Here is a 72,089-nt window from a genome sequence, read left to right as displayed (position 1 = left end):
TACCTTCAACTCACTGTTTTAGTGAAATTTGATACATTCTGAGAACAGCAAAAATAAACCATTTAACATGTATATTTAATTCTGTTCTGTTTGCATTTATGATGTACATGTAGAACTGTGTAGGAGGCATGGAGAAGGTGAGGCTTCTGTAAGTGTCAAAGTTGTTGCATACAGTGCTCATATTCTACGTAGTCTTTTATATTTCATTACTTTCACTGTTTCTGACTGATCTAAAATTTTTTTTTTAAAAAGAACAGTAAGTATAAGGGAAGGAAACAGACAGTTATGTTAAAAGAAAGACAGCTATAGGGAGTAAACTAGGGATACTGTTACCCGCAATCCTCTGCTGATGATGTCACTGACCATGTCATGAATGATGTAATATGTGACATCATCAGCAGTGGATTACGGGTAATAGTATCTCTAGTTTACTGCCCTATAGCTGTCTTTCTTTTAACATAACTGTCTGTTTCCTTCCCTTATACTTACTGTTCTTTTTAAAAAAAAAAATGTTTTGGTTCGCTCCCGGTTCGCGTACCGGCGAGCAAACTGGGAAGCGAACTAAGAGAAATAGAGGTTGGCACAGTTCCAAATATTGTACCAATTTTTTAATAACGGGGAGGTAGCTCTGAAAAGAACTTTTTTTTTATTGTTTTTGTTGTTTTATATTTTTTTATTATTTTTCTGAACATTTTTTTACTTTTTTTGAATTTTTCTGAACGGTTTTATATTTTTTGGGGTTTTTTTTCGGGGGGGAACGAAAACGATTCATTGTAAAGGGCTCAACAGGAGCAACAAAAAAAAAAGAATTTATTATTTGGGGCGTTTCGTACAAACTTGCATATGATTGTCAATAGCTCTGTTGATCAGAGTGATGCTACTTTCTCTGTAGCAAATGAATCCACTGCAATGTACGCAGACTTGTTTTACTTCACCAAATCTCATTTGTATATTTGGCACCATCTCCCTGCCCTCTGGTCCCGTTACTTCCGGTACAACAGATCTTCTGGCCATAATAGGGAGATTATCTAGGTCGTTACGAAACTGTGCAGCACTGTAGTTGTTAGGATGCCACCTAGTCATATGGCGATGCATTGTGTAGTTTCCGTAACTGTATTTTTTCTCGGTCCCTCTGGACAGTCTATCTTGACATATAAGGCAAGTTACGTATCTTGCATTTACTTTTTTCTGACCTTTGGGAAATTTAAAAAATTGCCAAATGAAGTTTTCTTTCCGGTGAGACGTCCTGGGCTCCTCAGGCAAAAACTGCCTCTCTTCTTGCTCTTCTTCCTCTTCCCCTCTTCCTCTTCTTGCTGAATTATAACTTCAGCAGGTGGTCCTCTCTTCCTTGGATGTGGTGGAGGTGGTGGGGAAGCACCAGCTGAAGCTACTAAAGAAGCCATTGCTCACTGGTAACAAAGGGTCTTTCTCTCACAAAGATGAAAGTCAGAGTGAGGAAAGAAGGAGGGATTTTCATCATTTGGGAAAAACAATAGTTCTCAACCAATGAAAAGTGTTCATTTTAGATTATATGACCTAGTCTTACATCATTAGGAAACCAAAAGTGAAATGAACCAATGAAAAGTGTTATTACCAAGTCACATGACCTGCTGTGTTTACGTTACGCGCTTTGCGCCGCCTCCCGGTTTGCTTCCAGGATCCTGCGCTTTGCGCCTCGGTTCGCGTACCAGTTCGCTAACGTAGCACGTCATATGACGTATCACGCGACAACGCGAAACGTCATGCGGACGGGAGGCGTCACGATGTTGTTTTCTAATGTGGCAGTTGCGGTAAAGGAACGTTTACCGGCTCGCGGTCTATTTCGCGGCATCAAGGTCAGCTAACGGGAAGCTTCCCGATTCGCGAAGCGGGAACGAAGAAAAAAAAATATTAAAAACATTTTTTATTAATAAACATATAAAATATATTTTTGGATTTAAAGAAGAATACATTTTACAGCTACAGATATTAGCTGTTAAAAAACCAATGAAATTCACTGAAAAAACCATAGGTTATAGACCATATATAGTTAGGAATTAGCATTTACAAAACCTTGAAAATTCACTGAAAAAACCATAGGTTATAGACCATATATAGTTAGGAATTAGCATTTAGAAAACCTTATTTTACTCACACAAAACCATTGAAATTCCATATATAGTTAGTTGCACTAACTATATATCGCGCACCCGCAATCCACTGCTGATGATGTCACATATTACATCATTCATGACATGGTCATTGACATCACTGATGACATCACTGATGACATCTCAAATGACATCACTGATGACATCACTGATGACATCTCAAATGACATCACTGATGACATCATGACACACCAATACCAGTTACTACATACGCACTCACTGATTCCTACGTCTACACACACATTCACTCATTCACCCATACAATCACTCATACATACAGTCACTCATTATTACAACACTATCATATGCACTCATACACCTATGCAGACACTCACACACTGCCACTCATCCATGGAGTTACTCACACACCAAGTCAGTCCTGTAAAGAATCAATCACACTTCCATTTCCTTATCTATACAGTTAAACACAGAACACCATACTTCAGTGACATCACTGATGACATCACTGATGACATCTCAAATGACATCACTGATGACATCTCAAATGACATCACTGATGACATCATGACACACCAATACCAGTTACTACATACGCACTCACTGATTCCTACGTCTACACACACATTCACTCATTCACCCATACAATCACTCATACATACAGTCACTCATTATTACAACACTATCATATGCACTCATACACCTAGTCAGTCCTGTGAAGAATCAATCACACTTCGATTTCCTCATCTATAGTTAAACACAGAACACCATACTTTTCACACATATACTAACACATACTTACTCTCTTATACAATCAGTGATACAAGTACACATTGATATGCACAGAGTCACACACCTCCCAGCCAGCCACACACACACTCAGTCTTCCATACATCCACTCATTCTTCAATATGTAAAACGTATTTAAACTTTACAAAAACACACAGACACTAGATGATGTCATCAGTGATGTCATTTGAGATGTCATCAGTGATGTCATCAGTGATGTCACTGACCATGTCATGAATGATGTAATATGTGACATCATCAGCAGTGGATTGCGGGTGCGCGATATATAGTTAGTGCAACTAACTATATATGGAATTTCAATGGTTTTGTGTGAGTAAAATAAGGTTTTCTAAATGCTAATTCCTAACTATATATGGTCTATAACCTATGGTTTTTTCAGTGAATATATATATATATATATATATATATATATATATATATATATATATATATATATATATATATATATATATATATATATATATATATATATATATATATATATATATATATATATATATATATATATATATATTTTTTTTTTTTTTTCACCATACCAAACTTTCCATCAAAAGAAGGCGCTGACTCCGTGTATCAAAATTCAAGCGTTTTATTCTCAGTTACAGCTTCTGCTCAGACGCGTTTCGGCGGCTCACTCCCGCCTTGCTCACTAACATCTGACCATCTCACTGTGCACTTATATATACATACAGCGTTTGGAGCACAGACGTCACACACATAATTAGCATTGCTTGTTGCTAAGGTGATTCAATTACATCCTGGCTAGTGACGTCACAGTTATCTACAATAGGCACATTAACTGCATGGCCGTAGTGTATTCATACAATTTAACCACTTGTGCGATATTTAAACATTACGTCATGTCTAAAATAATATCACATCTTACATTGTCAGTTTTGCCCTTGGACGAGTGAAAATACTGATCGTACACTGAGGCTATTTCTACAGGTTCATGTAAACAATTCTCCGTCCTAATTGTGTCATCCACATTACGCCCTCCCATGTCCGCCCTCGTTAAACTTTAATGGATTCTGATACGTCGGCTTCAGTAAACTGGGAGACGTGTGGGTCCCTGATTGGCTAAGGGCTATTGTTGTGCGTATAACCTTAGCAACCATGCCGACAACTCTGGTTTGATTCCTAATGCGCGGAGACAGTATGCTCGAGAGTTGTGTCGGTCTAAGGCGCAGTTTATAATTGCGGCATAATGCCGGTGGGAAACTACGGTTACGGGTCTGTACCTACCCTGATGGTTTAGCTCAGGTAAGCGCGGGATGAGAGAGTGTGCCTCGGAGATTCGTTATTGCGATTGTATGCCTCAGTGCTCATGATATGTGTTTACTTGTGCTCGACCGCAGTCTAGTGAGTGTAGTGAAGTTGAACGATGGTGAAACGTACTTCACGGGTACTGGGGGAAGAAAAGGAGGCTACTAAATATGGACAGTAAGGGCTTCATCAGCATTCAGCCCTGACGGGATCTTGGAATTCAAGAGGATTATATATCTTGATTCCAATCGGCGTAAGGCCAATTTGCGGTTCCCGCCTCTCACATTTTTGGGAATGTTGTCAATAACAAAGTATGTTAGACCAGACGAATCTCCACCATGTGCTTCATGGATATGGCGCGCTACTGGGTAGGTTTGGTCTTTGTTATTTATAGCACGCAAGTGCTGTAGTATCCTGACGTGTGCTTGATGGATGGTGGATCCTACATACCGTTTCCCACATTCGCATGTAAGAACATACACTGCGAATTCGGTTTTGCAGGAAAACTGATCTCTAATAGTAAGTGGGTTTTTTCTGAAAGGTGTCACCACACTGGTTGTGTTTACACCGTGCGTGCATGCCTTGCATTTACTGCATTTTTTGAAACCGGTTTGTGATTGCAGCCAGTTTTTCTTCTTTTTAACTGCCGGGGCATTGCATACTAGTTCTGCCCGCATGGATTTAGCCTTCCTAAATGACACCAATGGGTGATTGCCCATTAGATTACCTATGGTGGTGTCATTACTTATTAAGGGCCAGTGCCTTCTCAAGATTTTGCGAAGGTTCGCATGATGTCGATTATACCCTGTGATTAATCTTGGAGGTTGTCTTTGTTGTGCGGGTGTTTCCGATGTCTGGGGAAACAGTAGATCATGTCTGTTTTTAGTGCTACACTTGGTTTCAGCTTTGTTGCATGTTGTTTCAGAGTAACCCCTTCGTTTGAGTCTTGTGAAGAGATTACGTTTGGCATCAGTAAGTCCATCAGCGGTGCTACAGTTTCGTGTCATCCTAAGGCATTCAGCGTAGGGGATCGACTGCTTAAGTGGTGTCGGGTGGAAGCTGTTGGCATGGAGGATGGAGTTACCAGCAGTTGGTTTGCGGTATGTGCGTGATTGGATTTTATCATTCTGGATGAAGAGTTCTACATCTAGGAATTGGATGTTTTCCCTGCTAGTGTTGCAAGTAAACTTCAAATTTAAAGCGTTTTCATTTAGTTTTTGAGTAAACAAAACAGCACTTTCCACACTGCCCTCCCACAAAATGAATATGTCATCTATAAAACGTTTATAGATAATAACATTTTTCGACATAGTTTCTTGATGCCCTTTCATGAGTACTTGCTCCTCCCACCAGCCCATGTGGAGGTTCGCATAGCTGGGAGAGAAGCAAGTACCCATGGCTGATCCTTGGACTTGTTGGTAGAACAGTCTATCGAAGATGAACGTGTTATTGGTCAAGCACCATTCCGTCATCTCCAGAAGCATTTTGGTGTGTTCAAATAGTGTTATTGGTCTTTTCCCCAAAAAATGTTTCATGGCATTGAGTCCATCTTTGTGTCTGATGCTCGTGTACAACGATTGGACATCCAGGGTTAGAAATAGATAATCTTCTTTCCATTTGACATCATACACTTTGGTTAAAAAATCTCCCGTGTCTTTAATGTACGCTGGTAGCTTGCGGACTTCAGGTTGCAGAAAGTGATCAATGTAAATGCTAGTGTTTTCAAATAAACTCCCCATTGCCGATATGATCGGCCTTCCTGGTGGTTTTTTGTCGTCTTTGTGAATTTTGGGGATAAAGTACATTTGAGCAGTCACAGGATAGTCGTTCTTCAGGAACTCAAACTCCTTTTTGTTTAGCAATCCTTTCCCTTTCCATTTGTATAGTTCCACGTGGTATTTCTCTTGGATTCCGATTAAGTGAGTTGGGCTGATTCTCGAATAACATTCTCTGTCTTTAAGTTGGCTGAGAGCCTCATTGTTGTACATTTCCAAGGGCCAAAGGACAATGTTTCCCCCTTTGTCCGACCACCTTACCACTAAGGTCGCCAGTAGGTATATATAGTTAGGATTTTTTCTCTATGGGATTTTTGAAAATTCTATGTCTAATAACTTTGGCGTTTGTGGACGGAATTGGCTGAAATTTTCAGGAAAATGGAACATTTTGTTTCTGAGCAGCCCCTGAAAATTTGGGGGGGGTTCGTCAAGGGGGGGCCGAGAAAAAAGGGGGGTCCCAAAACGTGTTTTTAACATTGAGTTTCCCATAGGGCGGTTGGCCTCACTTTTAGCTCGAACGGCTGAATGGATTTGCACGAAACTTGGCAAAATTGTAGGGACTGGTAGCCCGATGTGCCTTTTGTAGGTCTCAATATATGTGCTTCAGTGGATTTTGAGAAATTAACGTTCAAAAAAAGATATATATCTGTAACAGCGGACCGGGCAGCGCTCCGCTACGCGTACTTTTCGCGCAACGGAGCTTTGTGAAGCGAAGCTGATTGGTTCTCCGGAGTCTGTCAACATTCCAAACAGTCCGTAGCGGCCGCCATCTTGTCTCTCGGTAGGATCGAGAGACAAGAGGAGGCCAAAGCGAAGGGGCAAATGACCATAAGGGGGCATAGTAGATCCTCGCTGACCCTCTAGGTTTGATGTGGAGGTTTTAAAAGGGTCCCACGGGGCAAAAAAAAATAATAATAATAATAATCGAACGGCTGAATGGATTTTCACGAAACTTGGCAAAATTGTAGGGACTGGTAGCCCGATGTGCCTTTTGTAGGTCTCAATATATGTGCTTCAGTGGATTTTGAGAAATTAACGTTCAAAAAAAGATATATATCTGTAACAGCGGACCGGGCAGCGCTCCGCTACGCGTACTTTTCGCGCAACGGAGCTTTGTGAAGCGAAGCTGATTGGTTCTCCGGAGTCTGTCAACATTCCAAACAGTCCGTAGCGGCCGCCATCTTGTCTCTCGGTAGGATCGAGAGACAAGAGGAGGCCAAAGCGAAGGGGCAAATGACCATAAGGGGGCATAGTAGATCCTCCTTGACCTCTTAGGTTTGATGTGGAGGTTTTAAAAGGGCCCCGCGGGGCAAAAAAATAATAATAATAATAATCGAACGGCTGAATGGATTTGCACGAAACTTGGCAAAATTGTAGGGACTGGTAGCTCGATGTGCCTTTGCTAGGTCTCAATATATGTGCTTCAGTGGATTTTGAGAAATTAACGTTCAAAAACAAGATATATATCTGTAACAGCGCTCCGCTTCGCGGAGATAAAATTATATCTGTATTACCTAGCTGTTGCTAACACCAGTTAGCGACGGCTAGTAGGAGATAGCGACCATCTTGGGCCCCACTCTGCATGTGAGTGATATTTATCACTAATGACATGCAAAGTGGGCGTGCCAAGATGTTAGCGACTGGAAACAGTCGCTAACATCGCTATCTCCTATTATCAACTTTTGGAAATATTCGAGATAAGCGCGAATATCTCCAAAAAGTAGCACCTGCCCTGAGCAGTTCTTAGCCATGTTATCCAATGGGAGGTGGATAACATGGCTAAGAGCATTAGCTCGGTAATGCATGAATATCGCTGAGTTTTCAGCGATATTAATGCATTGCGGTCGTTTATTATCGTATTTGCGATAAACCTTGATAATAGCAAGGTTTATCTGCGATAATTTCTGACGATGCTTAGCGGTAAAAAAATCGTTGCTAAGCATCGTTAGGGATAAATATCGCTTAACTTTGGTAATATGCCCCAACGTCTGTTAACGTTCGATTCGAAGGAAATCAGGAAGTGTTGAAAAACATTGTCTGCGCCATCTTTTCTTTTTTCAAATGCCACACTTTTGTCGTGCATGGCAGCCATTTTAGATGCCTTGACCAGACCCACTCTCTGCACGCTGTCGATCCTTAGCATGGCTCCCCACCCTCGCAAGCATCTCCCCCAGGCAGTGGTCACCCCCGCTTTCTGTCTTATGCATGGGTAATAAACCTCCCCCCATCTGCGCTGCTCTTCCCTGAGAATCACACCCTGTGCCCGCCCGACACCTCCCTTTCGCCCTATTCACTACCGCACCCTCTGACACTCCTCTTCCTCTGTGTCCGATTGTCCAGGCCGGTCCTAGGCTATCAGCTAGCCCTGCAGATGTAGTTTATGGCCCCAGCTGTAAAGAATCACCCCTCTTCAAAGGAGTTATAGTAGATCAAGGCCCACACTCGATGAGATTCGTCACAGCAGAAGCGTTCCTATTATCTGAAAACCATCCTGTATTGTGATTGGGGAGGGGACCGAGCCTGAAGCGGAAGATTCCAGGGATGACTCTTTGTACATCAAAGTTTTTACAATTATGTGTCACATTAAAAATATATAGCACTCCGACAAAGTAGTAAGATTATAAAACTTTAATAATTTATAAATATATACAAGAAAACTAAAATAGTAATAACATATAAACATTTTTAGGGAAAAACAACGAAGTAGCGGTCGGCTGTGCGAATAGTTCCAACGCAGCACAACGTCCAGATTTCCGGCGTGGGGCGTCGCGGGGGGTGGGTCATCAGTAGCAAACTGTTGTGCGAATAGTTCCAAGGCAGCAGAACGCGCTGAAATCTAGATGACACGAAAGTGATGTCTAGTAAGTTGCCACCCAGCAAATAACGGCGTGGGGCGTCTCGGGGGGTGGGTCATCAGTAGCAAACTGTTGTGCGAATAGTTCCAAGGCAGCAGAACGATGGCACCAAGGTGATGTCCAGTAAGTTGCCGCACTGGATTTGGTATCCTACAATGCTGCTCCGAATAACGGCGTGGGGCGCCCCGGGGGAGGCGGCGTGAACGGGCTTCTCCAGGTGGAGTGTCATCTGTTGTAGTGGGGCGCCCCTTTACCGTTTCAGTTGCCATTCCGTCCGTTTTTGGTCCACTGTGTCAAAAGCCGCAATTCAGCTGAGTTGCGCCCACTCTTGCGGTGCAGCGATAGGCGGCTGTCACAGGACTCTCAAAATGGCGGCAGGCTCTTTCCTTTTTGGGCCTGGTCCACTGAAATGGCCCTGGGACACCTTGGAAATCGGACGCTTGTCTGCTAGGTCTTGGACCCCATTCTCGAAAGCGTCCCCTCCGCCTTGAGGATTTATCAAAAGTTTTGGGGGCCCCCGACTCCTGTAGGCTTCTGGTGGGGAGCGGTTGCCATGATTGCTCGCGGAATGACCACGACGGAGCTACGAGATGGTGGTGCTCTCATGCTGACGCCAGCTTCAGTCTGAAACATCCAGAAACTAGGTGGGGCTTTCATCGTTTGGGAAAAAAAAAAAGTTTTCATCCAATGAAAAGTGTTGTTTTTAGGTCATATGATCAAGCCTTCCATCATTAGGAAACCAAAGTAAAATGAACCAATGAAAAGTTTTATAAACAAGTCACATGACCTGTTATGCGGCATAGGGTATAAAATGCGGAGAAAATACGTTGGCACGTGAGGCGGCGTCAGTAGCGGACCGATGTGCGAATAGGCCGAAGGCAACACAACGCGCCAAGATCCGGATGGCACCGAGGTGGTGTCCAGCAAGTTGCAGCACTGGTGTGGCCATCCTATAATGCTGAAAGTCGGCGTGGGGCGCCCCGTTGGCCTGTGAGTTTGCGTCAGTAGCGGACCGATGTGCGAATAGGCTGAAGGCAGCACAACGCGCCAAGATCCGGATGGCACCGAGGTGGTGTCTAGTAAGTTGCCGCACTGGTGTGGCCATCCTACAATGTTGAAAGTCGGCGTGGGGCGCCCCGTTGGCCTGTGAGATGGCGGCAGTAGCGGACCGATGTGCGAATGGGGCCAAAGGCAGCGCAACAATATTTTCGGAATAGAAGACACCACAAGGCGCTGAGATGCCAAGATCCGGATGGCACCGAGGTGGTGTCTAGCAAGTTGTGGCACTGGTGTGGCCATCCTACAATGGTAAAAGTCGGCGTGGGGCGCCCTGTTGGCCTGTGAGATGGTGTCAGTAGCGGACTGATGTGCGAATGGGGCCAAAGGCAGCGCAACAATATTTTCTGAAGAGAATACACCACAAGGCGCTGAGATGCCAAGATCCGGATGGCACCGAGGTGATGTCTAAGTTGCGGACCGATGTGCGAATGGGGTCAAAGGCAGCGCAACAATATTTTCTGTATGGAAGATACCACTAGGCGTTGAGATGCCAAGATCCGGATGGTACCGAGGTGATGTCTAGCAAGTTGCTGTACGGGTGTGCTCATCCTACAATGCTGAATCTCGGCGTGGGGTGCCCTATTAGCCTGTGAGATGGCGTCAGTAGCGGACCGATGTGTGAATGGGGCAAAGGTAGCGCAAGAATATTTTCTGAATAGAAGACACCACAAGGCGCTGAGATGCCAAGATCCGGATGGCACCGAGGTGGTGTCTAGTAAGGTGCACTGGTGTGGTCATCCTACAATGCTGAAACTCGGCGTGGGGCGCCCGATTAGTCTGTGAGATGGCGTCAGTAGCGGACCGATGTGCGAATAGGCCGAAGGCAGCACAACGCGCCAAGATCCGGATGTCACCGTGGTGGTTTCATAGTTGAGAGGCACTTCATCTGCAGTGGGGCGCCGAGATCCGGATGGCACCGAGGTGATGTCTAGCAAGTTGCTGTACTGGTGTGGCCATCCTACAATGCTGATAGTCGGCGTGGGGCGCCCCGTTGGCCTGTGAGATGGCGTCAGTAGCGGACCGATGTGCGAATAGGCCGAAGGCAGCACAACGCGCCAAGATCCGGATTGCACCGAGGTGGTGTCTAGTAAGTTGCCGCACTGGTGTGGCCATCGTACAATGTTGAAAGTCGGCGTGGGGCGCCCCGTTGGCCTGTGAGATGGCGTCAGTAGCGGACCGATGTGCGAATGGGGCCAAAGGCAGCGCAACAATATTTTCTGAATAGAAGACACCACAAGGCGCTGAGATGCCAAGATTCGGATGGCACCGAGGTGGTGTCTAGCAAGTTGTGGTACTGGTGTGGCCATCCTACAATGGTAAAAGTCAGCGTGGGGCGCCCTGTTGGCCTGTGAGATGGTGTCAGTAGTGGACCGATGTGCGAATGGGGACAAAGGCAGCGCAACAATATTTTCTGACTGACACCACAAGGCGCTGAGATGCCAAGATCCGGATGGCACCGAGGTGATGTCTAGCAAGTTGCTGTACTGGTGTGGCCATCCTACAATGGTAAAAGTCGGCGTGGGGCGCCCTGTTGGCCTGTGAGATGGTGTCAGTTGCAGACCGATGTGCGAATGGGGCCAAAGGCAGCGCAACAATATTTTCTACAATATTTTCGGAATAGAAGACACCACAAGGCGCTGAGATGCCAAGATCCGGATGGCACCGAGGTGGTGTCTAGCAAGTTGCCGCACTGGTGTGGCCATCCTACAATGCTGAAAGTCGGCGTGAGGCGCCCTGTTGGCCTGTGAGATGGTGTCAGTTGCGGACCGATGTGCGAATGGGGCCAAAGGCAGCGCAACAATATTTTCTGTATGGAAGATACCACTAGGCGTTGAGATGCCAAGATCCGGATGGCACCGAGGTGATGTCTAGCAAGTTGCTGTACTGGTGTGGTCATCCTACAATGCTGAAACTCGGCGTGGGGCGCCCCATTAGCCTGTGAGATGGCGTCAGTAGCGGACCGATGTGTGAATGGGGCAAAGGTAGCGCAAGAATATTTTCTGAAGAGGAGACACTACAAGGGGCTGAGATTCGGTTACCACCGAGGTGATGTCTAGCAAGTTGCCGCACTGGTGTGGCCATCCTACAATACTGCTCCGAATAACGGCGTGGGGTGCCCGAAGGGGGGGGGGGGAGGCGGCGTGAACGGGCCTTCCCAGGTGGAGGCTCGTCTGCTGTAGTGGGGCGCCCCTTTACCGTTTCAGTTGCCATTCAGCTGAGTTTCGGCTGCTCTTGATGCTACAGCGACAGGCGGCTGCAACAGGACTCTCAAAATGGCGGCCTGTTCTTTGGATTTGGGCCTGGTCCACTAAAATGGCCCTGGGACACCTTAGAACTCGGACGCTCGATTTTTTTTTCCTTTCCTGTACATGCAAAAAAAGGTAAATGTCCGGTACGTTACACGCTTCATCTGCCACGATGAACTCTCCAGAGGAACCGAAAAAAAATATAGTTATGGTAACTATACCATGCATCGTCATATGGAGAGGTGGCACCAATTAATTATAGTGCTGCATAAAAGAGAGATTTGGAGGAGAACCCCTGAACTGCTAGTACATTCATCAAAGAAGTGGCACTGACAGCATCAGAGGCAAGGGAAACGGTCCCAAATATTTAGAAGAACTTTGGAAAGATTAAAATGACATGTTTAGATTGTGGCAAATTAATTTCATGTGGACAGATGAGTGTTACTCTAATAAATACAGCATATGAACATCATCATAGTCGAGGGTTGGTAGAGACATTTTGACTATATCCTGGACCTGCCCGTCCTCGCCCAAAATGGCGCCGGAATAAATGGGACTCGTAACTCCTTGTTGTGTACTGGTTGCAGAACCTTGAAATCACGAGATACGTATGCAGTTTTGAAGCACATGGCGGGCGGGGACGAGAATTGATTGAATATTTCGACATCCCTATTGATATTAAGTTCTGATGTGTTATTGATTACTGTACTATTGAAAGTTCGAATTAACGTCACCCATGGTACTTGCCCGCAAATGTATATGTAGATAATTTTATTGTAACTGGCCCTGTCGTATTTTAATTATAAAATGTACGTCCACCGATTCCGTAACTGTTAGACACCTTAGTTCTTGCAACCTAATGGCCCGCCCGTTACGTTCCTCTACAGTGTAAATGTCTACTCATCATATACGATTACAGTTTGCTCCGTGGCCGGCCCACGTGGTTATAGGCTCGTATTTGTATAATGAAATTTTCACAATAAAGGTTTTTAAAAGAAAACATGGTAGTAGTATATACATTGGTAAAGTTTTTAATAATAGTCACTGTTTTAGAATCATTAAAAGGCAAGTGAAATAAAGCAGACCAATTACATGAAGGGTAAAAGGTATAATACGAAGGAACGCAGTAAAGATAAATGGTCAAGGGCTGTTGTGTTTTCTACTCCTGCAACATAAAGTGATCGATAAGAATCTCATATTCAGGCGTATCGGCGACTAAGACAGCAGGTCGACCCTCTTTTGCTCAACGGCTCCGTCATGGGACGAAGAAACGCTCTTTTTCTCGAAAAAAGAATATATTTTACTTGCAGGACAGTTGTAAATTTTCCGGGAAAGTACATTAGCCTGGAACATTATAACATATATTTAAGAAAAAATAATGTTCGGAAGTAATAAAAAGCGTAATTTTTAGGTCATATGACCAAGCCTTTCATCATTAGAATAAGAAAAGTAAAATGAACCAATGAAAAGTTTTATTAACAAGTCACATGACTTGTTATGCTTACGTTACGCGCTGCGTGCCCCGGATGACTTCCGGATGCGTTAACGCGGTGCGTCATATGACGCATTACGCGACAACGCAGGTCCAGAATATAGTCAAAATGTCTCCACCAACCAGCGGTCGGAACACAACCCCTTTCAGCAGGCTAAATAGTTCTGTTAAATGACAACAGAAGGGACAGGCAACAAGAACCATCAGTCAAAGAGGGGAGGGCTAGTTCTTCTCTACCGGGTTACATTGGGGCGCTACCGGAACTGATCGAATTGGTAGTCTACAGTGTTTCTGGATGTTTCAGACTGAAGCTGGGGTTAGCATGAGAGCAGCACCATTTCGTAGCTCCGTCGTGGCCATTCCGCAACCAATCATGGCAGCCGCTCTTTATCGTTATTTTGGGCGGGGTGGGTGGCGGAGCCGAGCTGTTTTGCAGCCATCATTGTGTGGAGTTCAGTTCATCTCACTAGTTTTGTATTTGTCATGAGGGGTTGTTCCTAATGTTTCTATTTTAGCGAGGTCAAAAAGAGATCCCATTAGTGGCCTACTGATTTTGCTCGATTCCTTTTCTTTTTTTTTTTTTACACGATTTTTCGTTATCTGCAAAGACTAAACAGAGTATTGCGACTGTGTTTGTTTGTAAATAGAGAATGAACCAAAGAGAACCAATTCTAAAACAGTAAATACTTGGATAACAATCAATCAAATGGAGAGAGAAGCAGGCACGACGTATTACAACGGGGGCAAAGGCCTGCGTTAACTACTCTTCACTATGTGCAAAGAGAGAGTACTCCTAATAGAAATGAGGGGGGGGGGGGCACCATTCAAAGCAGATCAGTGTGCATAAACACGAAAATGTTTTCACTTACCACGTACTTGACATTCGACAGCTTATGATATTTGCTATTAAAAAACCATTGAAAATCACTGAAAAAACCATAGGTTATAGACCATATATAGTTAGGAATTAGCATTTACAAAACCTTGAAAATTCACTGAAAAAACCAAAGGTTATAGACCATATATAGTTAGGAATTAGCATTTAAAAAACCTTATTTTACTCACACAAAACCATTGAAATTCCATATATAGTTAGTTGCACTAACTATATATCGCGCACCCGCAATCCACTGCTGATCATGTCACATATTACATCATTCATGACATGGTCAGTGACATCACTGATGACATCACTGATGAAATCTCAAATGACATCACTGATGACATCACTGATGACATCTCAAATGACATCACTGATGACATCACTGATGACATCTCAAATGACATCACTGATGACATCACTGATGACATCTCAAATGACATCACTGATGACATCACTGATGACATCTCATTTGACATTACTGATCACATCACTGATGACATCATTCATGTGATAATACGATGAACCTCTTCAGACTCTAATATAACCTTAGATACACTCAGTGTAAACAGACACTCATTGACTGTCACTCATCCATGGAGTTACTCAGACACTTAGTCAGTCATGCAAATAATCAATCACACCTCCATTTCCTCAACTATACAGTTATACACACCTTACTTATTCAAACATATACTAAAACATATTTACTCACTTATACAATCCTGGATACAAGTTCACAATGATCCATACAGCCACTCACACATTCACTGGCTCTTATGCACAGTTATTTATATATGTCAACTCTCACATGTACTGTGTTTTACATATGTACTTACTTTGACATGTAGCACTGAGATATCCATTCACTCACCAATACACTCATGCACACAGTCAACCGCCCATACAGCTGTTTCCACATGCACTTTTGAACCCATACATCTAGTCAATCAACTGCTCACACATCTATGCAGAGAGTCATACACCTCCCAGCCACCCACACACACACTCAGTCTCCCATACAAATGCTTGGGCAACCAATCAATAACCCATACAGTTAATCATATAGCTAATGATCAACACATGCAGCAGTTTACAGAACAACAGACATAATGATGCACAAATTAAGACAGTTTAGTCACTAACCCATGCACTCAGTGAGACACATTTAATCAGTCACTCATACAGTCAGCCATGCCCCTACTAAATCCTTCATCAAGACACTTATACATCCACTCATTCTTCAATATGTAAGACATATTTTAACTTTACAGAATTATACAGTCACTGGATGTAGTCATCAGTGATGTCATTTGAGATGTCATCAGTGATGTCATCAGTGATGTCATTTGAGATGTCATCAGTGATGTCATCAGTGATGTCACTGACCATGTCATGAATGATGTAATATGTGACATGATCAGCAGTGGATTGCGGGTGCGCGATATATAGTTAGTGCAACTAACTATATATGGAATTTCAATGGTTTTGTGTGAGTAAAATAAGGTTTTTTAAATGCTAATTCCTAACTATATATGGTCTATAACCTATGGTTTTTTCAGTGAATTTTCAAGGTTTTGTAAATGCTAATTCCTAACTATATATGGTCTATAACCTATGGTTTTTTCAGTGAATATATATATATAAATAAAAAAACGAAGGTGCTCCTTCTAGAGACCCCTCGCCAACTTCGGAGTGGCTCGCTGCCGGCGGAGCTGCCGGCAATGAATATGTCCAAAGAACGGGGTTCCGATGAACGCTCAGGTCACAAAACACACAGAGGGTCCAGAGTCTTACGCCAAAGTATCGAGGTTTATTACATCCATAAACCCTGTCGTGACGCGTTTCGCGCTCCACAGAGCGCTTGTTCACTCAACAAACAACATGAAAACTCCATGTTCAAAACACATTGAGGCGGTGAGTGCATTGTCATAGAAAGCGGACTCAGTTAATGGTGCCATCTTGGAGTAGTACAACATGAATACTGCATGGTTCACAATCAACGTGATTAGATCATATTATTCGCAAGTTCATACATTTCATTTCATATACATGTATAATGATGTTCTTCATTTGTGCATAATTAAAAACATGGTTAAACCACTGCAACTCCTAAGTAAAATTGCGCCCACTGCCCATGTTCCGGCATAGTGCATTCTGGGAATACGAGTCTCATAGTTTACTCATGAGTTGATTAAAGTATGTTAGGGCATATGCATTGTACATTAAACTTGTCCTGTCCATACCAGAAGGAATGTATGTCTCTGTGTCAGCAGCCGGAGGGCTATCGAATGTAGATACCAGGGTATGTAATTACTCGAAACGCTCTAAAGCATGAGTAGCTTTAACATGGCAGTGACATAAAATGCTCAATTGGACTGGGAAGATGTGTCCCATGTGTTTTCTCTGCGATACTGGCTGGTTAGTGCCCATCTGCAATCGTTGATATGTGTCCTACCTCAATATGTGTCGGAGATACAGGGGAAAGATCTAGATACGCTTTTCTGGTATATGGCTGCTGAGTGTCTCAACTAGAAGTGGTATTAAGGCTGGTTAGTGCCTGTATCTGATTCGACCCATGAACAAGTTATGTGGTATAGGACTATCTTGCAACTTCGCAAAAATATCTCACCTCTTACGTCTTGAAACATGAACATACATAATCAATAAAAATGAAAGTGTGACCTCATGTAACGTAACTGGAAAATATGTAAAGCGCTCTGATACCTGATTCGGTTCGGGTCTAGTTCGCGCTATATAAAACTCTGCAAAAAAAGTAAAAAAAAAAAATATATATATATAAGTGATAAAGTGTAAAGCAACCTCATACATTATAGAATATCAATAAGTGAATAAAAACAAGTTATACTTGATTACACGGATACCCCATCCTCAAGGGAAAATAGAAGATGAATCACGGAGAAAGGTTTAGGGTGTGGGTGCCACAAATGCAGCAACGTCCCTCCCTTCCTTCCTGTGAAAAAGAGAGAAAAGAAGAAATATTAGATATTTGAAAGAAGAATAATGTACATTCTAAACTTCTTCCAGTTTTGTTATAAATAACTAACAATTCATGTAGATACATCAGCAAACACATAAGTTTATTTATTGTGTAAGTGTATGGCCATTTCCTCATCCATGTTATGCCCCCTTGGGTAACGGGTGCACATACTAATGATGTACCTGGATTCTTTCTGCCTAAGTGTCAAAGTGCGGTTACCTCCTCTTTGGCCAAGATTAACTTGTTCTACAACGAAAAAGGATAGTTTCGTTGGACCAGAGTAATGAAATGCTTCAAAGTGCCGTGCAATTGGGTACTGTCTGTCATTTTTGCTTATGGCTCTGGTATGTTCCAGGATTCTTTTTTTTGCCATCCACCCGCATATTTCAAGTTGCACGGGCATACCAAAACATAGATTGCAAAGTTGCTCGTGCTTGTTAAAAATGGTTTGATTTTAGTCATACTCTTAGTACTAGGATTCCAGTATTCCTTTACATGCAGCTATTGTTGCAGGCTTTGCAGTGCCCGCACAGGTAAAACCCAAAGGGATCAATACCTCTATTAAGATTAGTGCTACTCAAGTTGTACTAAGATGTCTCTTAGATTACGACCTCTTCGGTATGTGATACTGGGTCTATTGGGCAGTGTATCTCCAATTATTGGATCACTTTTGAGAACATTCCAATTCCTGTTAATGTATTTACGTATTTGGAGTTACCATTGTAATTCATTATGATACGTGTTTGCGAGGTCTCAATATTTTCACTTAAGGTGGGTGTAATCGTGTTGAGAAGAGTCTCACGTTTAACTATTTTGACTTTCTCACTTGCCCGTTTCAAAACCCACTTAGGATATCCTCTTTCCAGGAATCTTTGTATCATAGTAGATTCCTCTTTGCTGTAATCTGACTCAGTGCTGCAGTTTCTTTTAGCTCTGAGTAGCTCACCATATGGAATGCTCCATTTAAGATTTTCCGGGTGGCTACTCAGACCATGTAAAAGAGTGTTACCTGCTGTGCTTTTCCGGAACGAGACTGTTTGTAAGGAGTTCTCCCTCACTAACACCTTCGTGTCAAGGTATTCAACTTCTTTCTCATTGATATTACATGTTAGTGTAATATTCATTTGATTCTGAATAAGTCTTGAAATAAAGTCTAAAGCTTGTGTTTTGGTCCCTTTCCAGACAACAAAAATGTTGTCTATGTAACGGTGCCAGACGCACACCTTATCAAAATCATTCTCAAAGTTACTGCATGCCATTTTGTCATTCTCCCATGCCCCCATAAAGAGATTCGCAAAACTTGGGGCAAAACATGTACCCATTGCTGTCCCATGTGTTTGCACAAAAATGTCTTCATTGAAAAAGAAGAAATTATTCTCCAGACAATAGCTAATCATGACTAGGATCATCGTTGTATGTTCTAGGTAACAAAGTTTTCTTCCTTTTAGAAAGCGTGCCCAAGCCTCTATACCTTGTTTATGTTCGATTATAGTGTAGAGGGAGTTGACATCCATGGTAATGAGAAGCGAACCTCTCTCCCACACTAGATGGTCAATTTGTTCTAGAAAATCTTTTGTATCTCTTACATGTGACTTTAACGCAGTAACGTAGTCTCTCAAAAAATGATCTACATAACAAGACACATTTTCCAAAACACTCCCTTTTGACGAGATTATTGGTCTCCCAGGTGGATCTAATCTGCATTTATGTATTTTTGGCAATAGATAGAGTATTGGCAGAACAGAATGATCTTTTTTCAAAAAACAAAATTCCTCCCACTCAATGAGTCCTCTATCTTTCCATTCTGTGAGTTTCTCCCAAATCCCTTTGATACTCAGGTTGTATTCTGTACGGTTAGATTTTCTATATGTTCTTTTATCACTTAATTGACGTTCTGCTTCCCTGATGTACAGTTCTCTGGGCAAAATGACAATGTTACCCCCTTTATCCGCGGGTTTTATAAGAATGCTGGTGTCTGCGGCTAGTTCCCACATCGCTTTTTTCTGTGAGAAAGTAAGATTGTGTTTGAGTTTCTTCATTTGTTTAGGCCAGTTCATGCTCCATAAATCTAACAATTCTTTTCCTACTATGTCTTGGAAGGTATCGATATTATCGTTGTTCATTTTGGGAAGAAAGGGCGATTTAGGCCTGAAATAAGGGACCGATTATGATCGCGGACGGACTTGAGTCCGTCCGCGACCCCTGAGCCGGAGGGAACGTCCGCAAGGGCTGCGACGTTCCCTCCAAGCAGATTAGGATGTGACCGCCAGGGTGGCGGTCACATCCTCTATCTTTAACATTGCGGTGGGTGCAGCTTCAAGCTGCACCCGCCGCAAGGTTAAAAATGCATGCATCGTATTTGCATGCACAAAGCGGCAGGCACCACGCAGTGCCTGCTGCTTTGTGCACGCAAATGCAGGGGGGTACCACAGGTACCCCCCATGTGCAGCCCCCACCCCACCTTCACCCAGGGGGCCCGCAACAGGCCCCCGAAGTGAAAGTCCGTATGCTTTTCCACGGCAGAAAAGCCACCGCGGAAAAGCATGCCTTTCACACCATCCTAATATGGCTGGCGGTGTCTGATAGACACCGCCAGCCATGTTAAAGCTTTTCCGCCGCGGTCGGAAGGCGACCGCGGCAGAAAAGCTGCGGAGGGAATGCCAGACCCACCAGCCATCCTAATATGGCGGTGGGTCTTTCGAGGCTCCGCAGCTGTTTTCCCGCATCCTCCGGGCAGGCGGTGGCTTCCGCCGGCCCGGAGGATGCGGGAAAACCGCAATCATAATAGGCCCCTTAGTGTGGGCTGCTTGATCATGTCTGATCTCCATGGCATCTAGCATGCGTAGTGCATCTGAACTGAGATCATGACCATCTTCTTCATTGCCCAGTTCATCAAATACCATCATAGTGTCAATGTCACCTATAATCAGTTCTTCATCAGGTGCACCTCTTTCACTCGATTGGCTTGCTCTATTCCTAGTTGGTTTCAAAGTATGCCATTTCTTTAATTTTAATTTTCTACAGAATTTAAATACATCAATTCTGTCATCCACATAGTTCATAGGTGTAGTTGGGCAGAAGGACAGGCCTAGGCAAAGGGTTCTTTTGTCTTTAAGGCTAATTTTTTTGGGTGATAGGTTTACTATAGTTTGGTTTACCTGCTCATCATCCATAATTACTTCTTTTTGTATACAGCCTTTTTGTTTCCCACGTGCTCCTGTTTTTTGTTGTCTCCGCCTCTGTTTGCAAATATTCCTCCTCTTGTGTATAAGTGGCTACATGGGTTACTGAGTAGCTACATGACTGTCGATATGGGCATTAGCTGTTTCTTTTAGTATCAGAATAAGTGTCTGTATGGTTTGATGGGGTATTACTTAGCGCATAAATGCATGAATGAGTGACTCACTGTTTGCATGTGTTTTGAAGACAGCATGTGTGCAGGACTGTATGGGTGGATGAGTGTGTGTATGGGCGTGTTAGTGAGTGAATGACTGCCACAATAGTGTCTTTATGAGTAAGTACATATGTTCTAAAATAGCATATGTGAGTATTGATGTATATAAGTAAGGATATATGACAGTGACAGATTGAAAGAGTTCCTGTATAAATAAGTATGTGTTTCTATAAGTAATTGTTTTAGAGAGTAAGGGGCCCATTAGGATGTCGGGCGGAGAAAATCCGCCCGACAACCTCACTAGTTCCCCCCCGCCATATTAGTATGGCGGGGTGAACCTCGGCGGACGGAAAGACCGTCCACCGCTTTTCCGCCCCGGTCTCCTTGCGGCCAGGGTGGAAAAGGAATATTATGGTGGCGGTGTCTATCAGACACTGCCAGCCATATTAACATGGGCATTTTACAATGCCGCCACGGAAAGGCATGCGGTATTCACTCTGGGGGCCCCCTGCGGGCCCCCAGAGTGAAGGAGGGGTGGGGGCTGCACACGGGGGGATACCTCTGGTACCCCCCCACATTTGCATAAACAAAGCGGGAGGCACCGCGCGGTGCCTGCCGCTTTGTTTATGCAAATGCTGCAATGCATTTTTAGCATTGTGGCGGGCGGTGCAGAGAGCACCGCCTGCCACAATGCTAAAAATACAGGATGTGCCCATCACTGTGGTGGGCACTTCCTAATACCCCCCACAGGACCCCCACCCTTATGGCGGGTGGTCCCTATTACCACGAGGATGGCGGGCGGGCAAAGTCCGCCCACCATCCTAATGACCCCCTAAGTATGAGTACGTTTCTGTAGAAATAAGTGTAGTGGTGTGTGTTGAGCTGTATATGCAAGTAAATGGATGTTTGATAGTTTATTTCCATGTGTGAGTATATGTGTGAATAACTCTATGTATAAGTGTAGGTGTGTAATAGGATGTATAGGTGTATGAGTACATATGATGAGTGAATACATGTATGAGTGACTATATAGAACTATTTGTGAATGAGTGGATGTGGATGTAGATTTTGGAATTTTTGAATAGGTTGTTCTAACTGGTATTGGTATCTCCATTTTTTTGAAAATGTTAGGTTCTATTTTTGAATGTGTGCATCAAAGGTTATATTAGGGTGAGAGGAGGTCTGCCACTCTTTCACAAGGATGATATCATGAGTCATGTCACTGACCATGTCATGAGTGATATAATATGTGACGTCATCAGCAGTGCATTGCAGGCGCGCGAGTTATAGTTAGCTGAATTAACTATAACGGGGGAATTTCAATGGTTTTGTATGAGTGAAATGTCCAGCTAACTATAACATGTGTAAAAGCTATGTTTTTTTCAGTGAATTTCAAAGGTTTTTTTAATGCTAATTTTTAACTATAACGTGCCTAAAACCCATGGTTTTTTCAGTGAATTTCAAAGGTTTTTTTAAATGCTAATTTTTATCTATAAAATGTGGCTGAAACTTATGGTTTTTTCAGTAAATTTCAAAGTTTTGTAAATGATAATTTTTAAATGTATTAATTGTTATATTTTTTTATACTGATTTACTACATTATTTTAAATTATTTATTTTTAGATATTTTATGTTTTAAATTACATTACATATTTTTTATATAAATTGAAAAATAAATGTTTGAAAAAAAATTGAAATTGTAATATATATTTTTTTATTTTTTTTATTTATATATATTTTATATACCAGGCAATAATATCCTATGGAAGGAAATTCAAGTTACTGTAACTACGATTAGAATTACTTTTCAGGATCAGTAGTGGGCTGAAGGATGCATCACTGAGGTCTCTCCTGATAACAGGTGAGTAAATCGTAATTCGTAGTTCGGCTGATTTTTGAGGAATTTTTTAAAGTTCCAAAACTTTACACTTAGAAGAATTTCCAAGTAAAACATGTCAATGTTAGCCTATGAAAAGAAATTCAAGTTACTGTAACTACGATTAGAATTACTTTTCAGGATCAGTAGTGGGCTGAAAGATGCAGCACTGAGGTCTCTCCTGATAACAGGTGAGTAAATCGGAATTCGTAGTTCGACTGATTTTTTAGGAATTTTTTAAAGTTCCAAAACTCCACACTTTGAAAAATTTCCAAGTGAAATCAGTCAATGTTAGCCTATAGAAGGAAATTCAAGTTACTGTAACTACGATTAGAATTACTTTTCAGGATCAGTAGCGCACTGAAAGATGCAGCACTGAGGTCTCTCCTGATAACAGCTGAGTAAATCGAAATTCGTAGTTCGGCCTATTTTGTGAAGAATTTCTTAAAGTTCCAAAACTCCACACTTAGAAAAATTTCCAAGTGAAACCAGTCAATGTTAGCCTAGAAAGGAAATTCAAGTTACTGTAACTACAATTAGAATTACTTTTCATGATCATTAGTGGGCTGAAAGATGCAGCACTGAGGTCTCTCCTGATAACAGGTGAGTAAATCGGAATTCGTAGTTCGGCTGATTTTATAGGAATATTTGTACGTTTCAAAAATAGACACTTAGATACTTTTCTGGTGAAAACCACACAATAGATTCCTATGGAAGGAAATACAAGTTACTGGTAAGTATGCTTAGATTTACTTTTCAGGGTCCGTACAGGGCTCAAAGATGCAGCACTGACGTCTCTTGTGATAACATGTGAGTACATCCGAATTCGTAGTTCGGCTATATATATTGTGCTCAATAGTGAAGGAAGGGGGTGGGGCCTGAGGTGACATGTGTCCAAACACGTCCTGGGAAACGTTTTAGCGGGGGGAATTAGATCTTCTTCAATCCTGAGGTCCCCTGTGAGCCAACTAGCCCACCAGGTACCTTCAGTATGCGCAAGGGAGCTGTGTTGCAGAGAGGTGTTCGGAGGGCACGCCCCCTTTTTACAACACGCTGCAACGCAGCTCCGTGGCGCTTAATGGAGGTACCTGTTGGACTAGTTGGCCCCTAGGGAACCTCTGGATAGAAGAGGAATTAATTCTCCATCTTAAAACGCGCCATAGGGCATGTTTGCACACATATCACCTCAAGCCCCGCCCCCTACCTACACCACTGTGCAAACGCGCCCCGTAGCGCGTTCTAAGTTGGGGGATTAAGTCTCCTTGCATACTTGGGGTCCCTGAAGGCCAACTAGCCCACCAGAACCTCCAGTATGTGCCAGGGGGCTGTGTTGCACAGAGGTGTAATGAGGCCCCGCCCCTTTTACACCTTTCTGCAACGCAGCCCCCTGGCACGTTTACAGAGTGGGAACTAATTATCCTTGAATGCTGGGGACCCCTGGGGGCCAACTACCCACCAGGAACCTCCAGTATGCGCCATGGTGCTGCGTTGCTGAGAGGTGTAAAAAGGGGCATGGCCTCTTTGCACGTCTCTGCAAGGCAGCCCCCTAGCGCATACTGGAGGTTCCTGGTGGGCTACTTGGCCCCCAGGGACCCCCAGTAGTCAAGGGAAATTATTTCCCCCTCTGCAAACGCGCCAGGGGGCGCATTTGCAGAGTGGTGCCTTAATGTTTTTTGGGGGATTGGCAGTGTACGTGTACCCTGCATGTATCCTGGGATTTTTTTTTTTTAAATAATTGGGGGGGCCTTGGGGTTCCTTGTGGGACCTCCTGAGCAGGTCTAGGGGGTCAGGAACCTCCAGTATGCACCAGGGGGCTGCCTTGCAGAGAGGTGTAAAAAGGGGCATGGCCTCTTTACACGTCTCTGCAAGGCAGCCGCCTGGTGCGTTTACAGAGGGGGAACTAATTCCCCTTGAATACTGGGGGTCCCTGGGGGCCAACTAGCCCACCAGGAACCTCCAGTATGCGACAGAGGGCTGTATTGCAGAGAGGTGTAAAAAGGGAAGTGGCCTCTTTACAGGTCTCTGCAAGGCAGCCCCCTGGTGCGTTTGCAGAGGGGGAACTAATTCCCCTTGAATCCAGAGGGTCCCTGGGGGCTAACTAGCCCACCAGGAAACTCCAGTATGTGCCAGAGGGCTGTATTGCAGAGAGGTGTAAAAAGGGGCGTGGCCTCATTACACCTCTCATCAATGCAGCCCCCTTGCGCGTATGCAGAGGGGGAACTAATTCCCCTTGCATACTGGGGGTCCATGGGGGCCAACTAGCCCACCAGGAACCTCCAGTATGCTACAGGGAGCTGTGTAATTAGGCCCTGCCCCTTTTTACAACACCCTGCAAAGCAGCTCCGTGGCCTTACTGGAGGTATCTGGTAAGCTAGTTGGCCCCAGGGACCCCCAGTATTTAAGGGAAATTACTTCCCCCTCTGCAAACGCGCCAGGAGGTGCGTTTGCAGAGTGGTGCAGGGAGGGGGCAGGGCTTGAGGTGACAGATTGCAACACCCTGCAACACAGCCCCCTGGCGCATTTGCAGAGGGGGAACTAATTCCCCTTGAATACTGGGGGTCTCTGGAGGCCAACTAGCCCACCAGGAACCTCCAGTATGCGCCAGGGTGCTGTGTTGCAGAGAGGTGCAAAAAGGGGCGTGGCCTCTTTACACATCTCTGCAAGGCAGCCCCCTAGGGCATACTGGAGGTTCCTGGTGGGCTACTTGGCCACCAGAGACCCCCAGTAGTCAAGGGGAATTATTTCCCCCTCTGCAAACGCGCCAGGGGGCGCATTTGCAGAGTGGTGCCTTAATGTTTTTTGGGGGATTGGCAGTGTACGTGTACCCTGCATGTATCCTGGGATTTAAAAAAAATAAAAATAAATTTGGGGGCCTTGGGGTTCCTTGTGGGACCCCCTGAGCAGGCCTAGGTGGTCAGGAACCTCCAGTATGCTCCAGGGGGCTGCCTTGCAGAGAGGTGTAAAAAGGGGCATGGCCTCTTGACAGGTCTCCGCAAGGCAGCCCCCTGGTGCGTTAGCAGAAGGGGGAACTAATTCCCCTTGAATACTGAGGGTCCCTGGGGGCCAACTAGCCCACCAAGAACCTTCAGTATGCGCCAGGGGGCAGCCTTGCACAGAGTGAGAGGTGTAATGAGGCCCCGCCCCTTTTTACACCTCTCTGCAACGCAGCCCCCTGGCACGTTTACAGAGGGGGATCTAATTCCCCTTGCATATTGGTGGTCCCTTGGGGCCAACTAGCCCACCAGGAACCTCCAGTATGTGCCAGAGAGCTGCATTGCAGAGAGGTGTAATGAAGCCACACTCCTTTTTACACCTCTCTCCCACACAGCCCCATGGCACGTTTATAGAGGGAGGACTAATTCCCCTTGCATATTGGGGGTCCCTGGGGGCCAACTAGTCCATCAGGAACCTCTAGTATGCACCAGGGAGCTGCATTGCAGAGAGGTGTATTGAGGCCACACCACTTTTACAACACCCTGCAAAGCAGCTCTGTGGTGCTTACTGGAGGTACCTGGTGAGCTAGTTGGCCCCCAGGTACCCCCAGTATTCAAGGGAAATTACTTCTCCCTCTGCAAACATGCCAAGGAGCGCGTTTTCAGAATGGTGCAGGGAGGGGGCAGGGCTTGAGGTGACAGATTGCACCACTCTGCAAACGCACCCCCTGGCGCATTTGCAGAGGGGGAACTAATTACCCATGAATACTGGGGGTCCCTGGGGGCCAACTAGAACACCAGGAACCTCCAGTATGTGCCAGAGGGCTGTATTGTAGAGAGGTGTAAAAAGGGGTGTGGCCTCATTACACCTCTCATCAATGCAGCCCCCTTGCGCGTTTGCAGAGGGGGGAACTAATTCTCCTTGAATACTGAGGGTCCCTGGGGGCCAACTAGCCCACCAGGAACCTCCAGTATGCGCCAGGGGGCTGCCTTGCACAGAGGTAGAGGTGTAATGAGGCCCGCCCCTCTTTACACCTCTCTACAATGCCAGAGGTGTTGCACAGAGGTGTATTGAGGCCCCACCCCTTTTTACACCTCTCTGCAACGCAGCCCCCTGGCGCGTTTACAGAGGGGGAACTAATTCCCATTGCATATTGGGGTCCCTGGGGGCCAACTAGCTCATCAAGAACCTCCAGTATGCACCAGGGAGCTGCATTGCAGAGAGGTGTTATGAGGCCACGCCCCTTCTCACCCCTCTCTGCAACGCAGCCCCCTTGCGTGTTTACAGAGGGGGAGCTAATTCCCATTGCATATTGGGGGACCCTAGGGGCCAACTAGCCCACCAGGAACCTCCAGTATGCGCCATGGGGCTGCGTTGCAGAGAGGTGTAAAAAGGGGCTTGGCCTCTTTACACGTCTCTGAAAGGCAGCCCTCTGGCGCATACTGGAGGTTGTTGGTGGACTACTTGGCCCCCAGGGACTCCCAGTATTCAAGGGGAATTAGTTCCCCCTCTGCAAACGCACCAAGGGTGCGCTTTTTCAAAGTGGTGATTTAATTTTTTTTTTTTGGCCTTGGGGGTCCTTGTGGGACTCCCTGAGCAGGCCTTAGGGGACCGGGTGTTTCTACCCTGACCCCTTTTCTTTGTTTTTACCTTTGTTTCCCTGTTTTCTTGTGACTCGGTTCTACCGAGGCACAAGATGGCTGCCAACACCTCCTGGTTTCGAGTGTTGACAGATAGTTGACAGCCAATCAGCAGGCAGCGCGTGCTCGGGAAGGTACGCGTACTGTACACCGCCTCTAGATATCGCTATGATTTTACTTTTGATTTTCTCAGGAACTACTGAACGGATTTAATAAAAAGCACAATCTGCGAAACGAAATCTACCTCTCTGCCAAATTTGGTGTAATTCCGTTCAGCCGTTCGGGCTGTAGCCCTGGCTAAAGGTCCCTATGGAAATTTGCATGGGGAAAACACGTTTTGTGACCCTCCTTTTTTCTCGGCCCCCACTTGACGAATCACCCCCAAACTTTCTGGGAAGCAGCGGAGCGGAGCAGGCCATTTTCTTGGAGAAATTCGCGAAGATTCGTCCACCGGCGCCAAAGTTATTCCAACTAGAATGTGGCGGATTTCCTATGGAAACTAGGTTTTAACTATAACTACCTACTAGTAGGTTATATATATATATATATATATATATATTTTCACAGACGTCTCCCCCACAGGAAGAAGACTTGAGGCAGCACTCGAGGTCCGTTCAATCCTTTATTTTCAATTAACACCATGGGCATTAACGCGTTTCGGGGGTTTACTTTCCTTTGTCAAAATGCCCCCCTGGTGAGTAAGTCGCCACTGCTGCTTGCAATCCCTTCATCAAAGAAGTGTGTCCTTCCCACCACTTGAAGTAGCGTGGGTTGCCTCCAAAACACGGTATGGAGTCGCCTCTGTGTTCGCAGGTGAACCACATTTCCCAGCATGCAACATCATTCCCAGGCTGGCGGCGATCCCATCCATCGGTGCGTTTATTTGGTGAGTGACCGATGGGTTGTGTGAGCAGGCAGGGAGTGTAGCTAGTTTTCGGGGCATTTAAAAAGTCAATCACGGTCCTCTCCTCCTCCCATGCACTTCCATCCGTCGTGGCGCCGAGAACACCGTTAAAGTAAGGGTGTAGTCCCATAAAGTATGGACTGCGCATCCGCAGCCGTGCCCACTCCAGATTTCGTGCGGGGCAGTCAGGGGATCTTCCATGTAGCGACCCCCTTAACACTTGCGGGGGGTGCCAGCCTTAGCGCGCAGCAACACTCCAAGTCGCGTCGCTAACCACGCCATATGTTTCCACAGACGTCTCCCCCACAGGAAGAAGACTTGAGGCAGCACTCGAGGTCCGTTCAATCCTTTATTTTCAATTAACACCATGGGCATTAACGCGTTTCGGGGGTTTACTTTCCTTTGTCAAAATGCCCCCCTGGTGAGTAAGTCGCCACTGCTGCTTGCAATCCCTTCATCAAAGAAGTGTGTCCTTCCCACCACTTGAAGTAGCGTGGGTTGCCTCCAAAACACGGTATGGAGTCGCCTCTGTGTTCGCAGGTGAACCACATTTCCCAGCATGCAACATCATTCCCAGGCTGGCGGCGATCCCATCCATCGGTGCGTTTATTTGGTGAGTGACCGATGGGTTGTGTGAGCAGGCAGGGAGTGTAGCTAGTTTTCGGGGCATTTAAAAAGTCAATCACGGTCCTCTCCCCCTCCCATGCACTTCCATCCGTCGTGGCGCCGAGAACACCGTTAAAGTAAGGGTGTAGTCCCATAAAGTATGGACTGCGCATCCGCAGCCGTGTCCACTCCAGATTTCGTGCGGGGCAGTCAGGGGATCTTCCATGTAGCGACCCCCTTAACACTTGCGGGGGGTGCCAGCCTTAGCGCGCAGCAACACTCCAAGTCGCGTCGCTAACCACGCCATATGTTTCCACAGACGTCTCCCCCACAGGAAGAAGACTTGAGGCAGCACTCGAGGTCCGTTCAATCCTTTATTTTCAATTAACACCATGGGCATTAACGCGTTTCGGGGGTTTACTTTCCTTTGTCAAAATGCCCCCCTGGTGAGTAAGTCGCCACTGCTGCTTGCAATCCCTTCATCAAAGAAGTGTGTCCTTCCCACCACTTGAAGTAGCGTGGGTTGCCTCCAAAACACGGTATGGAGTCGCCTCTGTGTTCGCAGGTGAACCACATTTCCCAGCATGCAACATCATTCCCAGGCTGGCGGCGATCCCATCCATCGGTGCGTTTATTTGGTGAGTGACCGATGGGTTGTGTGAGCAGGCAGGGAGTGTAGCTAGTTTTCGGGGCATTTAAAAAGTCAATCACGGTCCTCTCCCCCTCCCATGCACTTCCATCCGTCGTGGCGCCGAGAACACCGTTAAAGTAAGGGTGTAGTCCCATAAAGTATGGACTGCGCATCCGCAGCCGTGTCCACTCCAGATTTCGTGCGGGGCAGTCAGGGGATCTTCCATGTAGCGACCCCCTTAACACTTGCGGGGGGTGCCAGCCTTAGCGCGCAGCAACACTCCAAGTCGCGTCGCTAACCACGCCATATGTTTCCACAGACGTGTCCCCCACAGGAAGAAGACTTGAGGCAGCACTCGAGGTCCGTTCAATCCTTTATTTTCAATTAACACCATGGGCATTAACGCGTTTCGGGGGTTTACTTTCCTTTGTCAAAATGCCCCCCTGGTGAGTAAGTCGCCACTGCTGCTTGCAATCCCTTCATCAAAGAAGTGTGTCCTTCCCACCACTTGAAGTAGCGTGGGTTGCCTCCAAAACACGGTATGGAGTCGCCTCTGTGTTCGCAGGTGAACCACATTTCCCAGCATGCAACATCATTCCCAGGCTGGCGGCGATCCCATCCATCGGTGCGTTTATTTGGTGAGTGACCGATGGGTTGTGTGAGCAGGCAGGGAGTGTAGCTAGTTTTCGGGGCATTTAAAAAGTCAATCACGGTCCTCTCCCCCTCCCATGCACTTCCATCCGTCGTGGCGCCGAGAACACCGTTAAAGTAAGGGTGTAGTCCCATAAAGTATGGACTGCGCATCCGCAGCCGTGTCCACTCCAGATTTCGTGCGGGGCAGTCAGGGGATCTTCCATGTAGCGACCCCCTTAACACTTGCGGGGGGTGCCAGCCTTAGCGCGCAGCAACACTCCAAGTCGCGTCGCTAACCACGCCATATGTTTCCACAGACGTCTCCCCCACAGGAAGAAGACTTGAGGCAGCACTCGAGGTCCGTTCAATCCTTTATTTTCAATTAACACCATGGGCATTAACGCGTTTCGGGGGTTTACTTTCCTTTGTCAAAATGCCCCCCTGGTGAGTAAGTCGCCACTGCTGCTTGCAATCCCTTCATCAAAGAAGTGTGTCCTTCCCACCACTTGAAGTAGCGTGGGTTGCCTCCAAAACACGGTATGGAGTCGCCTCTGTGTTCGCAGGTGAACCACATTTCCCAGCATGCAACATCATTCCCAGGCTGGCGGCGATCCCATCCATCGGTGCGTTTATTTGGTGAGTGACCGATGGGTTGTGTGAGCAGGCAGGGAGTGTAGCTAGTTTTCGGGGCATTTAAAAAGTCAATCACGGTCCTCTCCCCCTCCCATGCACTTCCATCCGTCGTGGCGCAGAGAACACCGTTAAAGTAAGGGTGTAGTCCCATAAAGTATGGACTGCGCATCCGCAGCCGTGTCCACTCCAGATTTCGTGCGGGGCAGTCAGGGGATCTTCCATGTAGCGACCCCCTTAACACTTGCGGGGGGTGCCAGCCTTAGCGCGCAGCAACACTCCAAGTCGCGTCGCTAACCACGCCATATGTTTCCACAGACGTCTCCCCCACAGGAAGAAGACTTGAGGCAGCACTCGAGGTCCGTTCAATCCTTTATTTTCAATTAACACCATGGGCATTAACGCGTTTCGGGGGTTTACTTTCCTTTGTCAAAATGCCCCCCTGGTGAGTAAGTCGCCACTGCTGCTTGCAATCCCTTCATCAAAGAAGTGTGTCCTTCCCACCACTTGAAGTAGCGTGGGTTGCCTCCAAAACACGGTATGGAGTCGCCTCTGTGTTCGCAGGTGAACCACATTTCCCAGCATGCAACATCATTCCCAGGCTGGCGGCGATCCCATCCATCGGTGCGTTTATTTGGTGAGTGACCGATGGGTTGTGTGAGCAGGCAGGGAGTGTAGCTAGTTTTCGGGGCATTTAAAAAGTCAATCACGGTCCTCTCCCCCTCCCATGCACTTCCATCCGTCGTGGCGCCGAGAACACCGTTAAAGTAAGGGTGTAGTCCCATAAAGTATGGACTGCGCATCCGCAGCCGTGTCCACTCCAGATTTCGTGCGGGGCAGTCAGGGGATCTTCCATGTAGCGACCCCCTTAACACTTGCGGGGGGTGCCAGCCTTAGCGCGCAGCAACACTCCAAGTCGCGTCGCTAACCACGCCATATGTTTCCACAGACGTCTCCCCCACAGGAAGAAGACTTGAGGCAGCACTATATATATATTCACGCTCCAAGGTTGTCCACCTTATGAGTAGCACGCGAGCAGCAGCTTTATTTATGTGTAGGTGAGGACGGGGATCCGCTCGTAGACGCCGCTCCGTAATGGATCTGCCCGACGCGTTTCGAAGCTCCATCTGCTTCTCTTCAGGGGCTTTAACGGAAGCGGTGTGCGCACCCGTTACACTTCTCCAATTTCATATAACTCACCCGCCAATGGGAGGCTCCAATGAGACTTCTGGGAAGTGTAGTGCGGAAAGCACACAATCAAGTCCTGTATGGACTCCACGAGTGGGCCCGTCCTCGATCCCATGTACGGCTGCTACTTCACTGCCGTGACCCCCACGTTAACGGGGTGGTGCATACTCTGCGGCTGGACTGCCGCATATAGATTCACGCTCCAAGGTTGTCCACCTTATGAGTAGCACGCGAGCAGCAGCTTTATTTATGTGTAGGTGAGGACGGGGATCCGCTCGTAGACGCCGCTCCGTAATGGATCTGCCCGACGCGTTTCGAAGCTCCATCTGCTTCTCTTCAGGGGCTTTAACGGAAGCGGTGTGCGCACCCGTTACACTTCTCCAATTTCATATAACTCACCCGCCAATGGGAGGCTCCAATGAGACTTCTGGGAAGTGTAGTGCGGAAAGCACACAATCAAGTCCTGTATGGACTCCACGAGTGGGCCCGTCCTCGATCCCATGTACGGCTGCTACTTCACTGCCGTGACCCCCACGTTAACGGGGTGGTGCATACTCTGCGGCTGGACTGCCGCATATAGATTCACGCTCCAAGGTTGTCCACCTTATGAGTAGCACGCGAGCAGCAGCTTTATTTATGTGTAGGTGAGGACGGGGATCCGCTCGTAGACGCCGCTCCGTAATGGATCTGCCCGACGCGTTTCGAAGCTCCATCTGCTTCTCTTCAGGGGCTTTAACGGAAGCGGTGTGCGCACCCGTTACACTTCTCCAATTTCATATAACTCACCCGCCAATGGGAGGCTCCAATGAGACTTCTGGGAAGTGTAGTGCGGAAAGCACACAATCAAGTCCTGTATGGACTCCACGAGTGGGCCCGTCCTCGATCCCATGTACGGCTGCTACTTCACTGCCGTGACCCCCACGTTAACGGGGTGGTGCATACTCTGCGGCTGGACTGCCGCATATAGATTCACGCTCCAAGGTTGTCCACCTTATGAGTAGCACGCGAGCAGCAGCTTTATTTATGTGTAGGTGAGGACGGGGATCCGCTCGTAGACGCCGCTCCGTAATGGATCTGCCCGACGCGTTTCGAAGCTCCATCTGCTTCTCTTCAGGGGCTTTAACGGAAGCGGTGTGCGCACCCGTTACACTTCTCCAATTTCATATAACTCACCCGCCAATGGGAGGCTCCAATGAGACTTCTGGGAAGTGTAGTGCGGAAAGCACACAATCAAGTCCTGTATGGACTCCACGAGTGGGCCCGTCCTCGATCCCATGTACGGCTGCTACTTCACTGCCGTGACCCCCACGTTAACGGGGTGGTGCATACTCTGCGGCTGGACTGCCGCATATAGATTCACGCTCCAAGGTTGTCCACCTTATGAGTAGCACGCGAGCAGCAGCTTTATTTATGTGTAGGTGAGGACGGGGATCCGCTCGTAGACGCCGCTCCGTAATGGATCTGCCCGACGCGTTTCGAAGCTCCATCTGCTTCTCTTCAGGGGCTTTAACGGAAGCGGTGTGCGCACCCGTTACACTTCTCCAATTTCATATAACTCACCCGCCAATGGGAGGCTCCAATGAGACTTCTGGGAAGTGTAGTGCGGAAAGCACACAATCAAGTCCTGTATGGACTCCACGAGTGGGCCCGTCCTCGATCCCATGTACGGCTGCTACTTCACTGCCGTGACCCCCACGTTAACGGGGTGGTGCATACTCTGCGGCTGGACTGCCGCATATAGATTCACGCTCCAAGGTTGTTCACCTTATGAGTAGCACGCGAGCAGCAGCTTTATTTATGTGTAGGTGAGGACGGGGATCCGCTCGTAGACGCCGCTCCGTAATGGATCTGCCCGACGCGTTTCGAAGCTCCATCTGCTTCTCTTCAGGGGCTTTAACGGAAGCGGTGTGCGCACCCGTTACACTTCTCCAATTTCATATAACTCACCCGCCAATGGGAGGCTCCAATGAGACTTCTGGGAAGTGTAGTGCGGAAAGCACACAATCAAGTCCTGTATGGACTCCACGAGTGGGCCGTCCTCGATCCCATGTACGGCTGCTACTTCACTGCCGTGACCCCCACGTTAACGGGGTGGTGCATACTCTGCGGCTGGACTGCCGCATATAGATTCACGCTCCAAGGTTGTCCACCTTATGAGTAGCACGCGAGCAGCAGCTTTATTTATGTGTAGGTGAGGACGGGGATCCGCTCGTAGACGCCGCTCCGTAATGGATCTGCCCGACGCGTTTCGAAGCTCCATCTGCTTCTCTTCAGGGGCTTTAACGGAAGCGGTGTGCGCACCCGTTACACTTCTCCAATTTCATATAACTCACCCGCCAATGGGAGGCTCCAATGAGACTTCTGGGAAGTGTAGTGCGGAATATATATATATATATATGGACTACATCTCCCACAAGCACAATGTGTGTTTTCATATAGAGAGATGGTAGACGTTGTGCACTTTACTGCTGGCCCCTGATGAGGAAAATAAATTTCCGAAACGCGTCGGGCCTATTTCAAACACGCAACTGCCCATACCAACTAACGCTTTGGGGAAGGCGCACGCAGGCTCGGGTGCTACCCGCTACTTGGACAACCCCATGGAGCGCAATATATATATATATATATATATATATATATATATATATATATATATATATATATATATATATGTATATATATATATATATATATATATATATATATATATATATATTACGCTCCATTACCTACTGGCAGTCGCCAGTAGGTAGTTATAGTTAGGACCTAGTTTCCATAGGAAATCCTCAACATTCTATTTGGATTAACTTTGGCCCTGGTGGATGAATTTTTGCGAATTTTTCAAAGAAGATGGCTCGGTCCGCTGCGCTCCTTCCCTGAAAGTTTGGGGGGGATTGGTGAAGTGGGGGCTGAGATAAAAGGGGGGTCCCAAAATGTGTTTTCTCCATGTTATTTTCCATAGGACGTTTAGACACGGCTACAGGTCGAACGGCTGAATGGATTTATAAGAAATTTGGCAAAACTGTAGAGTCCGGCTCGCAGATTACGCTTTTTTTGGAATGGTGTAAATCTGTTCAGTAGTTGCTGAGAAAATTAAAGTTAAAGTCAATTATATATCTATAAGCGCGCACGGGTGCGCGCACTCAAGCGGCTGCGCGCGAGCGGAATTTTTTTGTTGCTGCGTGACGTCTGCGTGACGTCTGCGTGACGTCTGTTAACGTTCGATTCGAAGGAAATCAGGAAATGTTGACCGCCATTTTGTCACTGCGAGTAAATATATTGTCATTTCAAAGCGTTGGAACATGGAAAGGGGAGAAGGTAGAGATTGTTTTGCTGCGTAGGTTCTCTCAGGGTGTGCAGTAAGGCCCTTAAACGCGAAAATATATATATATATATATTTTTTAAGTTGCGGGGTGCGCGCACTCGGGCGCGCACACCTATTTACAAGAGTGTGAAAATGGAGATAAATCAGAAGTTTGAGTGCTTTGATATAAGGTGGCTCTGAAAAGAGCCCTTGTGTAAAACTGAGTTTTTTCTGCATTTATAAGTAAGTACCAATGCAGAGTCTGATGTTGCAGAGGAAGATTCTGTTTCCCTCATCCGTGAAATGAACACCATCTGTCCTATAGATGTCTTGCATGTGGTAACGCAAGTTGTTGTGGTAAATAGAACCCATGCTATAATCTCTGAGGAAAGCAGAAACAGATTTATTTACATGTCTCCTTGCTTTCTCAATTTGTGCACAATGTTGATTGGACCAATTCCATTTCTGTCTTTGGCATATATTGGAATATACCAAGGCAGTTCGAGGAAAAAGTGTCATCAATTGTCGAAAGGTGTCTTTTAGAAGCATTTCCAGACCTACCCCAGTCAATGTGCCTAGATCGTTCCCACCACAGTGCACAATTATAAGGTCTGGTTCTGGGAGATGCATAAAAGTTTTCACCAATGGTATTAATTGGTGACATCTTAATCCTCTTTGCCCAATCCACGTTATCTGCACATTTGGTAAATCAAGGTTGGAAATTCGTCTGCTTGCTGCATATTTTCCACTCCAGTGAATATAGCTGTGTCCTAAAAGCCAAACCTTCATTTTCAAGGCAGATGCACTCGTCCGCCGATGGGTTCTGGAAGTGGAATGGCAGTTAGAAGCTGAAAGTCAGGATAAAAAAATGGATGAAGCTTGGTGTGGTTGAAAAACGAAAAATTATTGGTTGATTCTAATACGTGAAGATTGAAGACTACGTTGCATGTTAATGTTATGTAAAAGAAAAAGTAGTATTGGGTGTGAAAAAAATGACATGTAACAGCTGTGGATAGGCAGGTGTTTCTGGAGGGAAAACAGTGTTGTTAGTTTGCTGTAGAACGTTGAGATATGAACTTTTGACCTGTGCCTTCAGCCAGGTGCAGAATGAGGTGTTACCATGGAAACAGCCAGAGATGGTAGTGGGTGATGGGTGACTTTTATGTGACATTGAAAATATTGTGATGGACAACCAACTGAAATGTAAATTTGAATACAAAATTTTGCGGGAGGAAATATGATTGGCTGAAGAGACATATATGAGTCTGTATTGACTGGATATCTGTGCCATTGAATTTTGGTTGCAGTGATAGCAGCATAATTGAGACTTCCGTCAAACGAATATCTATTTTGTGACTGTCACTGTTGTACATCGTACAAAGCATTGGTAAAGGTAAGTCTGTAACTGTTTGTTTTGTCATGTACCGTAAAATATGGTTTACTCACAAACAATGATTGATTTTCCTCATAGTTTGAAACTAAACTCATTTTTGGCTGTCATAATGTGTTGTATTTCTAAAACTATTTTTAATTTAAATGTGAAATATGAAGTATAAAATATGTTTAATATAAAGAGTAATTATTTGTGTGATTTTGAAGCCTTTATATATAATGAGAGAAGTTGTTTATGAAGTGAAAAAATGATATTAGCAGAGAGACAGATAATGCAGATAGAGAGAGAAATGGTAAATTACATGTGATACCGTCGTGAAAAAATGTTAATGGTTAATGAATTCATAAACTTTCTGTCACACGACAAAATTAGAGTGCGGTTTCTGGACGCGGCCTGCATTGGTGGGTGTAGGGTGAGAGGGGCAGGTGGTTGAGTGAAATAAAATGAAAAGTTTGTATATTACATGTGATACCGTGTTGAAAAAGTGGTAATGCTTAATGAATTCTTAAACTTTCTGACAGACGACAAAATTACATTGTAGTTTGTGGCCGCGGCTTGCACTGGTGGGGTGAGAGGGGGAGGTGGTCGAGTAAAATAAAATGAAAAGTAAAATGCTAATGGTTAATGAATTCGTAAAGTTTCTGTCACACGACAAAATTAGAGTGCGGTTTCTGGACGCGGCCTTCATTGGTGGGTGTAGGGTGAGAGGGGCAGGTGGTTGAGTGAAATAAAATGAAAAGTTGGTATATTACATGTAATACCGTCTTGAAAAAGTGGTAATGTTTAATGAATTCTTAAAGTTTCTGTCAGACGACAAAATTATAGTGCGGTTTGTGGCCGCGGCCTGCATTGGTGGGCGTAGGGTGAGAAGGGCAGGTGGTCGAGTAAAATAAAATGAAAAGTTGGTACATTACATGTGATACCGTCTTGAAAAAGTGGTAATGCTTTATGAATTCTTAAACTTTCTGACAGACGACAAAATTACATTGTAGTTTGTGGCCGCGGCTTGTACTGGTGGGGTGAGAGGGGGAGGTGGTCGAGTAAAATAAAATGAAAAGTTCTGACCATGAGGTTGTACAGAGATTTGTGCAGTAAATGTGTTCGTAAATTGAGGTACCAAACGGAGTATAAAAATATCTCTCTCACTCCTGCTGTTTGACTGCATCTTCATCTGCCTTCTGTTTTCCGTCTCCGTTGCCCTGTGTTATCTTATTGTGTGTGTGTCTATCTGTGTCTGCCTTCAGTCCGGGCTGAGGAACTTTGCTGTGGAGGCACACACAGATAGTCTCATCAAAGTAGTTGGAACGTTTTCAAAAAACTATTTATATAATTGAAATGCTTTTTTGAAGCGCTAGTGAATGTTTTCTTTCAGAATTACCGCTCGGTTGCTTCCATAGAGCAGAGAGTATGCTGTATTTCACTACTTAGTGCCTCTGCATCTGCACTCTGTTCTCTGGTGGCTGGCGGAGAAGTGTTTGTTATTGTGGAGATTAAAGCGTGATAAGGAGTGAAATACGACATAGCGTCTGGTCTGTAGAAGCGTGGGAGCAGTGATTAACACTGAGTGAAGCGGAACTGCGACGGTGCTTGAGAAGAGTAATAAATTATTTTTTTACAGAGGTACAACTGTCTGCATGGTGCGCGACCTACTAAGAAAGGGTTCACGGGCTGTTATAGGCCTGTGGGTACTAGTATGAGTAAATCAGGTCGACAAAAGAAAATATTAAGTTAGTACAGCTGAAGTTACGTGGAACACATAAATACTGTTTCAGTATACAATCATTTTAGTTGAGATTATGGATTAAAAGAGAGAACGTGTATATTTGAAATGTTTATTCAGAAATGCACTGTTTTCAAGGCAAGTTTCTAATCTAATACGAGTAGAGACATTGCAGATAGAGAGAGAAATGGTAAATTACATGTGATACCGTTGTGAAATTTTTTTAATGGTTAATGAATTCGTAAACTTTCTGTCACACGACAAAATTAGAGTGCGGTTTCTGGACGCGGCCTGCATTGGTGGGTGTAGGGTGAGAGGGGCAGATGGTTGAGTGAAATAAAATGAAAAGTTTGTATATTACATGTGATACCGTGTTGAAAAAGTGGTAATGCTTAATGAATTCTTAAACTTTCTGACAGACGACAAAATTACATTGTAGTTTGTGGCCGCGGCTTGCACTGGTGGGGTGCGAGGGGGAGGTGGTCGAGTAAAATAAAATGAAAAGTAAAATGCTAATGGTTAATGAATTCGTAAAGTTTCTGTCACACGACAAAATTAGAGTGCGGTTTCTGGACGTGGCCTGCATTGGTGGGTGTAGGGTGAGAGGGGCAGGTGGTTGAGTGAAATAAAATGAAAAGTTGGTATATTACATGTGATACCGTCTTGAAAAAGTGGTAATGTTTAATGAATTCTTAAAGTTTCTGTCAGACGACAAAATTATAGTGCGGTTTGTAGCCGCGGCCTGCATTGGTGGGCGTAGGGTGAGAAGGGCAGGTGGTCGAGTAAAATAAAATGAAAAGTTGGTACATTACATGTGATACCGTCTTGAAAAAGTGGTAATGCTTAATGAATTCTTAAACTTTCTGACAGACGACAAAATTACATTGTAGTTTGTGGCCGCGGCTTGTACTGGTGGGGTGAGAGGGGGAGGTGGTCGAGTAAAATAAAATGAAAAGTTCTGACCATGAGGTTGTACAGAGATTTGTGCAGTAAATGTGTTCGTAAATTGAGGTACCAAATGGAGTATAAAAATATCTCTCTCACTCCTGCTGTTTGACTGCATCTTCATCTGCCTTCTGTTTTCCGTCTCCGTTGCCCTGTGTTATCTTATTGTGTGTGTGTCTATCTGTGTCTGCCTTCAGTCCGGGCTGAGGAACTTTGCTGTGGAGGCACACACAGATAGTCGCATCAAAGTAGTTGGAATGTTTTCAAAAAACTATTTATATAATTGAAATGCTTTTTTGAAGCGCTAGTGAATGTTTTCTTTCAGAATTACCGCTCGGTTGCTTCCATAGAGCAGAGGGTATGTTGTATTTCACTACTTAGTGCCTCTGTATCTGCACTCTGTTCTCTGGTGGCTGGCGGAGAAGTGTTTGTTATTGTGGAGATTAAAGCGTCATAAGGAGTGAAATACGACATAGCGTCTGGTCTGTAGAAGCGTGGGAGCAGTAATTAACACTGAGTGAAGCGGAACTGAGACGGTGCTTGAGAAGAGTAATAAATTATTTTTTTACAGAGAGAGGTACAACTGTCTGCATGGTGCGCGACCTACTAAGAAAGGGTTCAGGGCTGTTATAGGCCTGTGGGTTCTAGTATGAGTAAATCAGGTCGACAAAAGAAAATATTAAGTTAGTACAGCTGAAGTTACGTGGAACACATGAATACTGTTTCAGTATACAATCATTTTAGTTGAGATTATGGATTAAAAGAGAGAACGTGTATATTTGAAATGTTTATTCAGAAATGCACTGTTTTCAAGGCAAGTTTCTAATCTAATACGAGTAGAGACATTGCAAAAAACAAAATAATCGGTATAGTCAGTAGTACATAGAATACAAACGGTATAGTTGATAAAAATGAATATGGTTTTGCAAAATTAATTATACACTCTTATGAGGAAGTATAATATATTTTAATAAATGGAAGAAGGTCTCTGGCCTTTCAGTTTAGGAACGATACATGAAAATGCTAGTGGTTAGGCATTATGTCTTTATCAATCAGCTCTCTGCATGCGAAGCACTATCACGTTTCTGTTATGCTATTGTGTAAGGGAAAAAAAACGCGCCAAAACGGACAAAATGGCGAGAGGTGCATGTATGTAATCAAAATATTTCAGTTTATGGAAAATTAAATGATCAGAGGTGTCTGAGGCGGAATTAAGCAGTTCAAATGCGAAATTGCGTTTACAGTTATAAAAAACTCATTCTATATTTACACATTAATTAGGGCACATGTAGCATATATTAGCGAGTTTTGGTTTGAGTACGTTTGAAATAACATAAGTTAAGATATACAATAGAATTGTTGAGATTAGACTTTAATAAAAAAGAAAGTTCAAAATCGAGTAGGTGAAGAAAAAAAATGTAGTCCACATAAAAGATCAAAATTTAACCAGTAGGAAATCATAATGTCCACTGTTAGTAAAGCCAATAGGTCTGTTCATGTTAAGAAAGTATCCAAGAAAACGTGAAAAATATAGGGAGGCAAAACGAAATGTGGACGTAAATGGCTTGCATAACAGTCAACCCAGGATTGTATAGGCAAAGTAGGCAGCAACTGCTTCTAACAAGAAGTCACTGTTATGATCCAAAAACATGTCAGCCATCCAATTGAAAAGAGGAAAGCAGCATTCATGATCTGTTATTACCGGAGCCTCTAGTACCATCAGAGGACAGCTCTGTGGGTTTTCAATGTAGCTGTCTGTCAGGAAATCTTGCGCCGCTGCGAATATATCCCAATGACCCAGAACTCCTTGTATCGCTGCAAAGGCCATAATCCCTCCGTTGCAACAAAGCTGTTCATGATCAATTAACGGATTCATGAGATGATTGTAATTCACTTCAGGAGGTACCAAGTTGCAGAGACATAAGTCCAGGGCCCACATGAAATCACAGCTCAGGCAATGAAATACAGGCTGCACACAGGTGAAATAGGAATATCGAAATGATAATCGATATGAAGTATTCAGAGTCGAGAGTGCTAAGATGCCGTAGTAGTCAAGCATCTTCTGGTGAAATAGTTCTAAGTGTTCCGGCTTGTTTGCGAAGACAGGAGGGACATCCATTTTGAAATAAACGAGATGGGAACACAAACGTCGCAGCACTGGCAGTTCAACAGGACGTCCACAGAAATAGGTCGCAGAGCATGGAGTGAATAGTAGCAGAATGACTTGATATAATTTTTGGCAGTCCGGTCACTAAACCATTGCTTAGTAGTTATAAAAAAATAGCCTGTCTTGAAGTGGAGGATGCGTTTAAAATTGAGGGAGTCACCTTAGTACATTGTAAAGGAAGGCCACTCTTTTATAAGGAATGGTGTTGTCTGTGAATATTAGCTAAGTGAAAGATATGTTCGCGAACAGATGCTACGCTAACTTGTTTTTGTGACAATAAGGCTGTTGTTCATGTCTTGTGATTCAAGGTCGGAATTTGCTGCCAGATGGAAATATCAAGGTTCACATGCGTGGGGTAGATAAACTACATTCTTAAAGGGAAGCAAATGCAGAGTGATTTTTACCGCGTAAGCTTTGTCGTTTAAAAAGTCATAGTGATTTTCATTATATGTAAAAAATAATATCACTGATGAAGAATGAAAAAAAATCGTTATAATAATAGGCACTGGTGTATTTTTGGAAAGATATGCAACATTACAGGGATTCCACTTAAATAAGTCATGTAATTGAAAGTGCCTGCATGTGGACGACTAAATATATGTTTAGGCGTTTAATATGCAGCTTTGAAAAAAAACGTGCGTTTGTTTTAAAAATGAAATGTAAAGGTTTAGAGCAGGAGTTTCCAAAGCGGTCGTGGAGGGCTAGATGCATGGCAGATTAAAAAAATTACTACATGTTTTTCAATGGGGTTATCTTAAACATATGGGGGCATATTACCAAGCAATAGCGATAATTATCGCTATTGCTTGGTTAGAGACAAAAATGTACCGCTGCGCTGCGGTAATTTTTATCGCAGATAAACCTTGGTATTACCAAGGTTTATCGCAAATGCGATAAAAAACGGCCGCAATGCATGAATATCGCTGAAAAGTCAGCGATATTTATGCATTACCGAGCTAATGCTCTTAGCCATGTTATCCACCTCCCATTGGATAACATGGCTAAGAACTGCTCAGGGCTGGTGTTGGCTTTTGGAGATATTCGCGCCTAGCACGAATATCTTCAAAAGTTGGTAATAGGAGATAGCGATGTTAGCGACTGTTTCCAGTCGCTAACATCTTGGCACGCCCACTTTGCATGTCATTAGTGATAAATATCACTGACATGCAAAGTGGGGCCCAAGATGGACGCTATCTCCTACTAGCTGTCGCTAACTGGTGTTAGCGACAGCTAGGTAATAGGGAGATAATTTTATCTCCGCTTTCTTGGCTTTTAAAGCCAAACAAGCAGAGATAAACCCCCTTGATAATATGCCCCTCGTTTCTTTATCTACTGTGTAGTTTTTCTGCATGTTGCCTATTCTTTGAATTTTACTGTTGCTGTGTCTTACACATTTTCCAGGGGCGGGTATAGGGTCATGGCAGCCCTGGGCAGGGAGCGTAGGTAGGGGGCTCTGTAACGGGGGGTTTGGGCGGGGCGGAGCGTGCAGCCCACTGAAGAGGGGGGGTGGATCAAGGTGTTTGGAAGTGGAACAGAGGCAGAGCACGCCAAATTCCTGCCATGGTCCGCTACGCAAATATGTATGCATCCTTAGAGGATTATTATATTAAGGATATATATTAATATGGTGGCTCCTGGGGTTTGGTGGTCCTGTGCAGGTGTACTGCTTGCATATGCCCATGGTTGGCCCTGTATTTTCTGTCTATGCACTTGTTCTCCATCACATGGGCTTTTAGTTATGAAGGCCTTGTGTCGCTGGTGCATGAGTTTTAACATGGGAAAAAGTGATATATCTGTGGCGCAATGGTTTCATAAATGAGACATTTTGTATCTTATTGTAATGATAGAGAATCTTGGGGAATTTATCTGTTATGCTTGTTCTTTGCTATAATGGATCTATGTTGTGTAAGAAATAAGTCTGTAATAAGTTAATTAAATTATATTATTTTCTTTTTTACAGTGTTTGGTGCTGAAAAGCAACAACCTGCCTTCTGAATTACAGAATTTGAGGAATTATATTCTTTTTTTCAGGTGAGTTGGTATTTTTGCATAGGCAATTTTTTTGGGTGCACATGAAAATAATGAAGAAGATTTTTTTAAATGTTTGTAAAATTTCATTTTGGAATATGATTTTATCTTGAATTATTCACATGGGTTGTATCTGCTTATACTAGATATGTATTTTGAGATATTCTCCACTGACAGTTGAAATTATCTTTTAATGGGCTTGGTGCATGTGTTCTTTTTGATGGAGTTCAGATTTACGGATCATTGGAGTATAATTCTTTCATGTTTCCATTACTTAAATCTTGTGAAGTGCTCATGAATTTTGTAATCTTGTTGCATTATGTTTGGCAGTTTTTATCCTTTATTTAAAAATCGGTATTATGATATGGTTCTAGGTGTGATGGGTATCTTTCCTGCATATCTGTGATTATACTATGTATAGGCATTGTTTTACATATTCATGCAGAGGTTTATTATGAGGTTGTTCTTCATGCTTAGTATGACATTTTGTATATGCTATGACTTTTACATGGTGAGCATGCTGTTGAAACATAAAAGGAACTGTCTCTGTGGGAAGTAGTAATCTGTTAAGTGAATGCTATGGTTTGTATAGTGTGAGCCTTCTCTTCAGAGTGCATATAGTTTACATAGCTCTTTGTACTGGTGAACTGAAAAAATGGGTCTCTAAAAATTAATTCTACAGATTATCAATATTTGTGATATCTAGAAAATCTAAAAAGAAACTTTACAGTAAAATGTATTTTAACAACAGTAATTATTTAATGGAAAAAAAAGATCAGTGTTAATGTTTAGGGTTATATTGCCAATTTCTTTTCAAAACAAGAGGAACGTGGTATCTTAAAATATATAGAGTTAATAAGTTAGAAATTATAAAAATATATGTAGTTTAAAAATTAGTAAAGGTACTTTTAAGTTATACATTTATGAAAAAAGATATAATTTAGTCTCTATATTTTTTTAAAAGGATACAGAAGAATAAACTGAGTCTAGTTATGGAGAATTCCTTAGAAGAGAAACAAATTCATTTTGAAATCATTAACGAAGTGATGGAGGAAATTTTGGACGCAGTCTTTCAAGAGGAAATAGATGAAAAAAATTATTTTATGGACATGTCTTTAGACTCTGCTTACTTAGAGATGGTAGAAGGAGATGAGGACTTTGGACTTGAAGAAGTCCCTGATGATATAATGGTGGAAGTTCTACAAAATTATGAAGATTTCAATAAATACAATTTTTTTTGATAGTAAAGCATTCTTGAAGACAGTTTTCTTGTCCTATTCGTCGTTGATGTGCTTTAGGAGAGTGATAAGACATGTTCTCATGAAGTGTAAAAGAGATTGTAGTAAAAAAGATTAAAACATCTACGATGACCCATAGTTCTTGAAAAAAGTGTACTGTTTGTATGCTTTAAAAATTAGAATTAAAAACTGTCTATAATGTTAAAACAGATATGGAGTGTGATAAAATTAAGAACCAACATTCACTACAGGATTTCCTACTCTGTTCAGAGACTTTCTGTTATTTTCTTTATTCTACTTAGAAAATTAATCTGTGGTTTAAATTTGTACGTTATATGCTAGTAGTCAACTATAATATTTGTTATGTTTGTGTTTTACAGATTGAGAATTTCATCAAAATCTTAAATTAAGATGCCGACCAGAACTGAAAAAAGAAAGCTCTATAAACGGACTTACAATTTGAAGAAGAAAGGAATTGAAGAAGTATCAAAAGAACATAGGACGGATAAAAAGAAGAGTGCTCCTGGTAAGCAAACCAAAAAGTTTTTGAGAGCAATATGTGGAAGGAAAAATGTTAGTATTGAAGTGGACAAGGACAAAAGTATACCAGTATCGAGAAGAAGACATGGAACCAAAGATAAAAATGTTTCTGGAATCAGGAGACAGGACAATCTGTACAGTAAAACTCGGATGAATCAATCTAGCCAAATCAGGAATCGTATGTTTTACAACAGAGTAGTTTCGAATTTATTACAAAAGGAGAAAGTTTCTAAAAGAAGATCTGCTTTTCTTAAGAAGAAACAATATATAGAGGGTATTGTTGAGCGCGCGTTTGAGACAAAAAGAAAATTATTTATTTTAGTACTTAATAGAATAAATACGCTAAATAAGGCAATACGAGTTTTAAAAGCTAAAAGTAAATGGAAGAGACACATAAATAGGAGTAATTTTTGTAAAGTGTTTTCTGGGAAATGGATGCATACTTCAACGTCTGAACCATTTTTTAATGAAGAGAGTTACTTTCAAAGTAACGATTTGTTGCATGCAGTTGACACCAGTGGTCGAGGATACGAGGTGAAGGAGGGATGTGTAATTGAGAAAGAGAAAATTGTGGTTAGAAATGCCGAAGAGGTGATGGCTGGAGAAGCTTCAGGGGGACGTGCTAATGTTCCTGTTTACAGTTGGAATTGTAGTAGCATTTGTAGTGTACGACAGGATTCAATTGATTTCTTTCGCAATTTCTTACGTAAGTACACTAGAGAAAGTCTTCGAAAAAAAATTGTTATGTTGCAAGAATTAGATCATTGCAGAGTGCGAGAAAAAAAAGGTCTGCAAGGTCATTCTCTGGCTTGTCTTTCTAAAAAAATATGCCAGAGTGTGTTTCATCACTTCAGGATGTTAGCAGTGCATCATACTAAAATGAGAAAATTGGTGAGAAAGTTGTATTATGCAAAAAGTCCAGCACTTAAACTTAAACAGTTAAATAGTGCTCTTTTGTATGGATGTGAATTAGATGTTAAGAAGATTTGTGCAGAAAATGAGGTAAGTTATTTTGGTCCAGAGGAAGGTAATGCAGAAACTGATATAATTATAGAAGGAAATGTGTTAGAAAATGTTGGACATGTTAATATTGAAAATTTTGAACAGGAAATAATACAGTTTAAGGTAATTGCAGGTGAGAAACCACATTTTTCTTGTGTCTGTTGTCGACGCATTCATTACAAAAGTCAAACTAGGTTAGTTGATTTATATTTAAAAAGTGACGATGAAAGTAATGGTCAATGGAAAGATTTTGCAACTTATTTGTTGGTGAAAAACTATTTTGATTTGGGTTTTGAGCAACGTATTTGTAAATATTGTTATAATAAATTAAATGAAAATAAAATGCCTGCTAGAGCTGTTCATAATAATCTAGAGTTGATAAATATTCCATCAGAATTGATGGATTTAAATACTTATGAGACTATTCTGATCCAATGTGTACATCCTTTTCAGGCTATTGTTCGTATGGAGCCTAAGACTGGTAAATTAAATCCTTCAGATTTACAAAGAGGATTAAAGGGTAGAGTTGTATATTTGCCACTTGATTTAAAAAAAATATGGAAACAATTGGTGTTGAAAATGTAGAAGAGGAACCTCTAGTTATTCTAGTTAATGGTGTACCTACAAAGAGTAAGAAAATCTGGCAAGATTTAGTGGATGTTAGAAAAGTCAAAAAGGCAACGTTGTATTTAGTTCAAAACAATAAGTACTATAAAGATGTATACGTAGAAGAAGAAGATGTAAGTGAAGAAGAGGAGAGTGATTTGTCTATTGGACAAATTGAAAAAGTTGACCTATCCAGAAGTGAAGAAATTTATGAACATTACAGTGTTCATCCACTGCATTCCAAAGAAGCAATAGGGAATGCTATTGAATTATTTCAGATGAAAAAGGCGAAAGGAAATCCTATTAGTGTGTGGGAAGAAAGTTTGGAAGGTCGTTGTTTCCCACAGTTATTCCCTACAGGTGAAGGTACACGATATGATGATCGACCTATGCAGATTCCTGCATCTGAATACCGGACAGCAAGATTATATGCAGAAGATCCGAGGTTTCGCCAATGCATTCCATATTTGTTTCATCTTCTGTTTGAGAGTGACTTATCTGGTCTCTCTTATGCAGTAAATCATATCTTAAAAAGTGGAGTTCATCTGCATAATATTTCAGCAAAGGAATTTATGGATAAAGTGCAACAGAAAGATAGTGTTTTGGATTCACACCTAATTAATTTAATGGCTTGTCAGCGTGGTACTAATGAGTATTGGTACCGTTGTCATGGAGATTTGAAGTGCATGCTTAGAAACGTAGGAGCACCAACATGGTTTTTAACTCTAAGCTGTGCAGAGTATGCTTGGGAAGATTTACTTGAATTTCTTCAGGAGGTGAATGCAAAGATAGAAAATATAAACTACAAGACACCCGGAGAACTGTGTTCGTTAGATCCGGTTAATGTTTGCAGATATTTTAATCATAGATTTGAAGCTATGATGTCTTTTCTTACAAACAAGAAAAATCCGCCTCTTGGTGAAGTACTGGATTCTTTTGGAGAAAAGAATACCAAGCAAGAGGTGCTCCTCATATTCATATGCTGTTATGGATCAAGGATGCTCCTAAATTTGGAAGAGACTCGGATGAGATTGTACTCTCTTTTATTGAACAGTATGCCACTTGTGACATACCTAAAAGTACAATTGATAAGGACTTAAGAGGAAAAGTGTTACGCTTTCAAAGTCATCGTTGTGGAAAATATTGTCGGCGAAAATTCAAATCAAAGAGTAAATTCTACACCAAATGTCGTTTTGGATTTGCACAACCGGTACTTTCAAAAGGAAGAGTCAACAATTTGATGTCATCTTTGCGACATAACATCAGAAGAAGGTCACCTAAAAATACGTACAATTTAGGAAGAGGTGAAGAATCCAAATATATAAATGACTATAACCCAGTCATTTTGTCCATGTGGAATGCTAACATGGACATACAATATGTTGCAGACAACTCTATTGCTGTGGCTCGATATGTAACGTCTTACATCACAAAATCTGAAAAGACGGAACTGAAGGAGATGTGGGAAGACATTTCTCATGAAAAGAGCCTAAGCAAGAAAGTGTATACGTACAGTTTGAAGATGTTGTCTCATCGAGAAATTGGAGCATATGAATGTTGTGACCGATTATCATCAGCAAGTCTTGATGCTAAATCAAGGACTATTCTCTGGGTGAGTTTGGGTCTTGCAGAAACACGAAACCGTGTTCTAAAACCTGTGCAAGAAAATGAATATTTAGCCCAGAAAGAACCAAACAGTACAGACATTCTGAAAACAAATATGTTGGATACATACTATCCAAATAGAAGTATTCTTTTAGAAAACATTTGTATGTATGAAATACTTCCAAACTACACTTTTAAAAGGAATGTTACAGAGAACATTGATAAAGGTGTATATGCTGTAATTGGACAAGAAGGATGTCTGGTGAAGCAAAGAAAAGGACACTTGATTAATCATCGGAAACTGAGTTGCGAAACACCTGACAAAAGAGAATTTTACTATTTTGCTCTTTTGCAACTCTTTAAACCATGGCGTAGAGAAGAGGAACTACTTGGGGACTTTGATAGTTATGAAGATTCATTCAACGCATCTAAAAGTAGTATTGAATGCACTGTTTTTAGTAATTATCTGCAAATGTTGAATGATGAAATATAGCAAGAAGTGACAATTGCAGCGGAGATTGCTAGAGATAGTTCACAAGATAGTCAAAGTTCGGCTTCATTAAGTCAAGATCCACTGGGACAACCAATTATCCAAAATGAAGCAGCCACTGCCATGGATGAGGTGGAAAGAGCAATGCAACAAGGTCAAGAGGAAGTAATCAACTTAGAAGAATTAAAGAAGCAATTTAATATTGAGCAAAGACAGATATATGATGAAGTGACAGAGCACATTGAGCATGGCTTTCGTCATGAGAGAAAAGATTGCTCATGTATGTCATTTGAACCTATTCGATTATATGTAAGTGGAGAAGCTGGAACTGGTAAAAGTTTCCTCATTAAAGGAATTACTACATATTTACAGCAAAGAACTCAGTCAACACTGTCGTGTGTTGTTACTGCTCCAACTGGATTGGCAGCACATAATATTAAAGGTATTACTTTACATCGTTTACTGATGCTGCCAGTTGAACATGAAAATTAATTACAATATCACAAGCTATCTGGAGAAGCTTGTTTTGAAGTTTCTAGAGTGCTTAAAAAATGAAACTTCTTATTATTGATGAAGTAAGCATGGTATCTAATTTAATGCTTGCTTTTGTGCATTTAAGAATGCAACAGATACTTAAGACAGAGTATGATGTGTGATTTGGAGGTAAACATGTCATAGTTTTTGGAGATCTACTCCAACTAACTCCAGTGAAAGGACAACCTGTATTTGAAACTCTTACGCATGAGGAGACTAGAAAGTGCCTGGGCAGTATTGGAAATGTTAATATATGGTCACATTTCAAGTATACTGAACTGATTCAAAATATGCGACAGGCAAAGGATACTAAATATGGAAATATTCTTCAAGATATCAGGATTGGAAAACTAACTGAAGATGCGAAACACACTCTACGAACACGATTACTTTCCAAGCTGTTTCCTAATGAAGATAATGTACCTGAGAAAATATATAGTAAAGAGGTAGCAGATAAATCAGTGATATGCTTGATGCCAACTGTGAAAGACTGTTCAGTTTTTAATGAGAAAATGTTGAATTTAGAAAATCAACAAATTAGGAAACTGGAAGCTAAAGATAGAATAGAGCATGAAGGTAGTACTATTGTTTTGTCTGAAAAGTTGAAGTTAAAATTGGATTCTCTTCAAAAAAGTATATCTAAAACTGCTGGTTTAGAGAAAAATCTGTATGTATGTTTAAATTGTCGGATAATTTTAAGGAGAAATTTACATGTAGAAAGAGGATTGGTAAATGGAGCAATGGGTAATGTTGTTGGTTTTGTTAATTATACAAATAGAGATGAGATTGAATTTTTAAGAATAAAATTTGATGGAATTGAGGAAGTTCAGCAAATTACTCGCTGTTCAAATCGTTTTTTGCTTGTGAAGGACTTATATGTCCGTCGGAAGCAATTTCCAATTTGTTTGGCATATGCAGTGACTATTCACAAATCTCAAGGTTTAAGTGTAGATAGTGCTTTGGTAAATATTGGAAGCACTGTATTCAAAGAGGGTATGGCATATGTTGCTTTATCGCGAGTTAGAACTTTATGTGGACTTTATTTAATTGATTATGATGAGACAAAGATTACTGCAGATTTAAATTGTGTGAAGGAGTATAATAGGTTAAGAAGAGAATATGCTCCAAGTTTACCTCAATATCCTTTAATTGAAAGGCGTATGGTTGGTCAGAAAAGGAAAAATGAGGAGAAATGTGCTGAAGTAGTTGAGAAACGACGAAAAAAAGATGTAGCTGTTGTTGGTAGGCATAAGAAAACGGTTAGTATTGAAGAGATTGTTGGATTTAAGTTTGAAAACAGGTCTGGTGTCAACTGTTATGCAAATGTAGTAGTTAATGTTGTTTTTTTTCTAAAAAATGTTAGGGAACAGATTGTAGAAAATCAGGAGCAAACATTTTGCTATTCCTTAAATTCTAAATTTGAAAAATGTAGTAGTGGTGAAAGTGAAGTAGGAAGTGTTTCAGAACTAAGGAATGTTTTAGACATATGTGCAGGAGTAAATCAATTTTCACAGAATATTCAGCAAGATTGTCAGGAATTTATTATGTATATGTTTACAGTTTTGGAAGATGAAGGTGTAGATATTGATAATCTTTTTGGCCTTTCTTATAAATGGGAACATAACTGTGATAATTGCTCATTTTCAAGTAGTACTGATATACACAGTAAAAGATTTATATATTTAACATTACCAGACTGTAAAGAAGTGTCTTTTAATAAACTAGTTAAAGATGCACATCAGAACATGGTCTGTTCTCAATGTAAGTCTGAAATTTTATCAACTTTATTTATCCATAGATATGGACAATATGTAATATTAATGTTTCAACGATGCAGAGCTGATGGGAGTAAATTGTCAACTTTAATTAAAAATTTTGTGGCTACTCAAGTATCTATTTCTAGAAGAACATTTGTAACTGTAGCCATTATTTTTCATGAAGGGCCTTCCACATCATCAGGACATTATACAGCTTATTTGAAGTGTGGAAGTGGCTGGACGCTTTGCAATGATACCCAATTGACTTTTAAGAAACGTTTGCCTTTTGCCTTAACTAACTCCTATCTGCTATTTTTGGAACCCAAATTTCAGTAGAATCACTTGCTGTAGGAAGATTAATACTATAAAGATATGAAACTTTCTTGTTTACAAATATCATGTGACTGAGGGTCTACAAATCTATAAATGAAATTTGTGTTTGGTATAGTGATAACATCAGGTAGAAATTTAGTTAATGTTTGGTGGTATAAAGCATGTTACACATTTTTACTGTAAAGGTTCACAAAAGAATAGATAAGATTAAGATTAAGAAATTTCAGAAAAAAAACTACTTAACTCATAGTATTTGGCCATGTGGAAAAATATGAGAGAAGAAAATGAGTACTTTAGATAATTATTTTAGAACATATATGGACGCAAGTTTTTGGGAGAGGTATTTAAAAGGTAATGAGTTAACTTATACAATTTGGCCATGCGGAAAGGTATGAGAGAAGAAAATGTATACTTAAGATAGATTTTTATCGGAGATACTTGCACGGTGTTTTTTTGAGATATATTTAAAAATAGGTCGTATAGTTTAATTAGTTTGTAACTGTGGAAGATGTAGTGTGCTTACTCAAGAAATTGCGAATTTGAGAAAAACATTTAAGATATGTTTTTTTCAGGTATTTATAATATGTATGGAGATTTTGGATGTTTTTTTTAAACACAATCATTTTGATTGTGTTTTTTTTTCCCCGCTGTTATATGATGATTAATATTGAAATCACTGTTTATAGTGAAAATCAATGTATTCTGAGGACAGCAAAAATAAACCATTTAATATGTTGTTTGAGTTATTTTGTTACATTGAATTTAGAAATATGTATTAAAACATATTTTTTTACTGTCTTCCACAGATATTATATTTATAAAGTAAGTACAACTAATAACATCCGAGAGTTTTCTCTGCCTCTCTCTTATTGACTCCTACTTTTTTTTATTTTATGAAATGTACATTATAATCTTATTTTTACTTTTCTTCCACAGGTACTACGTTTTTAAAAGAAATTTACTTTACTTTTTTACTATTTTTTAGGTAAGTATAAAAAATAAAGAAACTTTTACATCACTGTGTCATTTCTTTGTCTATCCTGCTTAAAGCAATGTCATGTTTAATATAAGCACTTCCACATAGGATTGGGTGCATTGTTATAAGGGATGCTTTAAAAGTGATTTAATGAAATGAGCGACATTTTACTGAGTGAGTTCAGCAACACTGATATATGAAAACATTGGTGGGAAATGATATTAAATGTTACATGTTGTTCTTTCCAGGAGTTTAAGTCCTTTGCTGCAGTGGCAATTCTGCCTCAGCATTAGGGGGTACTCCTTCATGAGCCACGGTTGAGATCTGTTCATGATACAGTGGTTCTCTCATGGCTCTGCTTAGTCAATAGAACGTGTCATGGAGGTACAATATTAGTGCTGTGCAAGCACAGCGGCAAGCCCATGACAAAACTGGCCTATTCTGAGGACAGCTGAGGCAATGCTCATGATGGAGCGGCTCTGTCATGAGCATGGTAGGACTTAACAGGTGTTAAAAAAACATGAGGGGTCTCTTCAAAGAGAGTGTTGGTTGTAATTTAAAGGGCACTTTAAAAAACATTGTAGCAGCTTTATGTTGACGTTGCGTCTCTTTGCGCCACAATTTCGTCAGTTTATTTAATACAATGACAGTGGAAATAATGTACCATATTTACAACGTTATGGATCTAGGAGATGTGTCACATTCTAAAGCCCTGCACCATAAGGAAGTGTTCCTCTGAAGGAATGCGTCTTGAAAGTGACTGACTGTAATGCATGATATTTCACTCAGTGACTTTCAGACCTATGCTGTTTCAAAACTGTGCATGTGCTTGAAGCAGGCGTAGGTATTGACGCAGTATTGTGAATATAGTGCAATGGTGAGCCTTGCTGGAGCTGCATCACACTTGCGATGCAACTCTAGCAATGTATTACTTTTTGAGCACAGATGTGTTACGCATGTATGGTGTTTTTGTACCATGGTGCGCCACATTTCAAATGTGGCACACCATGGGTAACGGAGCACTAGCATACTGTGGTGCACATTAACTGGTGCATATCTGGGTATGAAGTAGTTAACATAAATCTGCCCCATAGGTTACAAATCCGCGTTTAGTAGAGGGTTCGGCCTTCGTAGTGTTATGTTTTTTCTGTTATTCTATGTAGGTATGTAATATTGCAAGATTTTTGTCACGAAAAAGAAGCCATGAGTATTGGGTTTGTGAAAGATTGCAAGATTTTTAAAATTAAAAAGCAAGAACCATGGCATTGTTTAATATAGCATTGTAAATACTTATCTTTAATAATGATGAGAGAGTAAAAAAAGGTTAACCTGATGTTTTAAAGTTATTCACAGGCTTCTTTAGAGGAAGTGTTCTATATGATTGTAGCTTGGGTGTTTGACTTTTTTATAGGTAATAGAATGCATTTTGTATGCTGTAGCAGGAGGAGTACTACATGCTTGAATATTCTTCAGTGCTTATTTTCATTTCGTAAGTGGTATTGAGACCGACACAGAACTTCAATGGATCGGAGGGGCTGTTCCTGTGCATCTGGTGAACTGCCAAGCCGTTGCAGCAGTGGGAGTGAGGCCTCTCACGACAGAGAACTTCAATGGATCGGAGGGGCTGTTCCTGTGCATCTGGAGGACTGCCAAGCTATTGCAGCAGTGGGAGTGAGGCCTCTCACAGGGGCGTAGCGCAGCTCCTTTTGATGCTCACAATTGCAGATAACAGGGTAGAGATGTCTGTGGAATTTATAGATGGTTAGTCACACTAGAGTGTGGGCGGCGCCCCTAGCACTTCATTACGGCACACAGGGGAGCCGCGTTGCACAGTTTGAGAATCAGAGACTTAGGAGATAAACCTTCATAATAGGAAGGCTTCTAAGTGATAAAAATCGCCGGTGCTCGGCGTTAAAAATATCACTGCTATCGGTGGAATTTTCCACGGTGTTAGTGCTTCAACAAAAATGGGAACACATATCTGATAGAAAATCCTGTAACAATCTTATTATTTCACATTATCGCGTGAAAAGAAAGTCTTTCGAAAGATGTTGAACGTTGTTCTCTTTTGAGAGTAGAAAAGATAGTGAGAGAAGTGGGTGGAGTTCTCCGTGTAAATTGCAGAATAGAAACTACTAAGAACCAATTGGAAGTGTTGTTTTCAAGTCACATGACTTCACATGCGCGTCTCGGGACGTGTAGGCGGTGACAGTATCTGGTCACGTACGTCATTTGGAAGTAGCGGTCTAATTCAGCGAAGTTTCAAAACGTGAAAAGGAGTAAATCCAAACACATCCGGATTTAATATATCTTCTGAGCTCGATTCAAGCATACAATTGTTAAAGTATAAAACCTTTTATATATTTTTTTAAAAATTACCAAGATGTGTACATTCGGTCACGCACGAAAGTTTAAAAAGACATTTGGCTCCATTTTATGAAAATTTTCATAATAATAAAAAAGAAGCCTAGGTTTACTGTCTTTGATGTAGTATAAGTTCTTTGATGGGTCTATGAAGAAATTTAAGAAGTTGCAATTGCAAAGTTTTCACGAAATATATAGGCGGGAGCGCGCACACGGTCGCGCACGAACGAAAGCCAAAAAAGCGGAGATAAACCCCCTTTATAATATGCTCCTGGAGTTCTTTTTGGTAGAATGAGTTAGTTCTGAAAAGAACTTTTTTTTTTTCTTTTTTTTTTTAAAACAAGTGTTATGTTGTTTTTGATTTTTTAAACTTGCAACAACATTTTCATGTGTGACACAGGATCAAAATGAAATGAAGAAATGTATCTTTTCTCGGGGCATTTATGACTCTCAATTTTTTGTTTAGTAAGAATGAGGCTCTGCTCTCCGTACAGAAGAATTTCTCCACACTCGTTGCATTTCATGTGCACCTTTGCAAGATATGGTCTCAAGTCCATCACAGCACTCGATGGTGATACAGGTCGTCCACCAGAAGATGTGCTGGCCACCTCTGATGGTAATAGCGTGGCCAGGGCTCTTGTCGATGCCTTTGCAAATTCCACAGGGTGCACTTGTTTGACATGCCGCACCATGGTATGTATGGAAAAGGAATATTTTTTTCTTGGATTTCTCCTTGAGAGAACCGAATTGCATATCGTGCAGGTAACGTTTGGCACATTCACTTTCTTTTGTTCTTCAGGATAAGTGAAAAATTGCCAAATAAAAGATTCCTTTTTTCTTTTTAAAGGTAGTCGCTCATTTCCTTCAGATTCGGAAGATGAATGCGGGGTGGCAGCCATTTCAGCAAAGTCTTCCGAAGGGTGTTGAACGTCGTTCTCTTTTGAGAGTAGAAAAGATAGTGAGAGGAGTGGGTGGAGTGCTCCGTGTAAATTGCAGAATAGAAACTACTAAGAACCAATTGGAAGTGTTGTTATCAAGTCACATGACTTCACATGCGCGTCTCAGGACGTGCACGCGGTGATAGTATCTGGTCACGTACGCCATTTGGAAGTAGCAGTCTAATTCAGCAAAGTTTCAAAACGTGAAAAGGAGTAAATCCAAACGTATCCGGATTTAATATATCTTCTGAGCTCGATTCAAGCATACAATTGTTAAAGTATAAAACCTTTTATATATTTTTTTAAAATACCAAGGTGTGTACATTCGGTCACACACGAAAGTTTAAAAAGACATTCAGCTCCATTTAATGAAAATTTTCATAATATTGAAAAAGAAGCCTAGGTTTAGTCTCTTTGACGTAGTATAAGTTCTTTGATGGGTCTATGAAGAAATTCAATAAGTTCAGATTGTAAAGTTTTCACGAAATATATAGGCGGGTGCGCGCAGTCGGTCGCGCACGAAAGCCTGGAAATGCGCTATGCATTTTATTGAGAACTGTTGCCGAGAGTGCGCACACCGGGTCGTGCACGAAAGTTTAGAAATGCTATTTTTATTTACAGGCAAATTTTAATGCGTTGAAAAAAAGGTAAGGTACAGACTTTCTAATTCTGTATCGCTTTACAAGGAGTCTGTATGCAACTTGAACAGTGAAGAAAACGGCTTGTTTCTGAAAAAAATATTGCCAGAACTTTATTGGCAAAAGTATAGGTTATATACACGAGATATTTCTGAATTAGCATTTTAAAAACCAATGAAATACACTGAAAAAACCATAGGTTTTACACACGTTATAGTTAGGAAGTAGCATTTACAAAACCTATGAAATTCACTGAAAAAACCATAGGTTTGACACCAGTTATAGTTAGATGGAAATTTTACTGATATAAAACCAATGAAATTCCACGTTATAGTTAGTTGGACTCACTATAACTTGCGCGTGTAATGCACTGCTGATGACGTCACATATTACATCACTCATGACATCACTGATGACACCATCCAGTGAATGTGTGTCTTTCTGAAAAATAAATATGTGTTATGTATGTATATATTATTGAATATCTCAGTGAATACATATATTAGTGAGTAATGCTTAAATATTTAAATATATGTATTAGTGTTTCACTTTGTGTATAAGTGGCTGCATGGGTTGATGAGTAGGTACATGTGTATGTATATAGGTGATTAGATGTTTTTCTTAGTATCAGTATGAGTGTTTGCATGCTTTGGTGGGAGTATTACTTAGTACATAGATGCAAGAATGACTGAGTCCCTGTTTGTATGTGTTTTGAAGACAGCATATGTGCAGGACTGTATGGGTGGATGAGTGTGTATATGTCTGTGTTAGTGAGTGAATGACTGTCTTATTAGTGTCTTTATCAGTAACTACATATGTTTTAATCTAGTATATGTGAATATTGATGTATATAAGTGAGTATATGTGAGAGTGAGGGATTGTAAGAGTTCCTGTTTAAATTAGTATGTGTTTCTATAAGTGATTTTTTAAGAGGGTAAGTATGTGTAAGTTTCCTTAGAAGTAAAGTGGTAGTGTGTGTATAGCTGTTTATGCAAATAAATGGATGTTCAATAGTTTATTTGCATGTGTGAGTATGTGTGTGAATAACTTTTGGATGACTGTCGGTGTGTAACAGGATGTGTAGGTGTATCACTACATATGATTAGTGAATATATGTATGAGTGACTATATAGAACTGTTGGTGAATTAGTGCATGTGTATATAGATGGTGGAATTATTGAATTGGTTGTTGTAACTGGTATGGGTATCTCCATTTTTTTGAAAATTTTAGTTTCTATTTTTGAATATGTGTTTCAAGGGTTAGATTACAGTGAAAGGAGGTCTGTCACTGTGTCACAAGAATGGTGTCATCAGTGATGTCATGAGTGATGTAATATGTGACGTCATCAGCAGTGCATTACACGCGCAAGTTATAGTGAGTCCAACTAACTATAACGTGGAATTTCATTGGTTTTATATCAGTAAAATTTCCAGCTAACTATAACTGGTGTCAAACCTATGGTTTTTTCAGTGAATTTTATATAGATATATAGATTACCTACTGGCGGTCGCCAGTAGGTAGTTATAGTTAGGACCTAGCTACCATAGGAAATCCACAACATTCTATTGGGAATAACTCTGGCGCCGGTTGAGGAATTTGCGTGTAATTTTCCAAAATGTTGGCCAGCTCCGCTCCGCTCCTTCCCTGTATGTTTCGGGGTGATTCGTGTAGTGGGGGCTGGGAAAAAAGAGGGGTCCCAAAACGTGTTTTCCCCATGTTAATTTCCATAGGAGGTTCTGACACGTCTACAGCCCGAACCGCTGAACGGAATTTCGCGAAACTTTGCAAAATTGTAGGGACTGGTACGTAGGTGTGCCTTTGCTATATTTGGTGAAAATTGCTCCAGTGTTTTTTTTAAAAATTTGCTTCAAAAACACATATATATCTATAGGCGCGCTCCGAGCGCTCACCGGTACGCGTACCGGGGAGCGCACCCGGCGCGCCACGGAAGTGCGCGAGCGGAAAGCTGATTGGCTGTCGGATGTCTGTCAATATTCTAAACAGTCCGGAGAGTCCGCCATCTTGTGTCTCGGTAGAAACGAGACACAGGAGGGTAAATAAAAGGGGGAAATGATTAAAAGGGGACAGGGTAGACACCCCCTGACCCCCTAGGTTTTTTGAGGGGGGCCTAGAAGGACTCTGAAGGGCAAAAAAAGATTTATTTATTTTTGAAATTTTCGCGGGGTGAGCGCAGGGTGCGTTCCCTGAGCGCACTACGGGGAAAAACAGTGCAAGAAAGTAGAGTAAAAAAATTATTTAGAGTGCTTAGAGGTAGGGTAGCTCTGAAAAGAGCTGTTGTGTTATGTGGGTGTTTTTTGTACCTACAAGTAGGTACCAATGCAGAGTCTAAAATTCAAGAGGAAGACTCTATTCCCCTCATCTGTAAAATGTACACCATCTCTCCTATAGATGCCTTGCATGTTGTAACGCAAGTTGTTGGGGTAAATGGAACCCATACCATAGTCTCTGAGGAAAGAATAAACAGATTTATTTACATGTTTCCTTGCTTTCTCAATCTGTGGACAAAATTGGTTGGACCAGTTCCATTTTTGCCTTTGGCATATATTAGAAAATACCAAGGCAGTTTTGGGAAAAAGTGACATCAATTGCCCAAAGATGTCCATTAAAAGCAGTTCCAGACCTACCCCAATCAAAGTGCCTAGGTCATTTCCACCACAGTGCACAATTATAAGGTCAGGGTGTGGAAGATGCATAAAGGATTTTATTAATGGTATCAAGTGGTGACTTCTTAATCCTCTCTGTCCAATCCACACAATGTCCACATTTGGTAAATCAAGGTTGAACAAAACCTCTGTTGCTTGCAAATTTGTCACTCCAGAAGACATAGCTATGACCCACAAACCAGACATTTGGCTTCTTGAGGGTAGATGTGCTTGTATTCAGATGAGTTGTGAAAATGAAATGGCAGTTTCATTAGGATAAAAAGTGGTTGAGATTCAGTGCACTTGAAAAACCAGAAATGATTGGTGCTTTCTTAAAAATCTCCACTGAAAATTTGGGTACATGCTTTTTTTTTTAAAGAAGTCATTTCAATGGTTGAGAAAAAGTCATTTAAAGAAACATTGCACTTGATTAGCTAGTACATTGAGAGGTCAAACACCCTTGCTGGATTCTTTTGCAACATAGTATGATGAACTTCTGAACTGTGTGCTGGGTTAGGAGGGAGTTACCATGGTAACAGGGTGAATGAGGACTGGGGGGATGGGTGAATGGTATGTGAGTTTCAAAGTGTGGGAATGTACAACCAATTAAAATGTGCAGTTTGGTTTTGAATTTGTGTGGGAAGAATTTTGATTGGTTATGAACAAGAATATGGGTCTGAAATGAGAAAGAATCTGTGCCATTATTCTGAGGCTCTAGTGAAAGAAGCATTATTTAGAGATTCTGCTTAAGAAAATCTGTTGAGTGTGACTGACACTGTTCTACATCTTTCAAAGCATTTTTAAAGGTGAGTAATGATTCTTTTAATAAAGATAGAGTGTTGTATGTAATTTACCATGTCTGTTTCTGCAAGCAGTATGTGTATTTCTGCTCATATTATTTCACTGTCTCTACAGGCCAAACACAGGCCACCTACAAGCAAGACATAACATTAAGTTCTCATTACATGTAACATCCTGGTCATGTGCCTAAGATCACCCTGTGAGTGAAGCTTGATTCACCCATCAGTGAGATCTTAGGCACATGACCAGGATGTTACATATAATATACCATGTCTTTAAAAAACATGTACTTTCATATTTTTAAAGACATCAACTGAGCATGTTATTCACCCAGATCCATTAAAAATCAAGCTTAACTCACAGTGTGATCTTAGGCACATGACATCATAGTGCTGTATGTACTATGGGAAAGATTATTATATCCTGTTAGTTCTACACTTTCCTTCCCTCATTCTCTCTCTGTTAGCCTCATTCGCTCCGTCCCTTTTGTCTCTCACTCCTCTTCTGTCACACTCACTCCCTATAACTCAGCCATACTCCCACACTCACCTTTTTTCAAACCTTCTCCTTTACCTTCCTTCCTGTCTCTCCCCTTTTTTCGCTCCTTCGCTCTTTTCCCTTCCCTTACTCTCCTTACTCCACTTCACTAACTCCTTCTCTTACTCCCTCTGTCCTCTTACTTCTACACTCCCCTTCCCTTATTCTCTCTCTGTTAGCCTCATTCTCTCTGTCCCCTTAGTCTCTCACACCTCTTCTGTCACGCTCACTCCCTATAACTCAGCCATACTCCCACACTCACCTTCTTTCAGACCTTCTCCTTTACTTTCCTTCCTCTCTCTTCCCATCCTTCGCTCCTTCACTCTTTTCCCTTCCCTTACTCTTCTTACTCCACTTCAGTAACTCCTTCTCTCAATCCCTCTGTCCTCTAACTTACTCACTCCCCTTCCCTCATTCTCTCTCTGTTACCCCTATTCTCTCCGTCCTCTTAGTCTCTCACTCCTCTTCTGTTACACTCACTCCCTATAACTCAGCCATACTCCCTCACTTATCTTCCTTTCCTCCCTCAGTCAGTCCTCTACTCTCACTTTTTCCTTCACTTTCTCTGTCTCCTCACTCCCTTACTCCCCTTGTCTTACGCTCACTTGCCTTTATCCAGTCTCTATCACCACTCTTTCCTGAACATCACTGCTCTTTTCTTACCCTTCCACACCCCCGTTCCTTTACTCCATTTTCTTCACTTATCCTCATTCCCCTTGTTCACTCCCCTTCTCCTCACTCACCTCCCACACTCACCTTCTTTCAGTCCCCCTAGTTCACTTCCCTTCCCCTCTTGTCCCTTTCTTTGCTCCCTCACTCATTTTCCTTTCCTCTCTCACTGCACTCCACTTCACTCACTCCTTTTGAATTTGTAAAGAATACAGCTCTTTTTGGAGAATTGGAGGTAGTTCTAAAAAGAACTGGGTTTTTTCTTCTTTTTTAGGTTTTTTTTCTGAACAAAAACAAAAACAGGGAATACCAAACTTCTCAACAGGAGCAAAAAAAAGGGATAAAATTAGGGCTGGGGAGGGCAGCGGTGGTCTTCCCTTCTGCGTACATTGTTCATGATGCTCTGCTCTCCGTAGCAAAGCAGTTCATCACACTGCTTACACTTGAAAGTGATATCACTGAAAACAGGCTGAATGTTGGGGATCAGCTGCTCAGGTCTTCCTCTCATGGATGATGTTGTTGCTCCTCCAGTGGATGTTGAGGCGCCATCTCTTGGGGGATTACGTGCCAGGTCCCTGACACTGTCCCGGGCATAGTTCTGAGGGTGCCTCCTCTGAACATGACGAATCATTGTAGAGTTGCCAAAACTGTACTTCCTTCTAGGGTCTCCCCGTGAAAGCACAGTTTTGCAGATTTTGCACTCCACCTTTGGAGCATTAACTTTTTTCAATTATGCTGGTATGGAAAAAAAATCCATATAAAGTGCTCCTTCACCTTGGGCTGAGAAGGCTCTTCCTGGATGAAGTCATCTGAATCCTCACTGCTGCTGGGTTGTCTGGCAGCCATTCTTTTCACTAAATGGAAGAACAGAAAAGAACAGGTCTTGCTGTCTCCAAAGTGAAAGAAGAAGTGAAGGAAATGGGTGGGGTTTTCATTAGTTGTAAAAAAAACTGTAAACAACCAATGAAAAGAGTTATTTTAAGGTCACATGACTTGACGCACTTACGCTGTGCGCACCCGAGCGCTTCCGGGGGCGCTTACGCGGGAAGGAACGTAGGCGTGTCCGGGGGCGCTTACGCGGTGCGCCTAAATGACGTTTTGCTAGCTTTTCGGAAATGCATTTAAAGTTAAGATACGGTTATTTAAAATCAAAAATACTACTTTTATAAGTATGGTACTGAATGTCTTGCATTATTATTTAGTTTAAATACATATTTTTTTTTACGCACGCGGAAATAGCTCTCTCGCTGCGCTCTCGAGTGAGCTTACTGGTGCGCGCACCCTGAGCGCTATGACATAAAATGATTAAAAAAAACGTGTAAAATACATTGAAAAAATTATTTTTGAAAAAAAAATATTAATTATTAATAGTTATAAAAAACAGCTAATAAAAAAAAAAGTTTACAAATCGTAGGTTACAAACTCGATATACAAAGGAATTAGCTTTTAAAAAACCTTTGAAATTCACAGAAGAAAAACATAGGTTTCACAATCGTTATAGTTAGGAATTAGCATTTAAAAAACCTTTGAAATTCACTGAAAAAAACATAGGTTTCACATTTGTTGTAGTTAGGAATTAGCATTTAAAAAACCTTTGAAATTCACTGAAAAAACCATAGGTTTCACACCAGTTATAGTTAGCTAAACATTTTACTCATACAAAACCATTGAAATTCCCACGTTATAGTTAGTTGGAATCACTATAACTCGCGCGCCCGCAATCCACTGCTGATGATGTCACATATTACATTATTCATGACATGGTCAGTGACATCACTGATGACATCACTGATGACATCTCAAATGACATCACTGATGACATCACTGATGACATCTCAAATGACTTCACTGATTACATCACTGATGACATCATCCAGTGAATGTGTGTTTCTGTAAAGTTAAAATGTGTTTAACATATTGAAGAATGAGTGTATGTATGAGTGTCTGGATAATGGTTTTAGTAGGTGCGTGACTGACTGTATGAGTGGGAGATTAAATGTGCCTTACTGAATGCATGGGTTAGTGACTAAACTGTTAGAATGTGTGCATCATTATGTCTGTTGTTGTGGAAGCTGCTGCATGTATTGATCGGTAGCTATATGACTGGCTATATGGGTTATTAATTGGTAACCCAAGTATTTGTATGTGAGGGTGAGTGTGTGTGGAGGTGGCTGGGAGGTGTGTGACTGTGCATAGATGTGTGAGCAGTTGATTCACTTGGTGTATGGGTTCAAGAGTGTATGTGGAAACAGCTGTATAGGCGGTTGACTGTGTGCATGGGTGTGTTGGTGAGTGAATGGATATCTCAGTGCTACATGTCCAAGTAAGTACATTTGTAAAACACAGTGCATGTGAGAGTTGGCATATATAAATGACTATAAATGACAGCCTGTGATTGCATAAGTGAATGTATCTATCAACGTGTATTTGTATCAGTGATTGTAAAAGAGAGTAAGTATGTGTTAGTCTATGTTTAAATAAGTAAGGTTTTGTTTGTATAACTGTATAGATGAGGAAATGAGAGTGTGATTGATTCTTTACATGACTGACTAGGTGTGTGAGTAAGTCCATGGATGAGTGGCAGTGTGTGAGTCTCTGTATAGGTGTATGAGTGCATATGATAGTGTTGTATTGATGAGTGACTGTATGTATGAGTGATTGTATGGGTGAATGAGTGGATGTGTGTGTAGACCTAGACATCAGTGAGTGCGTATGTGGTAACTGGTATTGCTGTGTCAATGGTTTCAGGAATCGTAGTCTTTATTTAACACTGGGTGTATCAAAGGTTAGATTAGAGTGTGAGGAGGTGTATTGTATTATCACATGGATGATGTCATCAGTGATGTCATTTGAGATGTCATCAGTGATGTCATCAGTGATGTCATTTGAGATGTCATCAGTGATGTCATCAGTGATGTCACTGACCATGTCATGAATGATGTAATATGTGACATCATCAGCAGTGGATTGCGGGCGTGCGAGTTATAGTGAGTCCAACTAACTATACCGATGAAATTTCAATGGTTTTGAATGAGTAAAATGATTAGCTAACTATAACTGGTGTGAAAACTATGTTTTTTTCAGTGAATATAGATATAGATATAGATATATACACACACACACATATATATATATATGTATACGCATAGATAAATATGTTTCATTAAAACCATTAGGAATTCAATTACACAAATATTCAATAAATTATGAAAGAAGTAAAAACAAGCACAATTGCAAAAACAATTATATATATTTTTTTAATATAAAATATCATATATACAGTTAGAAAAAAAACAAATAATAATAAAAATATATGCAACCAACATTGGGGAAAGTATAGGAGTCTGGGAACATACTATTCCCAATTCAGTTTATGCAACAGTAGGGACAGTGTAGGACTTCAGAGGGTTTAGTTTACTTTTCCCACTCCAAACAGCACAACAGTGGGCAATGTGTTGAACTTTGGAGGGGTTAGATTAACTATTACCACTCCAGTCAATGTAACAGTAGGGAAAGAGTAGGACTTTGGAGAGGTTACATTTATTATTCCCACTCCAGTATAAGCAACAGTAATGAAAGCGCTAAACTTTGGATGGGTTACATTTACTATTCCTACTCCATTCACCAAAAAGGTAGGGAACGTTTTGGACTTTTTTAGAGGTTAAATTTACTATCCCCACACAAAACAGCACAACAATTGGGAAATTGTGGAACGTCAGAGCAGATAGATTTACTATTCCCACTCCAGTCTATGTAATAGCAGTGAAAGCATTGGACTTCAAAATGATGATTACATTTTCTATTCCCATTGTAGTCTGATTTTGAAGAGTTGCATTTACTATTCCCGCTCTAAACAGTGCAATAGTAGGAAAAGCGTTTGACTTCGGAGGAGTAAGGTTTACCATTCCCACTCCAGTCTGTGCAATAGAAGGGAAGTGTTGGGCTTTGGAGGGGGATGATTTACAATTCACACCCCAGTCTGTGCAACATTAGGGAATACGTTGGACTTCTTAGGGGTTAAATTTACTTTTCCACTCAAGTCTAAGCAACAGAAGGGAAAGTACTCCACTTCAAATATTACATATTTGAATAACCCTATCAATATAGAAACATATTAATCTCTTAATATAAATAATAATACCATTAAAAATATTAATATTTAATAAAAATCTAATGAATCAAATTACATTATTATTAATCAATTATTTATTAAGTGTCTTTATTTAATTAACTAATTAACCACTCTCTCTCTCTCTACCCTGACAAACCTAGTGGTCCTCCCCAAAATAAAAATAAAATAAATAGGTATAGAACAATTTACATGATTGATAATAATTTAAATAATTAATACTTACTTTTTGATTCTCACTTAATTACCTTCTCACACTATACCCTTCACACCCAGCAACCCGCACCTAAAATATATCAATATTAGAACATTTGCATAAAAACTAATAAAGTAAGTAATTAATTAATGATTAATTCATGTTTAGCCATTACCTAATTAACTCTCCATCTTATACCCCTAAAAAACAAGTAACCCACACCTAAAACACAAATAAAATATATAGGTATTACACAATTTACCAAAGTTATAATCAATAATTAATTGAAAATTATTAACAAATTGCTAATTATGATATAACATCCCACCCTATAACCCTACAAATCTACCAAATCATGGCTAAAATAAATCAATATTACATAATTTACATAATTAGTATTATTACTTAATTATTACTTAACTATTATTAATGAATTTCCCAATCCATCCCTCTACAATCCCAACAACCCACTACAACACTATAAATTACTATTAACAATGAAGTGAAAACATTTGAAATCAGTTGAAACTACAAAATATATTTGAAATGATATGCAGCCTTTGATACTGTGACTCATGGAATCCTTGTGCCTAGATTGAATCACTCTGGTCTCAGAGACAAGACTTTAGAATGGCTAGCCTCCTTTTTGGATGAACCCTTCCAGGACACCAGTCTCGCAAATGCCTAGATATTTTAAATCTCTATAATTTACTGTGCAACAAAGCTTGTCAATCTGCTCCCCCATATTCAATCTTTAAGTAGCTCCAGTGCTTTTGAGCCGGTGGGGCTCACAGCTCTCATTTTGGACCAGCACTTATTTTTCCTCATCAGACATTTACTGGGAGCAAGAGAGGGGACAATCACAAACAGGAAAGAAGGAGAAAGACAGATAGCCTGTCACCAAGGTAGAAAGCAGGAACCTCCAAGAGTGATATAAAGGAGAAGGTAGTTTCTGGGAGTGGATTAAAGAGGCATGGGGTGGATTCAGGTCTACGCAGCCTTGCTAATCAAAGCGCAGACATTTAATAGTGTTGGACGGCTTGAGAGCAGGTCTATAGGCACCAGCTCACACCACTTTACAAATTAACACTGTAAGCTCCCTTGTCCAAACACATCAGATATTTTAGTATGTATTTATGATTTTTACTAACAACACTTCTGAAAAGTGACAAGTTTACTTTTGTGGTTGTCTGTCGGTAGTAGCTGAATGAATGAATGGCAACTGTATAAAACTGAACTCCTTCCATCTGGTCCTTCATTTGCTCACCATCTAGACTCAGATCATGTCCTTAACCAGTCTAAGGGGTACATGATTTGAGACTAACATTTGTTATAGACCTCTCCTTTTCTTCTCAAATTGCTAAAGACCCCCTTCTTCTTGTTTGTTCCTAAAGTCCTAAAGAAAGCTCTTCCATGCCTTCCTCCTGAAGCACATTTCATCACTGTTCATTCTCCTGACTATCCCCAAGATCTGTAAAGTTAATCAGGGTGGCTTATCCAATTTTTTCCTTGTGTAAAACCCCTGGAATTCTTTTCCTTTCATTATTTTTACTACAGATAGTCATTTGGTTTTCTTGAAATCCTAAAAACTCAGTATGTCAATATGATTTTGTTTTCACACACCAACACAGTTGTTCAGCCAGACAGATATTGAGCACTTGAAAACTAGCAAACAAAAATAAATGCACCAATAAAATAATAAATATTGCCTTTTGTCACACCCGGATTTTAATGAAAAGGACTATGCATTCTGGAATCTATAATTCTCATTCTTGCCATTATGATAATGGATTGAAAGAATTGCAACAGTCTGTTTTTTTATTTAAAAGCCAGTTCTAAGGGAGCATGACATTGGGCAATATAAATGCTTTTTTCTAAATGTTTACCTCACATTTTATGGTTTGGCTTAACTGTGCTGCTGCCGCCAGACTATTGTGTGATCATCTACAGAGAGGGGCTTTAGCTCTACCAATATTTTGGGAGACAGGCGTACATTTTTTGATTGAGCAGACTTTGCGCGTCTACAAAAAAAGTGCTTGACCTTTTAACCAATACCAGTATTGTTCAACAGTACTTTGCTTCCACACAAATACCTATCCATTCCCATTTTTATTACCTGCGATGCTTCACATTACAATACTACTAACAGCAGAGGGTTTCCGCCCTTAATCAGTAAGGCTAAGCCGAATAATCCTAAACAACAAAATACCAATACTGATGTCCTTCTCATCAATTAATTATAGCGGACACACATGGAACAACTCAATGTGACCGCAAATTTTTTTTATATAACTCCCACTTTTTTTAAGCAATTTTTTCTTTTTTCAATTCATTCATCAAAAAATGTATACAAACATTACACTATTTATAATCCAAACCCACCATTTATAAACATTGTAATCTCAGACAACAATTACAATAACAAATAAAGAATTACCAAAACAAAACATACAACATATAACAATTAATGACTTATTTTAGACTGACAAAATTTGTATAAACTTACGGATATAACAACAGGACAATAGTACCAGGAAACTAGGTTTCTTTCCTTTAGTTGACTTATTGGGCCTTACATTTGTGCCAATAACCAAACCATGCACTATTTACAACATCCCCACTGCATTCTAAGCATGACAAGATAGTCTCGTGAAAATTAAAAATCTATGCTTGAAAACAACCAGGGATTAATTTACATTTCATTGCACTTGTTTGGGTAATAAGTGGTTGACGCATTTCAAACCCAATTGTGAATTTATAGGGTACTCTTCAGGACCGAAAGCTAAAAAAACAAGAATTAAACTTGTATTACCAACTGCATCATACTGTCAAAAACCATTATTACACAACCGCACCCTCCGTGCATAAGCAAATCAAAGGGATTACCTGTTTTTGAGATCAGCCGATCTCATATGTACAACTCGAATCATGCACTCAGGTATGAAGCTGTCCAAATCAAAGAAAACTTGTAGAAACAAAAGAAAATGCATCAGAATCAATACTGGAATCACCATTACATGGATAGGAAAATATTAATTAATACTTCCACAGAGCCAACTTCTCAATTTTATTTGATATAAATTAATGTCACTAACACAAAGGGGTCGATTCCGATCTGGTAAAAAGCACTCCGAATAGCCGTTCAGAGCGTTTTTCCAAAACGAATCGTACCCTGCAACGTCCCTCGTACGTACGACGAAGTACGATTCGTACCAGGAGCTGGACTCCGTACGAATCGTACAGAGACCGTAAGAATCAAATCCCCGTACAAATCTCCCTCGGAACCCGCTGTACCCGACATCTGTACGGTTCGCGGCTGCTTTTTCTGACCCGGCAAGTACGATTCGTGTTGGGTACGCACCGTACGACCCTTTTTCTACGGGAGCTGAAAACAGCGTAAAAGCAAAGTTCGCGCCGAAACAGGTACGGAACTGCCACCCCTGGGTATGGTGCATACCCCCCATGATAGCAGGGGTACGCACCATACCCCTGCAATCATGGGGGATACGCACCGTACACCCAGCGTACATGGGGTATGCACTGTACCCCATGTACGCTGGGTGTACGGTGCGTACCCCATGTACGCTGGGTGTACGGTGTGTACCCCCCATGATCGCAGGGGTACGGTGCGTACCCTTGCGATCATTGGGGGTACGCACCGTACGGTGTGTATGTGAATGTGCGCTTTTCCGTACGAATCGCCCTTACGTGACGTGGACCGTACGAATCGCGTCCTGATACACCGGACCGTACTCGTCGGTGTCTGTACGAGTCATACAGAGATGGCTCCGGATGCGAATCAAACAGACGGTAATTTTACCGGATCGGATACGACCCCAAAGTGTAGTTCTTCAAATTGATTTTTTATACAGTTGAAAAAAATCTTAAGTACATGATTTCAAATAGCCAATAAAATATTTAACCACAGGCTGATAATCCTATGGAGAGCTACAAAATCCCTAAGTACCCTATTCACTAATACATATGCTACTCATATATACTCAAAAGCATTCTGTTTTGAGATCGCCCCTTCTTATCACCAGGGAGTACAACAATGGACAACAATTTCTAAGTCCTGCCAGCGATCTATAGTGTACCTGATTAGATAGTTGTTTCATGACTTCTTTAGCATAGTCATTTGTGTCCCAAAGAATAATCTCTCCCCCCTTATCTGCTGGCTTTATAGTTATAGTCGGGTTTTCAGACAAGTTTTTTAGAGCTTTTAGTTCCTGTTTAGTGCAGTTGGTGGTGTAAAAAATGTTTTTCTCTTGCAAACAATCCAATTCTCATAAAATCATGTCTTCAACATGCAAAATTTCAGATGGCATTAGGGCACTTTCTGGACCAAAGCTCAACATTTTTCCAAGTCCACTAACGTTGATCTGCTCTCTAGATTCTCTGTATAAGAAGAATGTTTTTAATCTGACCTTTCGCAAGAAGTATAAAACTTCTTTTTTTGTATCCACTGGATTTTGTAAAATAGTGGGAACTAATCAAAGACCCTTACATAATAAATTCATCTCCATGTCTGATGGTGTATAGGTGAATAGATTATACACAGGGATAGGTTCAGATATCTCTCTTATTTTATTGTTAAGAAAATTAACGTCTGTATGTTTTCCTCTGTGTTCTGAACAATCCAGGATCCTGATTCTGGTATTGTTCCTGATTCGGGTATAGATTTTGCTGCGGGTTCTGTCCTCGCCATCCTATTCTTTTCCCTCTCCCTCTGCTCCTGCCTCTGCCTAAAAAAGGTTGAGTTCTAAGGTAGTGGGGATATGGGTGATAACTGTTGTAATTTTCCTGATCTGATTCAGAGGATGTATCTGAGAATGTAATAAAATTATGTCGGGACCGTCCTCTATATTGTAAGTTGAGGGAACAGGGATTATTGTTCTGAAAAAAATTGTCTTTAAGGTACGATTGTACCCCTTCTGTTTTGAAACTTTTTATATCCCTTCCAACTTTGGTCATTTTTTGATTAGTAGTATGCACCTTGCAGTCAGCAATGGTTTTCTCACTGATTCAAGTAGTGTCTTCGCGTCTTTATAGCTGAGTCACCCAAGATTTCTTCAAGTTTTTTTCATCTCTTTCAACTCCTCTTCATTCAACCTAAGCACAGTCTCAATAGATAACGCCATCTAGTCTCTTGAACATTCCCTCACTACCCTGCATCTCCAGCACCCTTTTCGCTCTCACGTGCGCCCCATCATCCTGTTCCCATCCCCCTTCTGATTTTTCCTTTTACTCCCTCGTACAGCACCTTCAACACAGCAAACCAGTCCTGAAGATGCTCCTAAATGATAAGGATTGAAGCGCCGTTGACATTTCAGCGCACTTTATGGCTCTTTTTCAACTATGGTTCATTCTAAATGTCTCTTTTAACATGACTAATCACTTTAAATAATATATATGAACCATATATTCTTGTATAGATCAGTCACATTTTCACGTTTTGCCTTCCTCTTTTCCTTTTACTTGTCACCTTCGCCGTTCACCTTCGAGTGTCATGAGCACATAAGTGCACAAAGTTTTTGGGTTGTTTTTGCAACTTTTGCCTACAGTGCTGATACAATTGTTCCCGTTTATTGTTTTCATATTCAAAATATATGGTATCTAAATGTGGTACTTAAGCAGTCATATTTCAGGAGCGGTCGCGCTGACCTTTAAATGTAGTTAATGCGCAAATGTATCCCAAGTGGTATTAAGCCTTCCGCTTGTAAATAATCTGTTGTATTAGTTTAGCAGCAAAATTCTTCGGCTGGCGTCTATTTTAAATGCTTGCACGTGCAATGTTGTTGCGTGTGTGTAACGCCAAAACATTTAGTCTTACACTCATTTCCTACGAAAACAGCTCTGCATGCACTTCAGACCATACCTTTTGTTATGCTTGCTCGGGTGACACAGCGTCTTCTGGCAGCGGGCGTGTGTTTCTCATTGCCACTCGATGGATCCTGCAGGCAATTTTTACTTCCTGGTTATGACTGTTACTCCTCCCACCTAATCAGGAATTCTGGTAGGTGGAGTTTCAAGCTGTTTATTCAACCAAAAGTAACTTGGGCATATCCGCCTCATTATGTACCTAACTTTAAATACTTAATGTTGTACACTATTGTGTATTAGTTGTGGAATGTTAATTCATATCCTAGACACCAATGTGTATGATGTAGGGCTAACACAAGTCGGCGCTTACTCCTGTGACTGCATGAATCAATTTATTAGGCTAGTCCAGACAAGGAGAATTGATCCATGCAGTAACAAGGAGTGCAGAACAGACTTTCAGTATAGACTGGTCCAAGGTATTTCATCATTCAGACCACGAGTATCGGTGGACAGCTTATATACCCACTTTTGTTCCTTCATGAATACTAATTTGGAGACATCCCCTATGTGTGATGGTATATGTGGTTTCTCCAAGATTGTCCATAAAAAATCTGTTTCAGAGTGGTTTAGCTCTACAAAGTGTTTAGTGAGCTTAGATATTTTCTTCTTGCACACAAATGCACTCTTATGTTCTGCCCTTTTCGCAGTTATATGTTAAAACTGCCATTTCTTGCACTGTTCTTGTTTTTAGTTAGGGAAAGATT

This window comes from Lissotriton helveticus, chromosome 5_1 (genome assembly GCF_964261635.1).
Source record: "Lissotriton helveticus chromosome 5_1, aLisHel1.1, whole genome shotgun sequence".
In the NCBI taxonomy this organism is placed as follows: domain Eukaryota; kingdom Metazoa; phylum Chordata; class Amphibia; order Caudata; family Salamandridae; genus Lissotriton; species Lissotriton helveticus.
Note: the sequence above shows the minus strand (reverse complement) of the source record.